Source organism: Adiantum capillus-veneris, chromosome 10 (genome assembly GCF_014529385.1).
Source record: "Adiantum capillus-veneris isolate H3 chromosome 10, ASM1452938v2, whole genome shotgun sequence".
Taxonomy (NCBI): domain Eukaryota; kingdom Viridiplantae; phylum Streptophyta; class Polypodiopsida; order Polypodiales; family Pteridaceae; genus Adiantum; species Adiantum capillus-veneris.
The window spans coordinates 62,553,705-62,625,793 of record NC_140940.1 but is presented as its reverse complement, the minus strand read 5'-3'; the positions used below and the strand labels follow the sequence as shown (position 1 = coordinate 62,625,793).

Below are 72,089 nucleotides of genomic sequence, written 5' to 3'. Positions count from 1 at the left end.
AGTCGCACTTCAAAATCCACACCGTTAATATGGAAAATTACATCTTTGGGAATAGGAAAAGTTGGTGTCCCAAAAGGATCTTCATGCCAATCGTAGTGTGAAATACATCTAGTTTTTATATCACTTAACTCCTTTGTGTCTGCAAAAAGAAGAAAATATTATGCATAAAATAATGACAAGATCAAAGAAAGATATCATTATTTTATAGTCCAATAGGTCCATTGTATGGAAGACTTAGTATGCCTCTTACATGGTGCCTCCAAGGTTTCCAAAAAATAAAATCATTGAAAAAAAAAAGGCCACTGTGTCTCCAATCTATTGCCCATTTGAAGCATAGAGAGAACCAAGGTCCACCACTTGTCCAAGCTAGACATGGAGCATTGACACAAGATCTACCACTTATCCAAGAACCCTATAGTATATGTGGTAACATGGGATGCATTGATGCAAAAAAAGTAGTCTAGCCTCCTCATCCATCTCTTTTTTCTTGTAGCCTAGAGGGATTAGTTTCAAGGTCTATCACTAGTCAAAAACTACACATAGAACATTGATACAAGGTTCCACCATATGTGAAACCTATCATCTCTAGTAGCATGGATGGTTTGATATCAAGGTTCACCACGTGTCCTACCTATACTCTATTGTAGCATAGAGATTCTGGTTTGGTGGTACTACACTTGTCAAAACTTGGCTTGTTGTTGATATCTGGAGGTAATCAAGGGTCCTCCACTTGTCCAAGTTAGGTATATAAAACAATTGCAAGGTCCACCATGTGTACAACATATGATTGATTATAGCACGCATGGTCTTATTTCATGGGCAACCATCTTCTCTCCAACATGTGTCCAACCTCGGCTCCATTGAAGCATGGAGAGAAGCAAGGTCCACCACTTATCAAAGCTATTATTTTCTCCCAGTACTTTCAAAACCCATAATACGTTGTACATGGGGGGGGGGGGGGGGGTTCCTGTTTCAAGGTCCACCACTTGGCTAAGATTGGATCCATTGAAACATAACGAGAAGCAAGATCTACCATTTGTCCAAGCTAGGTGCCATTGAAGCATGAAAACCCCATAATATGTTGTATACGAGGGGTGTTTTTCAAGGTCTACCACTTGTCTAAGCTATGGTCCATTGGAACATGGAGAGAACCAAAGCTCCACCACTTTTCTAAGCTAGGATCCATTGAAACATTGAAAGAAGCAAGCTCCATTGTTTGTCTAAGCTAGGCTCCATTGGAACATGGAGAAAACAAGCTCCACCACTTGCCTATTATTGCATAGAGATTCTGGTTTGAAGGTCCACCACTTGTCCAACCTTGCCTTCATGTATGGAGATAATCAAGAGTGCAATGCTTCTCTAAGCTAGGGACATAAAAGAGTTTCAAGGTCCACTACATATACAATCTCATGGGTTGTAGCATGGGAGGTTTCATTTTAAGGTTGACCACTTCTCCAGCTCCGCTTGTCCAACCATAGATCCATTGAATCATGGAGAAGAAAGGTCTACCAACTCTCCAAAATAGGCAAGAAAATATCTATAAAACCCATGAATTGTTAATATATGCTATGCTATGGAGTTTTGTTTGAAGGTCCACTCCTTATCCAAGCTACAATCCATTGAAGCATGGAAATGAGTAAGATATATCTCTAGTCCAAGATAGGATCCATTGAAACATAGAGAGAATCAAGGTCCATCACTTGTCCAAGCTATGCATGGGTAATCGATATAAGGACCACTACGTTTTCACCTGTACTATGCTCTATCATGGATGGTTTCATATCCCACCAATTTTCCAACCTATTTAGTAGGTTGTATTATGGGGTTTGGTTTCAAGGTACTTCACTTGTCTAAGGTGGGTTCCAATGAACCATGGAGAGAAACAATGTCTATCACTTGTCCAAAATATGCTCCTTTAAAACATAAAAGCAAGGTCCACCACTTGTCCAAGCTAATGTTTCTCTCCATTGAAGCATGGAGAGAAACAAGGTCTACCACTTGTCCAAAATATGTTCCATTGAAACATAAAAGCAAGTTCCACCACTTGTCCAAGCTAATATAACAAATGAGTGTTGGTTACAAGGTGTACCACACTTATCTAAACTAGTCTCCATGCAAGGTCCACCACATGTCCAAGCTACAAACCTTGAATGGTTGAGATAAAAAATACAAACTCAATCAATACTATATAAAGCAAAATCAAACATTAAGAGTATCAAATCAGTAAACAAGAAACACTAACATGCACAAGAAACTCAAAACATACGTGTCTCCATTTCCAAAAGGTCCTCCATTGACAGAGGATGTTGTTGTTGTTCTTCTTCTTCTCTTTGTGGAGAGCACTCCTCTGTAATAGGCACAGTGTCGTCTGATTGAGAAGTGGATTGTTGAAGTCCAGCCCATTTTTCTATATCTTCATGAGACTTAACAAAGTCTAGCAGCATGGTCTCCACGTTTTTTGCCTCCTCCACACTATCAACTAAGCATATAACTTCTTTTTTCTGTTGTATTCCTTCTTGTGCAACCAAGGAGCCATCACCAAAAACATCAACAAGCTTGCGGTCTTCAAAACAATATGTACGAATGTAGTGCTTGACCAAAGCTCTTTTTTTGGCCTCCAAATATTGCAAATCTGACATATCGTTATCTGCTACTTGAAGAAGAGAACAATCAATTGGCATGGGATGTTTCTCTGATCTTCTTCTCAGGTCTTCAAATGCAAGAAAGAAAAATCCAGGATCTATTGACCCTCCAACAATAGCCAAGATCCCATCCAAAGCATTGTTAAATGTCTCATCACTCCACTTCAAATTGCCTCCAACATTTTTTGTCATATCTAAAACACATAAGCCAATAGGCACTTTATTATTGAAGTGGTGCATCACGTAGAGATTGCCTTCCATTTGTAGGCTCACCACATAGATTGACCATGGCAAATCTCTAGGCTCAATTTTCTCCTTTTGAAGGTGAATTGCCCATTACATGTATTTTATTGCTCCATCAGGAAAACCCATTTTCTTTGTCCCACGCGTCAAACTAGATCTGATCCATTCCTCGCATAGCATTAAAAGTGTTTTATAAACAACATCATTGATGTTATACATTTTGACCACCTCCTCCAGTCTTTACATGGTGAAGACTCATTCAAATTGTTGAAGCCTTCAAGAAGTGCATCTTGAATCAATTTGTCTTGCTTCAACTACTTGATTCGATCATACATGTCAGTTGCATCACCATCCTTTGCACTCTTTGATAGTAAAATCTTCTCATCTCTAATCTCTTCTTGAATAGTCTTTACCTCTGATTCCTCAAGGCCACAAAGGTATCTAAATACAGTTGTCGGGGGTTTCTTATTCTCCTCTTCTATCCTTTCAATGATTTCTATCCAGCAATAATAAATTAAATCAGAGTATGTGACCATGTGTGCCTGTTTAGCAATCCAACTTGCTGCTGCACTCATTCTTGCCAATCGAAGAAAAGCCTAAAAAGAAATAGATAAATAATTAAACTATTGAGGAAGATTTGATAATTAAACATTATCAAAAAGATAAAGAAAATAACTTACATTCCATCCGGCACAAGATGCATGTCCCTCTACAATTCCACTTGCTGCCTTTGGTGGTCGTCCTGACAAGAACCATTGACTCCGTAAATGTCTCAATATTTGGTTGTAAGGTTGCTTGACATACAATGCCTGAGCCTCATCATTTGCAATGGCAGATATAGCAGTTGCAACAAATGGAGGAGCATTCACAACAATGCGAGCCTTTCAAAATTTATGCACGCTAATCAGTCTTTCAAATATCTCTTTGTTGTTTTGTTCATTGTGAAGCAAAACTTTTGCAGCATAGATTGAATGTTGCCCATCAAGAATCCAATAATGATAATCTTTAATTTTTTGCTCTTCTACCTCTTCTACTGCCAAAGGAGTCCCCTTCTTTGACTTTGCATTTCGAACATGAATCAAATATGCACTTGCTGCAGGCTTGGTCATACTCCGTGAAAATCCAAATAACACACTTTCAGCGTGTTTTTTATTCATAATACGTGCATTATAGTGATCAGGATCAAGCATACAATTTTGAATAGGGATATCAAATTCCCTATATTGGAAAGGAAAATAGTTTATGTACTTATTCATTCCACCTGTATCTTTTTCTTGTCCTTTCATGGCCTCAGCTTCTAAAACATTTGGATCCACAATTCTCATCTTTGACATTGAACCCTCTGTTGATGAGGATGCCAAAGATGCCTTGTCTACATCCAAAATGGAACAAGTTTGCTTAGCTACAACTTTCTGCACTTTTGCTTGATTCTTTGTGGATGGTGTTCGTGAAGCTTTCACCTTTTTTCGTTGTAGTGTGGCAATCATGGAGCTTTGAAGTTGATCTGCTTTTATATTTGGATTTGATTCTGCAAACTTCCATCCTCAAGAAAACATTTTCTCTTCTTTGTTTCTAGACATGCGCTCCAATGCATATGCTCCTGGAGAGAGTTGAAATTCTAGATTCATTGGAACTAGAATGTCAATGCATTCCACCTCCGGATGACTATCAACTACAAAGATAGATGCTTCCACAACTAGTCCAACATCTTCAAACAAGCTGTCATTCTCCTTTTTGGCAATAAATAGATGCACCTTATGAAATTGTGCACCCTCTATACCATGTATGTCCAAATACCATTTCCTAAGATCATTGCAAGTATAGTCAACTGAGACAGCAACCCTTGCAACCTCTTTTTTTGGAGCCATCTTTCTTGAAACAAGAAAAAAACCAAATTTTATTTTAACATATACTTTTTTGTAATGGATTAAGTTTGTGTGAATACAAGGTCCACCACTTGTTCAAGCTAAATCTAAGCAAGTATACAAAGTGATCTTTTAATCTAGTAAACTAAGGGAAGGGAGAAGTAAAGTCCACCACTTGTCCAAGCTCATCTCTAGACAACTTGGAGAGATTCAAGGTCTACTAATTGTATACTATAGGCTAACTCTATTGAAACATAGAGAGAAACAAACGTCCACCACTTGTCCAATCTAGGGTCCATTCAAACATGGAGAGAAGGATGCTCCACCATTTGTCCAAAATAGGCTCCATTGAAACATGAAGAGAAGCAAGCTGCACCATGTCTCCGAGATGCTAGGCTCCATTGAAATACCTTAAACCCACGATATTTTGTACATGTGGGGTTTAAATTCAAGGTCCACCACTTGTCCAACCTATTATCCCTAGTAGCATGAGTGGTTTGGTCTCAAGATTCACCACTTTTCCACTCTATGTCATTATATTAAGAAGATCTGGATGTTAAGGTTCACCACTTGTCCAACCTATAAGGCTATATCTTAAATGGTATTATTTACCACCACTTGGAATGCACATGATCTTTTTTACATTGGGGTTTGGTTCCAAGGTCCACCACTTGTCCAAGCTAACTCTATTGAAACATAGAGAGAAGGAAAGGTCCCCCACTTGTCCAAGCTAGGCTACATTGAAACATGGAGAGAATGATGCTCCACCATTTGTCCAAGCCAGGTTTGATTGAAACATGAAGAGAAGCAAGCTACACCATGTCTCCAAAATGCTAGGCTCCATTGAAAAATCTTAAACCCATGACATTTTGTACATGGGGGGTTTACATTCAAGTTCCACCACTTGTCCAACCTATTATCGCTAGTAGCATGAGTGGTTTGGTCTCAAGATTCACCACTTTTCCACAATATGTCATTATATTAAGAAGATATGGGTGTTAAGGTCTGCCACTTGTCCAACCTATAAGGCTATATCTTAAACGTTATTCTTTCTCACCACTTGGAGTGACCATGATAGGTTCTACATGGGGGTTTGGTTCCAAGCTCCACCACTTGTCCGAGCTAACTCTATTGAAACATAGAGAGAAGCAACGGTCCACCACTTGTCCAAGCTAGGCTCCATTGAAACATGGAGAGAAGTATGATCCACCATTTGTCGAAGATAGGCTTCATTGAAACATGAAGAAAAGCAAGCTGCACCATGTCTCCAAGATGGTAGGATCCATTGAAATACCTTAAACCCACGATATTTTGTACATGTGGGATTTGAATTCAAGGTCAACCACTTCTCCAAGTTATTATCCCTAGTAGTATGAGTGGTTTGGTCTCAAGATTCACCACTTTTCCACTCTATGTCATTATATTAAGAAGATATGGGTGTTAAGGTCCACCACTTGTCCAACCTATAAGGCTATATCTTAAAGGGTATTATTTCTCGCCACTTGGAGTGACCATGATAGGTTTTACATGGGGGTTTGGTTCCAAGGTCCACCACTTGTCCAAGCTAACTCTATTGAAACATAGAGAGAAGCAAAGGTCCACCCCTTGTCCTAGCTAGGGTCCATTCAAACATGGAGAGAAGGATGCTCCACCATTTGTCCAAGATAGGCTCCATTGAGACATGAAGAGAAGCAAGCTGCACCATGTGTCCAAGATGCTAGGCTCCATTGAAATACCTTAAACCCATGATATTTCGTACATGGGGGGTTTACATTCAAGGTCCACCACTTTTCCAACCTATTATCCTTAGTAGCATGAGTGGTTTGGTCTCAAGATTCACCACTTTTCCACTCTATGTCGTTATATTAAGAGGAACTCGGTTTTAAGGTCGACCACTTGTCCAACCTATAAGGCTCGATCTTAAAGGGTATTATTTCTCACCACTTGGAATGACCATGATATGTTTTACATGGGGTTTTGGTTCCAAGGTCCACCATTTGTCCAAGCTAACTCTATAAAAACATAGAGAGAAGAAAAGATCCACCACTTGTCCAAGCTAGTCTCCATTGAAACATGGAGAGAAGGATGGTCCCCCATTGGTCGAAGATAGGATTCATTGAAACGTGAAAAGAACCAAGCTGCACCATGTCTCCAAGATGCTAGGATCCATTGAAATACCTTAAACCCACGATATCTTTTACATGTGGGGTTTATAGTCAAGGTCAACCACTTAGCCAAGCTATTATCCCTAGTATTATGAGTCGTTTGGTCTCAAGATTCACCAGTTTCCCACTCTATGTCATTATATTAAGAAGATCTGGGTGTTAAGGTCGACCACTTGTCCAACCTATAAGGATATATCTTAAAGGGTATTCTTTCTCACCACTTGAAATGTCCATGATATGTTTTACATGGGAGTTTGGTTCCAAGGTCCACCACTTATCCAAGCTAACTCTAATTTTCTCATAGAGAGAAGCAAAGGTCTACCACTTGTCCAAGCTAGGCTCCATTGAAACATGGAGAGAAGGATGCTCCACCATTTGTCGAAGCTAACTATATTGAAACATGGGGGGTTTACATTCAAGGTCCACCACTTGTCCACGCTATTAACGGTAGTAGCATAAGTGGTTTGGTCTCAAGATTCACCACTTTTTCACTCTATGTGATTATATTAAGAATATTTGGGTGTCAAGGTCCACCACTTGTCCCACCTGTAAGGCTATATCTTAAAGGTTATTCTTTCTCACCACTTGGAGTGACCATGATAGGTTTTACATGGGGGTTTGGTTCCAAGGTCCAACACTTGTCCAAGCTAGGGTCGATTGAAACATGGAGAGAAGGATGCTCCACCATTTGTCCAAGCCAGGTTCAATTGAAACATGAACAGAAGCAAGCTGCACCATGTCTCGAAGATGCTAGGCTCCATTGAAATATCTTAAACCCATGACATTTTGTACATGGGGGGGGGGGGGGGGTTTACATTCAAGGTCCACCACTTGTCCAACCTATTATCGCTAGTAGCATGAGTGGTTTGGTCTCAAGATTCACCACTTTTCCACTCTATGTCATTATATTAAGAAGATATGGGTGTTAAGGTCCGCCACTTGTCCAGCCTATAAGGCTACATCTTAAAGGTTATTCTTTCTTACCACTTGGAGTGACCATGATAGGTTTTACATGGGGGTTTGGTTCCAAGGTCCACCACTTGTCCAAGCTAACTCTATTGAAACATAGAGAGAAGCAAAGGTCCACCACTTATCCAAGCTAGGCTCCATTGAAACATGGAGAGAAGGATGCTCCACCATTTGTCGAAGCTAACTCTATTGAAACATGGGGGGTTTACGTTCAAGTTCCACCACTTGTCCAAGCTATTGTCGCTAGTAGCATGAGTGGTTTTGTCTCAAGATTCACCACGTTTTCACTCTATGTCATTATATTAAGAATATTTGGGTGTTAAGGTCCACCACTTGTCCAACCTATAAGGCTATATCTTAAAGATTTCTCTTTCTCACCACTTGGAATGACCATGATATGTTTTACATGGGGGTTTGTTTCCAAGGTCCACCACTTGTCCAAGCTAACTCTATGGAAACATAGAGAAAAGCAAAGGTCCACCACTTGTCCAAGCTATGCTCCATTGAAAGATGGAGAGAAGGATGGTCCCCCATTGGTCGAAGATAGGCTTCATTGAAACATGAAAAGAAGCAAGTTGCACCATGTCTCCAAGATGCTAGGATCCATTGAAATACCTTCAACCCACGATATCTTTTACATGTGGGGTTTAAAGTCAAGGTCAACCACTTGTCCTAGCTATTATCCCTAGAAGCATGAGTGGTTTGGTCTCAAGATTCACCACTTTTCCACTCTATGTCATTATATTAAGAAGATCTAGGTGTTAAGGTCGACCACTTGTCCAACCTATAAGGGTATATCTTAAAGGGTAATCTTTCTCACCACTTGAAATTTCCATGATATGTTTTTCATGGGGGTTTTGTTCCAAGGTCCACCACTTATCCAAGCTAACTCTATTCTTCTCATAGAGAGAAGCAAAGGTCCACCACTTGTCCAAGCTAAGCTTCATTGAAACATGGAGAGAAGGATGCTCGACCATTTGTCGAAGCTAACTCTATTGAAACATGGGGGGTTTACATTCAAGGTCCACCACTTGTCCAACCTATTAACGCTAGTAGCATGAGTGGTTTGGTCTCAAGATTCATCACTTTTTCACTCTATGTCATTATATTAAGAATATCTGGGTGTTAAGGTCCACCACTTGTCCAACCTATAAAGCTATATCTTAAGGGTTATTCCTTCTCACCACTTGGAGTGACCATGATAGGTTTTACATGGGGATTTGGTTCCAAGGTCCACCACTTGTCCAAGCTAACTCTATTGAAACATAGAGAGAAGAAAAGGTCCACCACTTATCCAAGCTAGGCTCCATTGAAACATGGAGAGAAGGATGCTCCACCATTTGTCGAAGCTAACTCTATTGAAACATTGGGGGTTTACGTTCAAGGTCCACCACTTGTCCAAGCTATTATCGATAGTAGCATGAGTGGTTTTGTCTCAAAATTCACCACGTTTTCACTCTATGTCATTATATTAAGAATATTTGGGTGTTAACACTAGGTTGGTAACCTAACAGGACATAAAAGTGTCCTTTCAGGGTTTTGAAAAAAACCTCCAAAACCATAGTAGATGCACTCATTTTGTAAAATCCTTTCATGAGGTTATAGTTCAAGGCGTACTACACACGGAAAAAATAAGAAACTTGTAAAATTTCTCATCTTTTGGTCACACCAAGCCTCCAAAGTTGATGGACCAGTACATTTTCATCAAAACAGTCATTTCTTACAGTTTGTTGCATTATGAGTTGTAGAATCCCATAGAAACTATTCAATATCTAGCCAAATTTGATCCTTATGACTAGATATGGTTACTACCTACAAAATGCATGTAGTTGTCACAAGAAACTAACAATATTGAAAAATCTATACTTGATATACTAGAATGTTTCGTTTTCTTCTATAATTGAAAAAATGAACCATCGTTGTCTACTATGCAAAATAGGGTATTAGGTGCCCCAAAACTCAAGGAATATTAGCTTTATGTTACAATATGCAACATAGAAAATCAAAACTGCATTTGGATATCATGAAAGCCACCAAAAAGATCATAGAAAAGCTAAAATTGGCTAAAAAACAAGATTTGACAATTTTTATAATTTGGTCATAACTTACAACTTTCACATTTATTTCTCCCTAGAAGCATCAGGACATGTTGAGGACTACTAAAGATAGTTCTCTAGCATTATAGACCTCACAAACATGAATTCTAGAGTGGTATAGTTGCAAAAAGTTGAAAAAAGCCAAAAACATGACCCATTTTTTCACACAGTTTAGGTTGTGAAATGTTGTACAAGAACAAGGTTAAAGATAGAGTTGATATTCCAAAAAAATGTTGAGTTTTTTTCAGCTCATGAGACAACTTTCTAGACATATAGCACCTGAAAATCCATTTTGAAACTCTCGACATAATTCAAGGAAAATGGTCACTTAACAGGACATAAAAGTGTCCCATTACCAACCTAGTGTTAAGGTCCACCACTTGTCCAACCTATAACGCTATATCTTAAAGGTTGCTCTTTCTCACAATTTGGAGTAACAATGATAGGTTTTACATTGGGGTTTGGTTACAAGGTCCACCACTTGTCCAAGCTAACTCTATTGAAACATAGAGAGAAGCAAAGGTCCACCACTTGTCCAAGCTAGGGTCCATTGAAACATGGAGAGAAGGATGCTCCACCATTTTTCCAAGATAGGCTCCATTGAAACATGAAGAGAAGCAAGCTGCACCATGTCTCCAAGATTCTAGGCTCCATCGAAATACCTTAAACCCATGATATTTAGTACATGGGGGGTTTACATTCAAGGTCCACCACTTTTCCAACCTATTATCGCTAGTAGCATGAGTGGTTTGGTCTCAAGATTCACCAGTTTTCCACTCTATGTTATTATATTAAGAATATCTGCGTGTTAAGGTCCACCACTTGTCCAACCTATGAGGCTATATCTTAAAGGTTATTCTTTCTCCCCACTTGGAGTGACCATGATAGGTTTCACATGGGGATTTGGTTCCAAGGTCCACCACTTGTCCAAGCTAACTCAATTGACACATAGAGAGAAGCAAAGGTCCACCAATTGTCCAAGCTAGGGTCCATTGAAACATGAAGAGAAGGATGTTCCACCATTTGTCCAAGATAGGCTCCGTTGAAACATGAAGAGAAGCAAGTTGCACCATGTCTCCAAGATTCTAGGCTCCATGGAAATACCTTAAATCCATGATATTTCGTACATGGGGGGTTTACATTCAAGGTCCACCACTTGTCCAACCTATTGTTGCTAGTAGCATGAGTGGTTTGGTCTCAAGATTCACCACTTTTCCACTCTATGTCATTATATTAAGAATATCTTGGTGTTAATGTCCACCACTTGTCAACCCTATAAGGCTACATCTTAAATGTTATTATTTCTTACCACTAGGAGTGACCATGATAGGTTTTACATGGGGGTTTGGTTCCAGGGTCCACCTCTTGTCCAAGCTAACTCTATTGAAACATAGAGAGAAGCAAAGTTCCACCACTTGTCCAAGCTAGGGTCCATTGAACATGGAGAGAAGGATGCTCCACTAATTTTCCAAGATAGGCTCCATTGAAACATGAAGAGAAGCAAGCTGCACCATGTCTCCAAGATGCTAAGCTCCATTGAAATACCTTAAACCCATGATATTTCGTATATGCGGGGTTTACATTCAAGGTCCACCACTTGTCCAACCTATTGTCCTTAGTAGCATGACTGGTTTGGTCTCAAGATTAACCACTTTTCCACTCTATGTTGTTATACTAAGAAGATCTATGTTTTAAGTTCGTCCACTTGTCCAACCTATAAGGCTATATCTTAAAGGGTATTATTTCTGACCACTTGGAATGACCATGATATGTTTTACATGGGGGTTTGGTTCCAAGGTCCACCACTTGTCCAAGCTAACTCTATGGAAACATAGAGAGAAGCAAAGGTCCACCACTTGTCCAATCTAGTCTCCATTGAAACATGGAGAGAAGGATGGTCCCCCATTGGTCGAAGATAGGCCTCATTGAAACATGAAAAGAAGTAAGCTGCACCATGTCTCCAAGATGCTAGCATCCATTTAAATACCTTAAACCCACGATATCTTTTACATGTGGGGTTTAAAGTCAAGGTCAACCACTTGTGCAAGCTATTATCCCTAGTAGCATGAGTGGTTTGGTCTCAAGATTCACCCCTTTTCCACTCTATGTCATTATATTAAGAAGATCTGGGTGTTAAGGACGACCACTTGTCCAACCTATAAGGGTATATCTTAAAGGGTATTCCTTCTCACCACTTGAAATGTCCATGATATGTTTTACATGGGAGTTTGGTTCCAAGGTCCACCACTTATCCAAGCTAACTCTAATTTTCTCATAGAGAGAAGCAAAGGTCTACCACTTGTCCAAGCTAGGCTCCATTGAAACATGGAGAGAAGGATGCTCCACCATTTGTCGAAGCTAACTATATTGCAACATGGGGGGTTTACATTGAAGGTCCACCACTTGTCCAAGCTATTAACGGTAGTAGCATAAGTGGTTTGGTCTCAAGATTCACCACTTTTTCACTCTATGTGATTATATTAAGAATATTTGGGTGTCAAGGTCCACCACTTGTCCCACCTGTAAGGCTATATCTTAAAGGTTATTCTTTCTCACCACTTGGAGTGACCATGATAGGTTTTACATGGGGGTTTGGTTCCAAGGTCCACCACTTGTCCAAGCTATCACTATTGAAACATAGAGAGAAGCAAAGGTCCACCACTTGTCCAAGCTAGGGTCGATTGAAACATGGAGAGAAGGATGCTCCACCATTTGTCCAGGATAGACTCCATTGAAACATGAAGAGAAGCAAGCTGCACCATGTCTCCAAGATGGTAGCCTCCTTCGAAATACCTTAAACCCACGTTACTTTGTACATGGGGAGTTTACATTCAAGGTCCACCACTTGTCGAACCTATTACCGATAGTAGCATGAGTGGTTTTCTCTGAAGATTCACCAATTTTCCACTGTATGTCATTACATTAAGAATATCTGGGTGTTAAGGTCCACCACTTGTCTACCCTATAAGGCTACATCTTAAAGGTTATTCTTTCTTACCACTTGGAGTGACCATCACATGTGTTACATGGGGGTTTGGTTCCAAGGTCCACCACTTGTCCAAGCTAACTCTATTGTAACATAGAGAGAAGCAAAGGTCCAGCACTTATCCAAGCTAGGCTCCATTGAGACATGCAGAGAAGGATGATCCACCATTTGTCGAAGCTAACTCTATTGAAACATGGGGGGTTTATATTCAAGGTCCACCACTTGTCCAAGCTATTGTCGCTAGTAGCATGAGTGGTTTTGTCTCAAGATTCACCACTTTTTCATTGTATGTCATTATATTAAGAATATTTGGGTGTTAAGGTCCACCACTTGTCCAACGTATAAGGCTATATCTTAAAGGTTTATCTTTCTCAACACTTGGAGTGACCATGATAGGTTTTACATTGGGGTTTGGTTCCAAGGTCCACCACTTGTCTAAGCTAACTCTATTGAAACATAGAGAGAAGCAAAGGTCCACCACTTGTCCAAGCTAGGGTCCATTGAAACATGGAGAGAAGGATGCTCCACCATTTGTACAAGATAGGCTCCATTGAAACATGAAGAGAAGCAAGATGCACCATGTCTCCAAGATTCTAGGCTCCATCGAAATACCTTAAACCCATGATAATTCGTACATGGGGGGTTTACATTCAAGGTCCACCACTTTTCCAACCTATTATCGCTAGTAGCATGAGTGGTTTGGTCTCAAGATTCACCAGTTTTCCACTCTATGTTATTATATTAAGAATATCTGCGTGTTAAGATCCACCACTTGTCCAACCTATGAGGCTATATCTTAAAGGTTATTCTTTCTCCCCACTTGGAGTGACCATGATAGGTTTCACATGGGGATTTGGTTCCAAGGTCCCCCACTTGTCCAACCTAACTCAATTGAAACATAGAGAGAAGCAAAGGTCCACCACTTGTCCAAGCTAGGGTCCATTGAAACATGAAGAGAAGGATGTTCCACCATTTATCCAAGATAGGCTCCGTTGAAACATGAAGAGAAGCAAGCTGCACCATGTGTCCAAGATTCTAGGCTCCATGGAAATACCTTAAATCCATGATATTTCGTACATGGGGGGTTTACATTCAAGGCCCACCATTGGTCCAACCTATTATCCTTAGTAGCATGAGTGGTTTGGTCTCAAGATTCACCACTTTTCCACTGTATGTCATTATATTAAGAAGTTCTAGGATTTAAGGTCGATCACTTGTCCAACCTATAAGGCTAGATCTTAAAGGGTATTATTTCTCACCACTTGGAATGACCATGATATGTTTTACATGGGGGTTTGTTTCCAAGGTCTACCACTTGTCCAAGCTAACTCTATGGAAACATAGAGAGAAGCAAAGGTCCACCACTTGACCAAAATAGGCTCCAGTGAAACATGGAGAGAAGGATGGTCCCCCATTGGTCGAAGATGGCTTCATTGAAACATGAAAAGAAGCAAGTTGCACCATGTCTCCAAGATGCTAGGATCCGTTGAAATACCTTAAATCCACGACATCTTTTACATGTGGGGTTTAAAGTGAAGGTCAATCACTTGTCCAAGCTATTATCCCTAGAACCATGAGTGGTTTGGTCTCAAGATTCACCACTTTTCTACTCTATGTCATTATATTAAGAAGATCTGGGTGTTAAGGTCGACCACTTGTCCAACCTATAAGGGTATATCTTAAAGGGTATTCTTTCTCACCACTTGAAATGTCCATGATTTTTTTTTCATGGGGGTTTTGTTCCAAGGTCCACCACTTATCCAAGCTAACTCTATTCTTCTCATAGAGAGAAGCAAAGGTCCCCCACTTGTCCAACCTAGGGTCCATTGAAACATGGAGAGAAGGATGCTCCACCATTTGTCCAAGATAGACTCCATTGAAACATGAAGAGAAGCAAGCTGCACCATGTCTCCAAGATGCTAGCCTCCATCGAAATACCTTAAACCCACGTTATCTTGTACATGGGGAGTTTACATTCAAGGTCCACCACTACAAGAGGTTGTGTGCTCTTGTGACGCTGTTAGCGACGGAAATACACTGGGTTTTTATAACCCCCGACGTCGCTAAAACCGTCGCTAATAGCGTCACTACGAGAGCATCGCTATATGCGTCGCTATAGGCGTCGCTATATAGAGACGCTCATAGCGATGGTCATAGAGACAGATATAGCGGCCTTTACACAGAAGTTTATAGCCACGCTTATAGCCACGCTCCAGAGCCATAAATAGGGACGGTTAAAGCGACGCCCGAGAGAAATTTTTTTTGGTGACAGGGCATTGAATGCCCTGCCACCCATCAACCATATTGTACTTGATTCACTTTTTAAAAAAAGTGCAAGGGTAGATAATAGACCCAAAATAGTCACCCACAAGACGCATTGTTTGCAAAATTGACAAGCGTAAAATTGACAATTGTACACATCATAGGCAAAATGAATTGATTGGCAAATGTAATAATGACAATTGTACAACATCATAGGCATAAAGAATTGATTGGCAAAATGAATTACGGTGACAAATGTAATAATATACATGGTTCAAAAAGACGTATAAAATCCGTCTCATGATACATAAGCTATGAGAAACCCTAAACTAATGCCATCTAGCTACGGCTAAACTGACGTCGTCTAGTCAGACGTCTCATCGCGTCCAAGCGGCGTATCTGTCGGATTCTGCAAAAAAAGATAATAAGACAGCTTTCAGTAAGTATAAACATATAACGACATTTATAAAACAATACAAAAAATAAAAAAGAGTAAACCCTAATACTAACCATGCCGCCGCGAGAACTGAGAATGTCCATCAGGGCGTTTAAGCCCTTCCTGCCTGCGTACTCGCGCTCGTACGGTGTGGGATCACGTCCTGTCATTGACCACTGTCAAAACATACAAAGATTTCATTATGTTAGAATTAAAAAACTCATAAACCCTAAACTATCGAACATAAAGAGCAATGCGAAAACACTTACAAAATCGGCCTCAAATGATGTCCATCCACCGCTCCCCAAGTGGTGCGATCTCCCTGCCTCTACTCGCGCTCTGGCTGCATCCTTTTGTTGCTTCCACTTGTCGGGATTCTCGCGCGCTGCTTTCTTTGCATTCTTCCAATCTTCTTTGGCCAGCCAATCTGGCATGTTCGACCCATGCTTGATTGCTTTTTGCACTTCGGAACGCTTGTGTTTGCAGTATTCGCACATTCGAATCTTCATCAGGTCTTCATTGAAGCGTTGATCCCGTGTTGGAACGGGAAACTCATCATGAAGTATGCTGATGACTCTGTCTTTTAAATCACTTGGTACTTCACTCCATTTGTTTAGTATGTAGTGTCTAAACAGCTGAGAGCAAAGACCACGCATGTGCGAGATCACCTTCTTGCTGTCATCATCCATGATGATGCCAACGCTGAAGTCGATGGAGTAAGGCAAGCCCTCTGGCCGGTGACGCGTGAACCTGGGTGTCCCAGCAGGAGTCTCTAGCGACGTGTCGATGGGGGTACGGACGTCAGGTGTCTCCACCAGCGTCTGGGCCCCGAACCGAGGAGTGTCGAGTGGGGTGGCTCCTGGCGGAGTAGGTAGAGGTGTGTAGCTGCTAGGAACATTGAGCCGCACAAAACCTGGCGTAGATGGCGATGTTGTGGCTGGTGTGGGGGCGGGCAAAGAAGGGGAGGGTAAAGAGCCTCTTCGAACACGAGGCGGTGTGGAGGCATCGGCGGCGGAATCCCCACAACAACCGACACCGCCACCACTAGAGCGTCGGTGTCTATACTAGTGTGAAGATCGTCTTATTGACACCGAAGCTTCGGAGCACGCCGAATGCTCTGAAAGAGAGGGAGAAGCGGATGGAGTAGGAATGCGCGATGATGCGCCAGAGCGATGACGCTCCGTTTAAACACATATCGTTTGTTTCATTTTGTAGATCCTCTGCATGCACCCCATATAGAGTAGTAGCATCTTGATGCTCGTCTGGCACCACCACAGCGGCTTCTGATTGAGCATCTTCTCTGATCTCCTCCATTGATGTCGTTGTGATTGGCACATGGTAGCCTTCATACATCCTTGCACTACGAGGGGCTACCTCTATGACGTACCACCAATTTGATGTAGACTTTGTAGGATAAAATATTACCTGCCAGAGCCACATAACTTACATGAGAGCTTTCAAGCACATAACTTGTAAAAGGGGGATGTTAACTATTTACATACTTACTTGTTCACAATGCTCGGGTAGTACGAAAGTGTCTCTTAGGTCAGTCCATTTCTTAGTAGAATCCACCTCAAGAAAACCAGACTCTCCTCTACGCACAGTAGCGTTGCGACCCTCCATGATTATCTTGAACCATTGCACGTCGAACAAGTCGACAAAAAATCCTCTGTAATCGATCCTCAAAATCTCTTGCAGCGTGCCGAAGTAAGTGGGTTCCGCCACCACAGAATCTGCATCAGAGGAACGTCGTCGACTAGACTGTTCAAATTTTGCCATGATTCCACAATCTTGAGTAAAACGCTTTTTGTCAATCCATTCCATCCTAAAATGTTGACCTTTACACCATGCTGCTGTGTAAGACTTATACTACAACGAACAAAGATTATGAGTGGCCGTTCAAACGTTTAGAAATAAAGTCACTAGCTAGTCGTACATTGCAAACTTACCTTGGTCGCGCAACCCCGAGAGTACTCCCACTCTTCCTCAGTCACTTCCTCACCGCATTGTTGTGCGCTTTTCAATTGGTTGTGCAACCATCTTAAGCTCATGAATGTTGGTAGGCTCTCCAGACCCGTCGGATAGTGCATCGGTGGTCGTCTTGCCCGTCTCCACTCGATTCGTGCCTTTTGTCGCTCTTGCTTTGCATCCTCATATTGTGAAATCCACTTTTGCATCACTGGATTGTGAAGCATGCAAAATCGGTTGATTTTAGCCTCTAGATCTTCCGTCATCTTCTTCTCAACACCGAGATTGCACATGACAATCCCAGATATGCGCTCATCATCTATGGTTCACCATAGCGTGTCCCGAGCTTTATCAAATCCATCTAGCCACTCTCCAATGTACACTAGGGACTTTGATACCAACCAACCTTCTGCCATGCTACCCTCCGGACATGCCTTTTGACGCACATATCCCTTAAGCGTTTTCATGAAACGTTCTAAGAAGAACATCCATCTGGAATGAACTGTGCCAGCTATTTCCACCTCATCAACTATGTGAACAAGAAGATGCACCTAAATGGTTAGCATGGTAATAGGAAAATGTTTCTCAAACATGCACACAAGCTCCGCAGCATTTAGTTTGGCGAATGGTATGGAGTCTACGTTGATCTCCTTTTGTGAGATCCATTGCACCAGCTTTGCAAGTTTGTAGATTGTGTTACGGACGTTGAGAGACAAACATCCCTCAATGGCAACCGGTAAAATAAACTGTAAAGTATGTGGAGCAATGATATTAAAGTCCACATTTTATGCAATGATATTAAAGTCCACTATGAACGTACCTCACACATTTTATGCCAATCGTGTGACTTCAAACCGGTAAGCTTTCCTTCTTTAGTAAAACACGTTCGGAGTGAGGGCATTACGCAAGTGGGGGTCCGCAAAGATCGAATGGTCTGTTTTACTTTGCGTTCTTGGGCTCCTGTGAAAATCTATGGTACTTTAGGGAGTTTTATCGATCCATCAGACGCTGTTTGCGGCCAATATTGCTCCATACGATCCACATTTCTAAGGTCAACTCTGGCTCCCAAAGTATCTTTCTTGCCGGTCAGATGGTCCCATAGTAGATTACCCACATTCTTGAATATGTGCATTGGATCGAGCAAGTGATTGATCATGAGTTGGGGCCAGTATGGTAACTCGTACCATAGAGATAGTCTCTTCATCCCTAGAGGCAATCCGTCATCGCACATCTCCTTCTGCTCTAACCATGCTTGTGCAGACATCCTTGGTGGCTCTCTTCCCAAAAAGCCGTCGCATAACACATGATTCTCTGGAAGATACGCTTGATGACCTTCGTAGATTTGCTTCTTCAGTGAGGGCGCCCTACGTGCATTCAGTCTAGGTCCACATGTGACACATGCTCTGTATCCGCTTGTTTGAAGCCCTGCATGTATACACATGATTATAGATCAACTATGGGAAAAAACAAGATTTACAGTGTCTGAATGAGGAGTTTCAATAGATCACCTGAGCATTCTGTTAGCCCGGGATAGTCATGCATGGTCCACATTAGAATGCCTCTGATCATAGCATTCCGTCGTCCTGTGTGTCGGCTCATATCCACCACCTCTATGCCAATCCACAATTGTTGTAGCGCTTCCAATAGTGGACGAAGATACACATCCATATTCTTCACTTTATATCGCCCTGGCACAATCAAGCTTAGCCATAGGTGCCCCTTCTTCGTAGTCAACCACGGGGGAATGTTGTAGTTGACGATGACAACGGGCCATACACTGTAAGATGTTGATCTTTGACCAAATGGATTTACGCCATCCATACCCAGGCCTAAGCGCAAATTTCGAGCTTCCCTGGCAAAATCCGACCATGTTCCATCTATATGTTTCCAGGCTGCGCAATCTGCAGGAATTCGTAGCACACCATCCGAAGATTTATTCTCCTCATGCCATGATGCTAGGGCGGCCATGGACTTACATTCGAAGAAATGCTTGATGCGAGGAAGTAGAGGAAAATGTCGCAAAACCTTTTGTGGAATTTTTTTCCCGTGGAGATCTACTCGATATCTTTCAGAATCACATTTTGGACACTTCTCCATGTCTATGTATTCCCCTCTGAAAAGAATGCAGTCATTAGGACAAGCGTGGATAGAATTGTAATCCATCCCCAAGTTTCGCAAAATCTTTCTTGCTTCATCTCGGGAATCTGGCATCACATTGTCAGCTGGTAGTATGTGCTCTTTAAGCAATCTACACAACATAAAAATACGATACAGTCGTGTAAAAATCTATCAGATCATTATACATTTAGAGTTTTATTAAAGTAAACTAATTGTAATAGATCACCTGAAAAGCCCTGTGACGCTAGTGTCACTCCATCCAAACTTTGCCTGCTTGTTGAGAAGAACCAGGAGTGCTTTCAATCTAGACATACGTGCTCCATTATACAATGGCGTATCGGCTTCACTTTTCATATCATCATAGATAAGCCTTTCTGAATCCATGATCGTCTCGATCATTTCATCAATCTCGGGCTCAAACATTGCCTCGTTGGGAATGTGCTCTGCATGATCATCCCCCGAGCTGTCAGAGGCTACATCTTGTGGCCTCACATATGCTGCTTGACCAAAGCGCCTGCGAACACGTCTATTGGGTTGCAAGATTGCTGCTTGTTGGCCAGCATCAGAGTCTGACGAGTTATAATTGGCAACAACTCGATCTATAATAGATGGATCGAACTCGCCAAATTCGCGAACGTGCTGCAAAGAAACACATCTTGTCCGTCGCACAGCATGCTTGCATTGATTACAAGGACATAAGACCCTCGTTGAGAGATAGGTGTTTCGGTTGGACGGTCCCACATCCTCGTCACTACTCATAATGAGGATAAAAATCTTATAACCTGGACAACAAATTAATATTCTATTGGCATACTTCGTCTTATCTCTCTCTCTCTCTCTCTCTCTCTCTCTCTCTCTCTCTCTCTCTCTCTCTCTCTCTCTCTCTCTCTCTCTCTCTCTCTCTCTCTCTCTCTCTCTCTCTCTACCTTACATTCTCTAGTCATGTCCAATCCCCGCACACCTCGGTCTAGAGGTGCACAGAGATCAAAACTATCGGGTTATAATCTCGTCTTTATTGGTCAATACCTATATTTGTGGGTACAAGAAATCTACAGATCCACGTCTACATGATACTGCATGTAGTGGACAAAACCCCTTTGCCTCTTCTCTAGTTGTAGCACTTCACAGCATCTTAACATCTTTTCACAGTAGATCTTTTCACTGTTCGTCTAACTCTAAACCCTAAACCGTAAGTAATTCTTGCGTGGACTCGATCTAACGTAAATAAGCGTAAATCTAACTAAAAATAAACCTAAATCTAATTTAAAGTAAGTCTACATCTAACCTAATCTTTAACGTCTTTTGGGATAGTTTCCTACGACGTTAAAACTCTCTTCTTCTTGTGTGTGTGTGTGTGTGTGGGTAAACCTAAATAAACCTAAGTCTAATCTAATATAACATAAATCTAAATCTAACGTAAATTATGTTATGTTAAAAACAAAGAACTAAACTAGCAGGGATTATAAGAACCTTAAAACTGATTTAGCACATAATTTTTCACATAACTCGGCAAGAGTTGGCATTCTCATCACTAAAGATGTGAGAGTTAACTTCCGGCGGTGACGCTGCCTCATCTCCATCCACATCTGACGACAGCAATTGGCCCTTTGGACCGTTCTTTCTCTTGTTACTAACTTTGAAATTGTTGTTGAATGACTAGAGGTTGTCTAGATGGTCATTGTCGGGGATGTAGTGACTCTTGCCGCCCTGAAGATCCACCTTCTTCCCTATCTTCTGAAGACATTTCACCAGTACTTTTGGATCGACGGAGCCCACCATGAGTGAAGGCAGCAATACCCTATATTCCATTGAGGGCTTTCTTCACCCGCTTCATGCAGGCATCGCAGTCTATGGAGACCTAAATCTAATCTAATATAACGTAAATCTAAATCTAGCGTAAATAAACATAAATCTAACTAAAAATAAACCTAAATCTAATCTAATTTAACTTAAATAAACATAAATCTAATTTAACGTAAATCTACATCTAACCTAATCTTTAATGTCTTTTATGATAGTTTCCTACGACGTTATAACTCTCTTCTTCTTGTGTGTGTACGCGTGTGTGGATGTGTGTGCCAGTAAAAAAAGATAAATGGTATAACCTTTCTATCACCCATGCCAAGTATGATAGATTGGTTATGCCATTTCCCTCTTGAATAATAGGTCTTGAGTTCAACTCCTCGTCGGCTAGATATTTAGGTCTTTTAATTTTAATTAGTTTCCTACGACGTTAAATTAGTTTCTCTCTCTTTCTCTCTCAATGTGTGTGCGTTTTTTTGTTTATGCATGTTTTCTCTCTCTTTTCCTCTCTCAACGTGTGCGTTTTTTGTTTATGCATGTTCTCTCTCTCTTTTCCTCTCTCAATGTGTGCGTTTTTTGTTTATGCATGCTCTCTCTCTCTTTTCCTCTCTCAATGTGTGTGTGCATTCTTTGTTTATGTATGTGTGTGTGCGTTTTTGTTTATGTTTGTACTCTCTCTCTCTCTCTCTCTCTCTCTCTCTCTCTCTCTCTCTCTCTCTCTCTCTCTCTCTCTCTCTCTCTCTCTCTAAAACACTATGTGTGTGTGTGTGTGTGTGTGTGTGTGTGGAGAAGAAAGAGAGAGAGAGAGAGAGAGAGAGAGAGAGGGAGAGCGTTACGTGCTCCTTGCTTGAGGGCGCTGAAAAACTCAGATCTGAGATCTAAGTTTTTTGGCGCTCTCTATTATTTTTTTTAGCCCAGCCGGCGTCGCTATGAGCGTCGCAAATTTACTTGTAAATTTACGAAGCTCATAGCGACACCAGGAAATGTTTTTTTGAGCGTCGTTGTGTGAGCGTCGCTAATATGAATAGCCTCTTGTAGTGCACCACTTCTCCAATCTACTATCGCTAGTAGCATGAGTGGTTTGCTCTCAAGATTCACCACTTTTCCACTCTATGTCATTATATTAAGAATATCTGGGTGTTAAGGTCCACCACTTGTCCAACCTATAAGGCTACATCTTAAAGGTTATTCTTTCTTACCACTTGGAGTGACCATGATAGGTTTTACATGGGGGTTTGGTTCCAAGGTCCACCACTTGTCCAAGCTAACTCTATTGAAACATAGACAGAAGCAAAGGTCCACCACTTGTCCAAGCTAGGATCCATTGAAACATGGAGAAAAGGATGCTCCACCATTTGTCGAAGCTAACTCTATTGAAACATGGGGGGTTTACGTTCTAGGTCCACCACTTGTCCAAGCTATTATCGCTAGTAGCATGAGTGGTTTTCTCTCTAGATTCACCAATTTTTCACTCTATGTCATTATAGTAAGAATATTTGGGTGTTAATGTCCACCACTTGTTCAACCTATAAGGCTATATCTTAAAGGTTTCTCTTTCTCACCACTTGGAGTGACCATGATAGGTTTTACATTGGGGTTTGGTTCCAAGGTCCACCACTTGTCCAAGCTAACTCTATTGAAACATAGAGAGAAGAAAAGCTCCGCCACTTGTCCAAGCTAGGGTCCATTCAAACATGGAGAGAAGGATGCTCCACCATTTGTCCAAGATAGGCTCCATTGAAACATGAAGAGCAGCGAGCTACACCATGTCTTCAAGATGCTAGGCTCCATTGAAATACCTTATACCCACGATATTTCGTACATGGAGGGTTTACATTCTAGGTCCACCACTTGTCCAAGCTATTATCGCTAGTAGCATGAGTGGTTTTCTCTCTAGATTCACCAATTTTCCACTCTATGTCATTATAGTAAGAATATTTGGGTGTTAATGTCCACCACTTGTTCAACCTATAAGGCTATATCTTAAAGGTTTCTCTTTCTCACCACTTGGAGTGACCATGATAGGTTTTACATTGGGGTTTGGTTCCAAGGTCCACCACTTGTCCAAGCTAGGCGCCATTGAAACATGGAGATAAGGATGCTCCACCATTTGTCCAAGATAGGCTCCATTGAAACATGACGAGAAGCAAGCTGCACCATGTCTCCAAGATACTAGGCTCCATCGAAACACCTTAAACCCACGATATTTCGTAGATGGGGGGTTTACTTTCAAGGTCCACCACTTCTCCAACCTATTATCGCTAGTAGCATGAGTGGTTTGGTCTCAAGATTCACCAGGTTTCCACTCTATGTCATTATATTAAGAATATCTGGGTGTTAAGGTCCACCACTTGTCCAACCTATAAGGGTATATATTAAAGGTTATTCTTTCTCACCACTTGGAGTGACCATGATAGGTTTTACATGGGGGTTTGGTTCCAAGGTCCACCACTTGTCCAAGCTAACTCTATTGAAACATAGAGAGAAGCAAAGGTCTACCACTTGTCCAAGCTGGGCTCCATTGAAACATGGAGAGAAGGATGCTCCACCATTTGTCCAAGATAGGCTCCATTGAAACATGAAGAGAAGCGAGTTGCACCATGTCTCCAAGATGCTAGGCTCCATTGAAATACCTTAAACCCACGATATTTCGTACATGGGGGGTTTACATTCAAGGTCCACCACTTGTCCAACCTATTATCCTTAGTAGCATGAGTGATTTGGTCTCAAGATTGACCACCATTCCACTCTATGTCGTTATATTAAGAAGGTTTGGGTGTTAAACCACTTGTCCAACCTATCAGGCTATAACTTAAATGATATTTTTTCTCACCACTTGGAATGTGCATGATATCTTTTACATGGGGTTTTGTTCCAAGGTCCACCACTTGTCCAAGCTAGATCTATTACATATATATTATACTTACAATATTCAACTAGATTCCCTACCTATCATGTCCAGTAGCATGGATGCTCTGGCTTTAAGGTCCACCACTTGTCCAACCTATACTCTCTTATGTCAGGGAGATCTCTCTATAAATTCAAAACCTTCCCGCCTAAATTTTAAATTCAAAATCTTATCGCCTAAATTTAAAATATCCCTCCCAAATTTTAAATATCCCACCTAAATTTTAAAATATCCCGCCCAAATTTTAAAATTCAAACTTTTTTGTAAAATTTAAATTTTACCACTTAAATTTAAAATATTCCACGTGAAATTGATTTTAAATTCAAGTTTACCACAGAAGGATATCATTATCCCACCTAAATTCAAATATGCAAACCTCAAATCATTATATTGTACATAAATTCAAACAAAATCAAATTAACAAGCCTAAACTGATATTAGTTTGTATACATATGAATTTATCACACCTAAATTATGTCACCATGTTAGAGAGAGTGGTTAGAGAATTTGAACAAGGTCCACCACTTGTCCAACCTAGATACCAAGAAGGATTGAGTGACAAGGTATTGTTTGGAGGTCCTTACAGTCCACTAGTCTCAAGGTCCACCACTTGTGGTAAGCGTCACCAAAATGTGTATATATTCATCCAAAGAAATACACGTATTTTTGGTCTACATGTCCTAGTTTCAACCATTTATGTCCATTAGGTGTATCACTAAACAACACTACTTTTGTTGAGAAACAGAAGTTACAATCATATCTACAAATGGATTAGAGGAAAATCAGCTCAGCATACATCCAGAACTCGCTACAAGAATCGACTTTAACATATCACACAAGTAAGTCTTCCATTCAAGTTTACTAGTATTACAATGTGTTAGTTATTTGTGATATTTATGTATGTATATATACTATGTGTGCATATCGTAATTAAGTGTAATTGTGTATCTACATTATGTATGAGTATTACAATGAAATAACACAAATATACATACTTACACATAGATAACACAGGCGCACACATACATGAGCATGTATTTTCAAGAGAGAGATAGCAAGATACAGAGATAGATAGAGAGAGAGAGAGAGAGAAATACCTGTTTTCTAGAGAGAGGAGAGAGAGAAAGATAACAGATTTCATTGTGTTTATGTATGTGGAAGAGAGGAAGACGATGTATGGGAATATGTGCACGTATTTTCAAGAGAGAGACAACAAGATAACATATTTCACTGTGGTTATGTATGAGGAAGAGAGGAAGACGATGTGTGGGAATATGTGCATGTATTTTCAAGAGAGAGACAGCAAGATAACAGATTTCAATGTGGTTATGTATGTGGAAGAGAGGAAGACGATGTGTGGGAATATGTGTATGTGTGCGGGAATACTTTTAAACTATGTATCTTTGTCTTTTGATGAGAGAGTGTGTGTCCAAGAAAGAGTTACAGGTCCACGTGTGCATTTGTATGGGAACCCTCGTCTGCCTAAGTTGCATTACATGTTATACGGGATACATATAATACACCATACACGAGCATATTATAGGTTATCCCATAATATACATGCGTGTTATTAATGGACGCAAACCATGTGGTGAAATTTATTAGAGAGCATCAATTTCTATATGCTCTTTTTTAAATAAAAATCGCCCAATAAAACTTTACAGATATTTTGTGCGACAAGGTTTGCAACCGCATATTATGTTCTTGCCACCTTGCAAGAAGTGAAGCCTGCTTTGATTGAAACTGTAGCTGATAGACGATGGGATGCATGGCTCAGCAAGTATCCTCGCTACTAAGAGATAGCGATGTGCATAACTTGTGAACTTGAAAATTTTTTGCCACAATGTAGAGAGGATTGTAAGTCCGGTTTGTAGATCTTTTGTGAATAGCCGACAAAGACTCTTTCTTCTTTGGTCGAGTTTATTGGTATATGTCAAAGGCATTGCGCAAAGTAATAGATCATGTTGGCTTTGGTGCAAAGAACAAAGCTGTAATTATCAGAGCTGCCAACATGCGATGGGTGTTGTTGCATGGTGTTTCATTTGTATTGGATCCCAAATCCCAAATGCATCAACAATCGTCCAACAAAGAATTCATGACCGACTTCAAAATAGTGTGCTCTTAACTGTTGGGACACGAAGATGGAAAAACGGCTTTTGATCAACGAGTTGATTATGCTAACATAACTCGTATGTTCTAGGATCCATGGAATATATATGCCATTTCACACACAAGTGTGCCTATATAATGGAATGACTATGGCGGAAAAAAGTGGATCTGTAACACATTGCAGTAAAGGTTTTATCTATTGCAGCATCAAGTGGAAACTATGAGAGATCTACAACATGAGATTTATCCATAATCCAGTGAACATTGCAACAAGATCAACACAAAAGCACTATGGGGTCTTTTAAACCCATGGCTATAATCATGATGATATGGAATGGGAGATAGCTTCAAAATGCTCTAATATGTATGAAGTAGATGATATGGTTGGTGTGTTTCATGCAGACGAAGATGTGTGACTTAGGTCCTTTAAATATTTCCCGGTGTGATTACTTGAATATTATGAAAGATAGTGATGCACTACTTGATGTTCACCTACCTCTCTCTCTCTCTCTCTCTCTCTCTCTCTCTCTCTCTCTCTCTCTCTCTCTCTCTCTATATATATATATATATATATATATATATATATATATATATATATATATATATATATATATATATATATATATATATATATATATATATATATCTATCTATCTATCTATCTCGTTACCTTTGCAATAAGATTCATAATTACAATTAGATACAATAAAATTTCAAATCAAGAATACAAAAAGGGACAACTGAGGGGGTAAATGAAATTCAGTGATTGTAGCACTTTGCACTGGCTTCTTGAAAATAGATAGGGGTAAGCTGAGGGAGGTGCTTAAGAGAACGATTGTGTCAGATCATTGAGTAGTTCGCACTCACTACTTGCAAGCTCAGGAGATGGGCTTGCAATTCCTTGTTGTAAAGGACCAGCCGGCCTGTTCTGGTAGTGGTCCGTACAACAATGCATATTGTTGTAGCTTGGCTTGGGCCTCTGATAGATCTATCTCAAGCTCAAGGATTATGCCGCAAAATGTCATGGTCTCTCTCCTTGGATTGCAAGATCGTGCCCTCGGCTCAATAATGCAATGGGCGTCTCTCATACTTCGAGAAGTAAAGCTATAGGACATTTGCGTGCAGGCATTGGATTATTGGCATTACTTGCCGCCACTTTCTTTACAATCTTACCATGTCCAACGCTAGAATGCTTTGGACGGTCTGACCAATCAACCCATCTCCCAAGGATATTATAAGCATAGCAATACTGTATAAAGTAGAGTTCCATCTCTCTCTCTCTCTCTCTCTCTCTCTCTCTCTCTCTCTCTCTCTCTCTCTCTCTCTCTCTCTCTCTCTCTCTCTCTCTCTCTCTCTCTCTCTCTCCTCAGTTTTTTCCACATGGTCAAAACATTAGTGAGTTTGGCTCTCCTAATGCTCCTCACTTTCTTGAAGTGAGTGAGTTTTGTCCTCTCTCTCTCTCTCTCTCTCTCTCTCTCTCTCTCTCTCTCTCTCTCTCTCTCTCTCTCTCTCTCTCTCTCTCTCTCTCTCTCTCTCTCAATTTTATCCACATGGCCAAAGCTTTGGTGTGTATGTATTTCCTAGTTTTCCCTGAATGAATAGGTTTTCAAAGCCTTAATGACTATGTTTGGTGCTCCCCCCCATCTGTCTCTCTCCCTCCCTCCCTCCCCCTCTCCATCTCAATGCCCTTATTCTCCTCCCACATCTCTCTCTCTCTCTCTCTCTCTCTCTCTCTCTCTCTCTCTCTCTCTCTCTCTCTCTCTCTCTCTCTCTCTCTCTTCCACATGGTCAAAACTTCAGCGAGGATGCTTCTCATCACTCTCCCTAAGATCTTAGATCTCTCTCTCTCTCTCTCTCTCTCTCTCTCTCTCTCTCTCTCTCTCTCTCTCTCTCTCTCTCTCTCTCTCTCTCTCTCTCTCTCTCTCTCTCTCTCTCTCTCTCTCTCTCTCTCTCTCCATTTCAAGCATGTCCCTTAAGTCTATGTACTATTTGGTACAAATTGGTTTGCAATACATCTTAATGGGTGTGTTTTTAGCAAAGCACTTTAAGGTGATGGCTTTTATTTGTTGTTAGTTATAATCACATGGCAGCAAAAGCTAAAATGACAGCCATTGTCAATGAATTCTCTTTTGTTAGTTTCACACTACTCAAAATAAAGAGCTTGTTAGGGTTTGATGGCTTATGTTATATTTGTACAAGTGTTTTATCTAGCTACTTAAAACCCACAAGTTGAAGTAGTGAGACCAAATGATCCGATTGGGAGCTCTCAGATGGATTTCTAAATATATTTCTCAAATAATATTTTTGAAATATCAACATCTGTAAGGTAGTGAACAAAACTTAACGACATGCTCAAAGGTTAATCACTCATAGGTTTTGAACGTGGAAAAACACTCTCAGTTAGGTCTTGATCATGTGAAGAGAGCAGTTGCACTTCAAAAACAAAACATACTTCTAGGTTTTGACCATGTGGAGAGAGTAGTCACCCTTCAAAAAGAGTGGTCAAAACATTGGTGAGGAAGTTTTCACCACATGTTGAAAAGCTAAGCGAGTGCATTTTTTAATGCTCAAAACCCAAAAGAGAAACCTCTCCACACATTTAAACCTATGTGAGTGAGTTTTGTCCATATGGTCAAAAATTAAGTGAGCAAGTTTACTCCACATGTTCAAAAACTAAGCGAGTTTGTTCATAAATGTTCAAAACCCACATAAGCAAGTTTGTTCCACATTCTCAAAACCTAAGTATTTGATTTTTGACCATGGACCTTTTGACACAAATTTCATCTTTAAAGACTAAGAAGCTTTATTTTACAAATAGCATGTTATACCTTCTTTGACCGTGGTATGAGTTGTCAATTATCAAGCGTGTTATAGACATCAGCAAGGTGCATCCGTATACTTCTACCCTATTGAAGAATTCTTGGATAGACATTCTTGAAATAATACAAAATGACCTATGGGCCATGAAAATAGATCTAACTATAGGTACAAATTAGGCTTAGGATGTGCAAAAGAAATCTAATTTAGCAAACGTATCATCTAAACACATATCTCTCTTATTGCATGAAATTGTTAATGAGCCCAAAGTTTGAAATATGGCTGTTAAGTATAGAAGAGAGCTATCACACCCCCTAAACAATTATTTTTTAAATGCACATTGTTGGGTGAAACTGTTTGGTTGCAAGAAGAAATTGTAGATGGTACCTTTTGACCAACATAGGCCTCCAAGAAAAATAAGATTGTAGAATTTTTACTAAACAGTGTTTTTTTGGGGTTTTGGCAGATGTATCACATGTTATCACGATAGCTTCATCATTATCTGAAATTTCATCAAAGTTATGTGTTGTCTTGGATCTGAATGGCCTACTCTTACGACATTGTTTTGCAAAATCCCAACAGTTCCAAAGACTTCAAGTAGGAAAAAATTGGGTGGTTCTTTGCCTAGGGGAGTTTCCTGATGCCTTGTTTGATGGATTTCATGTTGCAATTTGTTCAATAGCTTTGCTCCACAATGTGTTGGCAATAGTAAGGTGCTTAGAGTCTCATACAATGAAGAACTTTTCTTTCTTCATGATATGGAGTCAAGCAAATTTCCACAAGCATTCAAAAGACCGTCTTATATTCACCTGATAAGATGGGGTGGAAGAAATGTTCAAACTTCTTGAGTATGTTTGGAATCAGTTTGAAGATGTTTGCAAGCGTGCAAGGACAATTCTACTTGATGATATCCCTTAAAAGGGATGTCCAATTCCAGTCGAGAACTGCATCTTTCCCAACTCCTTTGATGTCAATGTTGCTGATTCAATTTTGATTCAAAAAGTTTTGTCATACTTGGTGCAATTAAGCCAATCAAGTGATGCATGTGGGGTTTTCAAATTTGATCGCTACGATTTTGACATGCATTGTATGAGAAATTTAAAGGTGTTATTGATGGGTGGAGTAAACCTAGTGATAGTGGTGTCTCATCTCCTAAATCAGTTGAATCCAAAAGTCGTGGCAACAAGCATGGAAGATTTAATCAATCATCCATCACCTCTTGCTTAAAGGGGCCTTCTCTATCACAAGGATTGGCCTCGTCAGGCACGACCACAACAAAGCATGCTCCATTTTCATTAAATTGTTCTTCAGAGATTGAATCTCTATAAACTTCCTTGGACCTCCATCGCCTCTTGACTTTAAAGGACATGGAAGCTATACACATAGCTCAAGATCTAGGCTATAACCAGGGTTACATAAACGAAGGACCTGCTAAAGAGTTCACAGATAGATTACAAAATATGTACTCTCACCAAGGATGATATCAAAGTCCCATGATGTAAATGCCACTCTAAAGAGTGGACAAGTTATTTTGCGTATGATTGTTTGGTGTTTCTTAACACCACCTGCTAAACGAGAAAATAGTTTACTCTTATGTCCAAGAAAAAGATTTATGTAAGAACTTGTCACAATTGATTGTACCCTTTTGGATTTACTTTGTTGTGATAAGTGACCTAGACAATGTGTCATCATGCTTCATGCCAAATGTAGTTGTCATACAGGTTGTGGTCACCCTATTTATTGGAGGGTAACCCTCTATGTGTATGAGTAATTTTACTCCTCAAGCAATGTCCCCAAGCAATGAAAAGCTCTATGTACTCAATACAATTCATTTTATTATCTCCAAAGATAATACGCAAGACTTGAATTTGGAACTAGATGTGATAATTGTGTACATGACCGATGCCATTTAGATGAGATCTCTCTCTCTCTCTCTCTCTCTCTCTCTCTCTCTCTCTCTCTCTCTCTCTCTCTCTCTCTCTCTCTCTCTCTCACACACACACACACACACACACACACACACACGCGCGCGCGCGCGCGCACACACACACACACACTGTCACACATCGGTGGTTTTTTTTTTTTTCATAATTTGTTATTGTATCTTGCCTCATTAGTGAACTAAGTAAACAAGCATGTACCTTCTTTTTTGCTTTAAACATTTCACAAACTTGCTCATATAGTTTGTTGATGATTTTGGGACAATCTGAAATGTCTATAGTAAACAATACGCATGTATTAAGGATTCTAAAAAGATATGGCATTACATAATCTTGATAAAGTGTCTTGGTACAAAAAAAATTCTCGCAATGTGAAGCCCACTCAACAACGGAACTCATGGATTTGAGGGGATTAATTAAAAAAAAAGAAATTTTTGACTTGCCATGGTATCTTACCATAGTTTAATCTAAACATATATGCCTTTTATAAAAGTTTTCTCTACACATTTATCCACATTTATGGCAATAAGTTCATGACATGATTCCAACATACAACATCTCATTGAAAACTTTTATGGTTAGAAAGAAAATAATAATGATTGAGGCACATATCAAAGTACTATATCGTGGATAAAACTTCACCACATTTACAAAGTGGGAATTACGAGATTCCCATATTTACTAATAAGGTTTTTAAGACATTGTAATATTATTGATTACCAACAAGTCTAAAGAGGTTGAGGGCTTCCAAGCTTGTAATCGTATGCAGTTTTTGAGCTTTGTATTGAGTCCAAATAGCTAGGAATCCATTCTTTGAACCTTGGCTAATAGCTAGGAATCCATTGTTTGAACATTGGCTAAGGTATAAAAGCCAACTTTTGTAATTATAAACCTAAGTTTTGGATAATGAAAGTAAGCGTTTGCTACAAAAGCTCAACGTGAGTCTACTGTTTCTTCAATTCCTTATGTCTCTCTCGTACGGTGTTGCATTGCTATTCCAAGCATACCAACGCGTTCACAGGTGAAAGCTCTTCCAATTAACATAAGTTGCTCGCGATGAAAGTGTGTGTTTAATCATGCCTTCTACGAGTTTTTTTTGTTTCCTACTCATAATATACGCACCAAAATTGGTTTTTGACCTTAGGAATAAGTAGAGCACGTCTAGAAGAAGCCATAGAGTGCTTTGGGTGTTAAAATTGACTGGCTTAAAATAGTTTTTTTATCTTATGCGTGATTTTGTCCGAGTGTCAAAAATGACAATTGAGTACATGAGTGTTAAGGGTACTCTGTTCATACTAAGCATTACGTTTTGTTGCATTCGGAGACTCATAGCTATACAAATTCATCGGATCAAGCTTGCAGTAAAAAAAGTAGCTTTTTGATGTCTGACACACATTTGAGACTGAGTTAGGTAGGAGCGGCTTAAACTTGGGTTTTTCGAGAGATTAGCCATCTCTTGTATCCTCCATGCACTAGTCGAGTCAGCTACGTCCCAAGGATTGACAAATTTTGTATATGTGGTTTTCGCTTTGCTAGCATCGATATGGTGAGGCTTGACAGCAGGTCGACACAAAGTTATGATGTCTTCAACACATTGATTGCCGGTTATGCTCTCTACATATGCTTGAAGCTTGACTACATGTGCGAGTATGCAAGACGTTGACATTGGTAACACTTTGGATGACAAGTATGCCAAGAGTAGTATACTTTGGAAAGCATAAGTTCTTGATGATCTTCTTATTGGGACATGCTTTCTTGCAATGCATTGATTTCCATTGTTGGCACACAATGCCAATCTAATAGGGGTTTAGACCATATGAATTTTCCTTTACCTAATTGGTGTTTTTTGTGTTGTCCAATGTTTTCAACAATTTAGGTTGAGTTATGTTTTGTTAGCAATCACCACCCTCCCTTGTTTTGGTACAGCACCTCAAGATCATTCAAAAGAATCACCTATGCTTGCATGTTGAAGGCACATGGAATCATGCAACATGTTGTGGGCAAACAAATTGACCGAGACATTGTTTATCACAAGTGGTTGGAAAAAGACATAATATTTAGACATGCTTGGGTCATGTATGTAGTGTGGGGTTCTTTTGAGAGCACAAAAACGTTCTTGGCAAGCCTCATCTGAGCTCTTCAAGTGCATTGATTGCAAGATAGGACAATCAATGAGACAAGGCTAGAAATCTCTCAAGCATGCTTCTCTATAGCGACTCTCTAACGGTGGTCACCAATGCTAGCATGTTGAACGTTCATGGCATATGCAAGACATTGACCTAGGCTAACAAACTCTCGATGAGATTGGTATGTTTGGTTTGTTGACGGAAAAGAACCATGTGCTTGGAAATGCTTGTTCTTCAATTTGAGTAACAAAATATTTTTCACAAGTATTCTAGCAGTACAAAGACAAAACAAAAAAGGCCAAAACATCCCTTAACTAAACAAAAAGGGCCAAAACATCCCTTTACTAAACAACTTCACAAAGCACCCCAAAGCATCTTATCCAAATCTTGTAACTACATGCCTCTCAAACGATTTTGCAATGGGGAGGCACATGTACCAAGTGTGATGGTCCTCCTAGACCCCGTCTCTTCTAATACATTGATTGCCATAATTTTGAGTCTCATAGGTCTCTTCTATTGATTGCCATAATTGAGTCTCATAGGGGTAAGCTATGGCTACTTTTATGGCATCATTCTTGCTCGTGCTATAGTTGACACATATGCCAACAAGTGTACTTTGGGGAGCATTAGTTCAAGTTAAGCATTTTATTGACACATGATTTCTCAAAATGCATTGATTGCCTTTGTTGGCACAAGATGTCCATCTCTTGGAACTATAACCCATATTATTGTCCTTGTACCTAATTGATGTTATTTGTGTTGTCCAACGTGTCAAACAACTTTGAAGAGGATATGCAAGCAACAAATGATCTCAAGGTGGTATCACAAAACATAACCAAGGTGAGCCAAAAACCTCATGCTTGCATACTAGGGGCACATGGCATTATGCGGGATGCTAACATCCGCAAACAAAATCATGATGAGACTATTAATCAAAAGTTGTTGGTAAAAGGCATACTACTTGGACATGCTTCTGGTAATGTGTATGTTAAGTGTCGTGCTCTTTTGAAAGCACGAATTTTTGACAAAGCTCTTGTGCATACATGGCCTCTTAGAGTGCATTGAAAGCAGTTGGTTGTTTCGACATTTGAGCTTGTCTAGATATAGCAATGGTTAGCTATGTTGACATCTTGAATGCATGTGGCATTATGCAAGAAATCGTCTATGGAGGGTTCAAGACCAAAAATTGCTAGTATCAACCACCCGAAAACTTGAACATGGTGAACATTTCAATTTGAGTCTAGTTTATCAAAGTGTGCGTACATTACTGGAAACATTAGAATAGAAAGCAACTCTTGACAAAATTAGAATGAATTAAAACTTTCTTGACTAACCTCTTAAGTAAATCTATAACTGTGTATTTCTTCCCATTTTTTTACTTTTCCCGAGCAGATACACGAGAGCGTCTTCGGGCGCCACCCAACCGCAATCGAACCCATGACCAGGGTCACAGACTTCGAATGCTCAACCAACTGGGCTAGCTCCCGTCAACTATTTCTTTCCACATTTTAATGTTGGTAGCACACTTTTGGAAAAATACAATGCGACGCACAATCAATCCCAATTTATTTTACAGCGGATGCCCAACTCTTGAAATCGAGTGGGACGACCCGGCCAGATGTTGGACAGGCTTGAAAACCTGGCCAACCCCACCAAAGGAAGAGACCCTTCTTTACGAAATTTTTGACAAATAGGTGTACGCCATGTATATTTTGCACCACCCAAGTATCCAAAGCTTACGTTACGGAAAATGTTTTGGACGTACCATTGAAATATTGCAGATCACTTAATCCAAAGAGCTTGGCTGCTCCGAAATGACGCAGCCGATACGAGCCAGGAGCCGCAGTGTCAGGAATTTCCCACCTTATCGTTGCAAAGCTGTACGCACTTAATGTAGACGGACGGCTCCAAAGGAACTGAAGTGAAAGGTCATCATCATCGTACGCAGGGTTCCAATTTCCTTCATTGTCCAGCATTTCAACAAGGGCGAACGTTCCTTCAGTAAACAAGTCGTTTCTAGGGCACGCAGATTGAAATCTTGCACTCACAATGTCTCCCCCTTTGAATGCACCTTTAACCGGGATATCTTTTATCACACTTCCAAACTCAGCATTGTCTGGTGCTGCATCCATGACTACGCCTGGAAGAAACCCAACTTGCTTATCGAGAAGATTGGGCGGAGATGGACCGGGATCCACCGCTTTCCCTTCTGCCAAAGCAGTTGCAAGCTTAGTAAACTCTTGGATATATGCGCTCAATGTGTGAGGTCCATATAGAGTTGAGGCCCCCTGTAAAATAGCATAAAGCAAGCATATGTTAAAACCCAGATTACTAAAGTTCAAGAATTGATGGTCCTTTGCATCATCAGACATTGTGTACATTGAATCAATTTAAGTCTCCTCAATTTCAGAGAAATAAAAATCCTTTCCAAACATCTCAAATGCATAATGCAGAAAGTCAAAAGACTTTGCATGTCTATAAATGTGCTATTTTACATTTATCTTCTTCGCCTTTCCTTTTGCGTTTTTTTCTCTTTTAGAAATTTTTTGCACTATGTATGTACTCTTTTTTTTTCTTTTTTGCATCAATTATGTGACTGCAGATCTCAAGTTTTAGCTTCAAAAATAATACCTCGTAGCGTTGCACTTGGTACTCCTCAAAAGTAGTCACATACTGAGAGTAAGAATTTGTAAGGCCTGCAATAATGATGGCAGTGTCATCGTTAAATTCACCATTACTCTTTGCTATGAGGGTGGCTTTCACAGATTCCCTTAGGCGACGGCCAGCCATAGTTGTAAATTCTGCAGCACAACCGAGAACTGTCAAATTTCTCATGCGAGATTAATAGCCAAAACAAAATTTCACTTGTTTCTTGCCTTCTTCTCTGATTGTCTCACTGTTCAACTAATGATCACCCACTTTTATGACACATTGTGTAAGTTTCCCACAAGCACCAAATGAGATGACAAATTCATGCATTAGAACGGAAAAGAATGGGATTCTAGACACCTGGCAGCCTACAAAAACTCCTCGGCAAAACATTCTAGAATAGGGCCATAGAACGAACATAGAAAACCCTCACCTAACAAAAGAACATTGCAAAAGCCACATCCAAGTGGTAAGCAAGCATCCAACTGCATCAATCGTATAGCTTGCATGCACAATGATCAGACCTATATTGAAATCTTCAAGCAAAGTAAAACATTTAATGGCCCTTTTTGTCTAGGTTGTGAAGCTCACATTTATGACCAGGTTAATGGATAGTTCGCTAAAAGGCAAACTCTTCTGCAGACATAAAGGTATGTCCTTCCTTCATGTTGGCGATGTGTATCACGGCCTTACCCAAACCCTTGTAAAATGATAACCCTAGAGTCTGTTCCTTGGACTCGGCCATTTTGTCTCCCTCTAATTAATTCAATGCCCGCTTATGGCAAAAAAGCAGACTCCTGAAGAGATAACTAAGGTTGAGTCAGACTTTCAATCTCTATATGTGCAGCTCATGGCTGTCATTAAATCTCTGGCTTGGAGGATAAATCTTTTAAAGTTATGGTCATATTTTGACATTTGTGTATATCTTCATCACAGAAGCAAGTGTAACAGACTTGGACACTCCAAGTCGGGAATCTACCACAACACACGTGAGCAAACTGAAAGAGCTGAACAAAACTGAGAGAGAGATGACACGGCATGGCGTAGTTCAGCTCCCAAAGAGATTGGCCCCAAAGACAAGCGCCCCTTTCGGTATGTCTTAAAGTCATGGTCATATTTTGACATTTGTGTATATGTTCATCACAGAAGCAAGTGTAACAGACTTGGACACTCCAAGTCGAGAATCTACCACAACACGTGAGCAAACTGAAAGAGCTGAACAAAACTGAGAGCAATGACACGACATGGCGTAGTTCCGCTCCCAAAGAGATTGGCCCCAAAGACAGGCGCCCCTTTCGGTATGTCTTTATTATTAATGCTTCTCAACGTACAATGTCGAGTGGCCTTGTCTCAACAGCGCTCCCAAACGTATCTACCTGAAACTGAGGCCCTAGCACTTTATTTATGGGCCCTAGGCCTTCCAAAAGCAATGTACATGAAAAGCTTCAAGTCTAAAAGCATTTGGGTCCTAAAAGCTAGTGCTATGGTTGCCAACGCGTTTTGCGGAAATCCGTAGAGGTGCCACATCACTAGCACATATCGCAAAGGTCCGTACAGTCTGCCATGTCAACAACGCAAATCGCAGGTTTCATACAACTACTACATCATCAGACCTTCCACGCTTCATTTAGCCTTTTTGTCCCTTGGGCCCCATCGGACAGAGGACCCCATCAATTGATACAACTTATAAAAATTGGTGTCCTTTCATTTTTGGCCTCTTGGGTTGACCCTACAAGTTGATACAACTTCTGCATCTTTCAGAAGGGCTCCGACTATTCTCTGTCCAGAGTCTATTCTTTAGGTCATGCTACGTCATCACTTTGTCACAGCAAGGGTAAGGCAATGGTCACGCCATGCATAGTCATCGGTTACATTTTCATAGTCATCACTTATTGTGCCTCGTGCATAACCACATGTGCATCCGTTATTTGTCTTATATGCAACTATGCATGGCTGTTTGTAAATTGCCAATGTTAGCATAGTTGCATCAGTAACATCTTACTGATAACTGATGTACGTATGACCACATCCTAATACACTCGCAGTTTCAACATTGGTACTTAGGAAAATTGGAGAGCCCCAGAATCAGGGTTGATTTTTGATGGGCACCCTTGCCCTTCAGATTTCCTGGATTTTATGATTTTTTTTGGCATTTTAGTGAATTTTTTGAAGGGTAGCTCACATTTGCATCCGTAAAGAATGGGCAAAATAGTTGAACAACCAAACACTCCGAAGCTAGAATTTATACATTTTTTTGACACAAAAAATGTGCAACAATAGACAACTATGTAAATGACTCAAGTATCCTAGATGTTAAATTTGTGAAATGGGATTATCACATGTGATTGGACATAAAATGAGTAAATACATAAGGAAGTTATTAATTTGACTCATTATAGAAAAATTCCTACAATCACTACTACACTAACAATGTCACAAATTGATGACATGTCAAGCCAGCACTTAGAGAGAGAGAGAGAGAGAGAGAGAGAGAGAGAGAGAGGGTAATGCACGAACAGACCCGGAAAAAGCGGCATGATTTCCATTATAAAGCCATAAAATGCGGCGCAAAAAGTGAGCCATTCACTTTTTCGGGGTCTGTCCGTACGTTGCCAAAACTCTCTCTCTCTCTCTCTCTCTCTCTCTCTCTCTCTCTCTCTCATTTAGGAGAGTGTCAAGAGAGGCTAGGACTTGTCAGTTGTGTCATATAGAGTCAGAGACACATACTGTGAGGATTAGTGGTGCTAATCCTATAATTAAGACTTGAGACTTCATACTTAAGATCAAACCGAGACTCAAGAGATTGAATGTGTGTTTGATTGATTGATTGAATGCTTTAACACTGAGTACAATAGGCTCCTTATATAGGAGACGAAGAGACACAAATGGAAAGACACGTCTCATGGTGAAGAGACATGACTGAGAGTTCCAAGAAGGCTCAAAACTTGCTTTGAAAGAGGCTCCAAAACTGAAGAACCATACTGAGCATACTTCATAAGAATAGTCGTTTCCTCTGAGACAAGAATTGTGTTGACCACATATTTTCCTTTATCTTGAGCACTAGCTGGTTGTTCAGAATTCGATGATGCTTCCGCGTTGGAATTTCTTTTCAAATTAGACGTATTTGGTTTCTTTGGACATTGATACCATCTATGGTCACCACTGCAAATTGTACATAATTCATCCTTCTTTGAAATCGAAGAAGCATTTGACGAAGAGCCTTGCTATGTATTGGAATGCCGATCTAGAGAAAAATCACATTCTTTACCACGATCAAGAGGAGCATTTGAAGAAGATCTGTTGTGAGATTGTCGATCTTGAGAGTAGAACCTTGAAGTTGAATAAGGTTCTGTTGCTTGCTATCTGAACTAAGATGCTCTTGACTTTGGCTATAGCTTTCTCTGCGATCGCGCTGTGAAAAGCGAACGCTATTTGAAGATCTGGCACTAGGGAGAAAATTCTGTGTAGGGTGCCGATTATCGCCAAGACGCTCCGCATAGGCAATTGCGGCATCCAAGGTGGTAGGGTTGTATTTGTGCACATCGTCCTTCAAGGTTGGTTCAAGCCCGTCAATGAAACTGTGTAGTTTATTAGAGAGGCTAAGATTCTCTATCTCCAGAGTTAAGTCTTTGAGACTTTGTGATGTACGCGGCCAAGGAACCTATCTGGCTCAGACAGCGAAGAGAGGACCGGGCATGAAAATCCGTTTTGGCAGGTTCGAACGCCTTGCAAATAGCGCAACAGAATTTATCCCAAGAAGGTGTGTGTTTACCATCAGCAACCCGTCGTTGCCACCAAAGAAATGATGTGTCTTTGAGTAGAGAACTAGCAAGTGCAACTTTTTTACTCTCTACTAAGTCCATGTTGGACAAGTACACCTCCATTTTGAATAGCCATTGGTCTAGCACGCGTTTGTCGTGGCAACCATTATATGGTTCCGGCAGTTTAACATCAAGCTTCTTCTTCTGTGCAACATTATAAATTTTATAAAGTAATTGAAGTTCATGATTGTCTACCTCATCTGTTGGATCTGGCTCGTTTTGTTCGTCCACTGAAGCTTCGGAAGAAGGTGTGGAAGAAGCAGCATTAGTCGTCCGAAAAGTCGTAGGACAACTGCGAAAAGTGTTTTGTGTCTGTATCTGATCCAAGCGAGTGTGAAGTGATGCAAGACTTGTGGAAAGTGTGGCCATCTACTCCTTGATGAGAGTAAGGGCATCCTCAGATTGGCCTTCTCCGTCGTGTGATGTCGGCATCGTCACTCTTCAAAGAAAATAACAAAGGAAATAGGTGCAGGAGCAGGTGCTGCGTCGAGAACCGGTTCTGTTGCGAGAGCCGGTTCTTGATCTGGTTCGGGTTTTGGAGTTCGAGAATCGGAAATATGACCATGTCACGTGACACATCTAACCCTATGTGTCCGTGGACAAGCTACACCATAACAGGGTTTCCGTCAGTCCAATCAATCTCGATTAGAAGTGATCTGGCACTTTGTGAGTCTATTCGTCGATCGTGCATGCCCAGTCACTTAGTATAGATGCATATCCTCTGGTTGCACACAGCATGATCATAAGCATTCCCATCAGAATCCATTAGAATCAGTTAGGGGATTTTTCCAGTGGATTTAGCCTATTTTACCTATTTTTGATATTTTTCACTTATTAATTTAAGTGACTTTCCAACAAAAGTAGGTAGGGCAATTTGGGTAAGAAAATATATAAGCAAACCAAAGTTAGCACTAAATGGCATATGAGCCAGGAGAACAGCAGGCCATTGGCGAGAGGTCCTCCCCTCTCTCAGTAAGAACCACCAAGCACCCACTACCCTTGGCTTTTTTCCCATCCCTCAACCTAGCGTTTTTGTTGCATCCTCGCCAACCCATTGCCTTGGCGTTTTCAGCATTTACCGCCCAGTTCCCCCCTTGCAATTCCAGCGTTTTCCATCATCCATAGAGGCTGCAGAATCCAGCGTTTTTCAGCATCAGATCAGGCTGCGTTTTCAGCTTTGAGTCGCATCAAATCAGGCAGCGTTTTCAGCCCTAAACACAGCAGCAAATCAGCGTTTTTCATCACAGCATCTCAGCGTTTTTCAGCAGCCCAAAACAGCCCCGAAATTCAGCGCTTCATCCGCAGCAGAATTCAGCAGTTAGCATTTTTGGACAGCAGTTAGTATCACTCAGTTTTCAGCCCTATTGTCATCATCGCCATCCCGGTTGTCGTCGTCGACATAGCCTAGATCTGCATCAGTTTTATGCATCATCATTGTACCCGTTTGTGCAATCAATCGTAGACCACTCTCGCCAACGAGAGTGGGGCCTTCGGAGGAGGGTTTTACAACGTCTCTAGTGTCGTATCTCTCTTCTCTCTATCTCTCAGTCTCATACACTTGCACGCATAGTGTCCACTCACTTTGTTTGTGATCATAGCACTCTCCATTAAGAACGGAAGGCTCTCCCTTCCATAAGAACTAAAAGGAACCTTGGGCAAAATATGGATCACTCATCTTGAGAAAGTACAACATTCATTGCGCTGCACCCTACATTGGTATCAGAGCTTTGGCAGTGTTCTGTATCACTCAAGGAAAGAACCACAAGAATCACAAGTTTTTTTTTGCTTGTTGCAGTCGCACGAACCCAAGTTCGCTTGGGCGTGTCGATTCCTAATCATGTTTTTGAAGAGTGACAGGAATCCCAAGAAAGAAGGGCTTGTCCAGCCTCCCCTTGTGTCTCTTTTCACTCATTGAGAGCATATCGTGCACTTAGCGGCCAGCCAATCGACGTGAGGTGGGAAAAAGCAACCTTGGTGTGAGCGCAAGGCCGCCAAGGGGTGCGCCCGCGGAAAGGAGTAGAACTCGGGTGAAGAGAAGATCCTTCTCAAACACGGTTTGCAAGCGAAAGAAAACCTCAAGAATCTCAAGACCCTCAAGTGTTAAGTATGGAGCCTGATTTACCCCTTGTAATTTTCTGTGATAAAAGCGCACATTTGTAAGGCCCCCATTATGAGGAGAAGCCATCGTGCGTGAAGGAAAATCACTCGCCGGAAACCAAAATTTTCACGGCTAAAAATCAGGGACAACTTTAGGGGCCTCGGGGACGGAAGCCCCCAAGACTTTTTTTTTCCCTCGCTGGAATATTATGGCCGGACGGCGGTCGGAAAGTGGTCGGAAAACAACCGATCAGTTGGCCGATGGCCGTAGTCAATGGCCGGTGGTCGGAAGTCAATGGCCGGTGGCCGGTGGCCGAATTCAAAAGCGGACTTGTCTTCTCAAGGGCGGCCACACATGGGCGGATTGAAGGGTCCGATTTGGACTTATTCACACAAGGGCGGCTACACATGGCTACCTCTCATAAGAGAGGGCAGCCCTTTTTGGCCTATAAAAGGAAGCCATTTCTACACACATTTCATAGTGTGAAGTTGATACAACAAGGTGAGTGTGAGGTGGTGAGAGTGAAGTAAGGCGGGAGCTCCATTAAGGGTATAATCCCTTTGTAAACTACTTCTTGTTTTGAAGTACTAAAGCCATTGAGTGGCTGCTTTCCCGTGGACGTAGCCCACATTGGGTAAACCACGTATATTGTGTGTACTCTCTCTCTCTCTCTCTCTCTCTCTCTCTCTCTCTCTCTCTCTCTCTCTCTCTCCTCTATAATCTCGTGTATGTAAATTTGTCTCTCTCCATTAAGTAATCTACTCAATTATCTATTTACCTACGTCTTAGTTCCTAACATCAAGAACCCAAGTTCCTCGTGGACTTAAGAACCAAAGATCATAGTGCATGGTCGTCACCCGAAGCGGAATGGATACTTCGCATACAGGTGATGAGCATGAGAGAGGCGACAAAGAATTTTCCCCACCAAGAGATTTTTCCGGCCCTCCCCCTTCGCCATCTATGCCACAAAGTGTACCAAACCCTATGGAGGCAATGATCAAGCAGATGATGGACATGATGGGCAGCAAGACGCGCGGTCTGGGAGGCCGAGCGTGAGGCTCAAAGAGAACCACGCACTCAAGAGTTGGTTCGACAAGTACTTGCCTCGAAGTCCGAACCAGCCAAAGATCGTGGGAGTTCCTCAAGTGGCGCAAGCCACGATGCAGATTCCAACAACCCAGTCACAAAGAAGTTGACTTTCAATAAGTATGATGGTAAGATGGATGCTACAGTTATTCATTCTTGGTTGCAACAATTTAATACTTATTTTGCGACAACTAAGAAGACAGGGAATAGCAAGGTATTGACGACAGCTATGTACCTTGCCGGTGATGCCATCAATTGGTACCACGCATGACAAGAGGCACAGCTAGCTGCACACCTAAAGGAAGCCAACGAACTCACGCCCGTCCTTCAGTTGGGCTGATTTCCAAGACAAGCTCAAGGCGCAGTTTATGCCACCTCAGTACCTCGCACGATTGAAGGACATTGGCGCGCTCTCAAGCAAAATGGTATGCCGGTTATGTCTTTCTCTAATCGTTTTTTGTAGCTCGGCACTCAATTACGCAAATCGGATTCGGAGCGCAAGGAGGCATTTCTTTACGGATTGGACGAGTATATCAAGTATGATGTCGAGGTACTTGATCCAATCGATCTCAACAAGGCGGTAGCGATTGCTCTCGCACATGAGATGAAGCACAACAAGGGAAAGCCTAAGGAAAACAAGACTTCTCATGGAACCCCGCAAAATTCTCAAAACACACAGAATGGTAAGAACGGTAAGAATGGTAAGAATGGTAATTCTTCTAGCCCTTCTTCCTCTAATTCCTCGGAAAAGAACTCTAACAATGAATCTAAGGGTAAAGCTAAAGCATCTACCAAACCTAAGCTAACCCCATATGAAAAAGCTTCACAAGGAATTGTAGGAGGATACATCACGGCTGAAGAACAAGTGATTTATGCTAAAGAAGGTAGATGTTTTCAATGTCACGTCAAGGGTCATATTAAGCAGGCTTGTCCAAAGACAGTCCCACCTAAAGAACAAAAGGCACCCACAACAGCCACAAGCACTATCACACACCAACCTGCATCTTCTCATGACTCTGACACACACATTGATGAGTCCCTCATGAAGTGTTATGGTCATGTAAAGGGTCAACGTTTTATCATATTGTTTGATCCATGCAATATGCATGATGTGATTAGTCTCTCTTGTTGAGAGAGCCCGCCTAGAGGTTAGTCAGAAATCTCAAGAGAAATCTCCTCTTGAGGTTTCTGGCTTCGCTCCTGGTATGGACTCTCTCATCACGAAGGAGTGCCTTGATGTGATGTTTACCGTTCAACAAGCTTCTTTCAGTAGGAAATTTCTTGTGTCTCCTCTTTCAGGATGTGATATGATTTTGGGCATAAGATGGTTTCGTGAACTCAACCCTCTCATTGATTGGGAGGCTAACACTCTCACTTTGCATGCCAAAACTGATTCCTCCCTCATCATTCGTGCTAAGGAGGGCTTGCATTCTTTGCCTATCATCTCTCATGTGCAGGTAAAGCGTGAATTATGACGAGGAGCACAAGCGGCATTCATCTATGCTGCTCTAGTTTCCCAGAGCATTCAGGCTCCAGCTAAGTATTCAGAGTTGTTTACGAAGTTTAAACATCTCTTTTTGCAGGATGATCTTCCACCTCGTCTCCCACCCGAGTGGCCAGAGGACCATCGCATCGAGCTTATGGAGGGGACACAACCTGTCAATAAGGCTCCCTTTCGATTGAACAGGACACAGGAGGAAGAGTTAGAGCGACAACTCATGGAGTTGATGGCTAGAGGATTCATACGCCCTAGTGTAAGTCCTTTTGCTGCTCCTATTTTGTTTGTTCGCAAGAAGGATGGTTCATCTCGTTTGTCTATTGATTACAAGGCATTAAACAAGATGACCGTCAAGAACAAGTTTCCGATGCCTCGCATTGAGTATATCCTCGATAGGCTCAATGGGGCAAAGGTTTTCAACAAGGTCGATCTCAAAAGTGGATACCATCAGGTACGGGTATTCAAAGGCGACATTTTCAAGACCGCTTTTTGCACCGAGCGAGGGCAATGGGAGTATATTGTTATGCCTTTTGGATTGACGAGTGCCGTGGGTACATTCAATCATCTCATGGTAGGTCGTTTCGGCGATATGGTCGGTGTATGTGCGTTCATCTTTTTAGATGATATTCTCATTTTTTCTGCATCGTGGGAACAACATGAAAGAGATGTCGAAAGGGTACTAGCTCGTTTGGATGAGTGTCAGTTGTACATTGCAGCTAAGAAGTCTGAATTTTTTCTTACTGAAGTCACTTATCTGGGTTATATCATTTCTGCAGAAGGCGTCAAGCTAGATCCCGCGAAGCTGGAACAGGTTCATAATTGGGATTTGCCCAAAACTGCATATGATGTGCGTTCTTTTCTTGGTTTATGTCAAGCATATAGTTCGCACATAGAGAATTTTGCACACATTGTTGCACCTATGTCTGATGTTTTGAAAGGGGTAAAGACTCGCCGTCAGCGCGTAGACTTGCCCGAGGCAGTCATTGAGGCTTTCGCAGCTCTCAAGGTTGCGATGACAGAAGCACCGTGTCTTATCCTTGCCTCTTGGGATGATCCCTTTGAAGTATGGACGGGTGCGAGCAATAGGCGTTGTGCTTCAACAGCATGGTCGTCCCGTAGCTTTCCTTAGCTTGAAGCTCAATAGTGCGGAAAAGAATTATTCAGTTTAGGATAAAGAACTTTTGTCTGTCATTCACTCTCTTAAGCATTGGAAGCATTTTCTTTATGGTAGAGAGTTTACAGTGCGCACAGATCATCAAGCCCTCAAGTGGCTCCAGTCTATGCCTAGTGCACATTGAAGTGATCGCCAAGCACAGTGGTCACAATTTTTTGAGCAATTTGGAGGTTTGATTGAGTATGTGCCTGGAAAAGCGCAGATGTGTTGAATCGCAAAGGACAGATTTTGGCTCTTGAGCCAAGAACCACATTTTCTATTCAGGGTGAGTCTTTTGACAGCATGAAGAATCAGTATGCGGATTCCGAGTTTGGTAAGCATTGGTTGCAGGCTCTTGCTTCCCAAGGGCCAAGCAACTATCTCATTCGTGATGGATTGTCGTCAACGTTTATGTGTGTTGCCCTCTCTCAAGGCAACCATATTGCATGATGCACATGATTCTCTAACGGGTGGGCACGGGGAAATGAACACCACACATTGGAAAAAATTGAAAGATTCTTTTATTGGCCTAAAATGCGAAAAGATGTGTTTCGTTATGTCACACAGTGCACTATATATCAAAAAGTAAAAGCTCTTCGGGGTAAGCAGCAAGGCCTCTTGCTTCCGCTACCTATTCCCGATGGACCTTTTCAGGATATTTCCATGGATTTTGTGACTAACCTACCACCAAGTTTGCATTCAAGGAACACTCAATGTTTGACAATCGTTGATCGTTTCAACAAGTTTTGCATGTTGATTCCTTGTAAAGCCACAGTTACTGCACAAGATGTAGCACGGTTGTTCATTAAGCATTGGTACCCCCTCTGTGGTTTGCCAAAATCAATTGTTTCAGATAGGGATGTTAAGTTCACGTCCAATTTTTGGCACGCACTCTTTGAAAATTTTGACACTAAGTTGAATTTTTCATCGGCTTTTCATCCACAGTCAGATAGTCAAACAGAAATTTACAATCAATTGGCTTTTGATGTTTTAAAGTCATATGTGCATGATCAGCAGTTTCAGTGGGAGCTCTATCTTCCATTGATTCAGGCTATTTTGAATGACTCTTTTTCTTCTGCTATTGGTCGAACTCCGTATGAGGCAGCTTTTGGCCATCCGTTCCAATCACTTTTGACTCGCTCGGTCAGTCAAATGCCTGATGCAAATGTTGAAAGTCAGTCATTGGATGAGATTTCTGAGAGTGTGAAGCTTCGGCTAAGCAAGGCTCGGGAATCTTATTCACGGCAGGCTAGTAATCGTCAAGATGTTTCGATCAAGGAAGGAGATTGGGTGTATTTAAGAATCATGAAGCAACGTCTTAAGCAAGTTGGAAAGAAGTGTCCAAAGTTGTCTTTTCCTATGTATGGTCCATTTCCAATCATTAAAAAGATATATGAGGTTTCAATGAAATTGCAGTTGCCTAACTCATGGTCAATACACAACGTTTTCCATGTTTCTTGGTTGAAAGTGTTTCCGGAAACACCTCCAAAGGACATTTCGGAAGAAGAAGAACCGGAGATCATCGATGAAACTGAAGTCATGGAGCCGGAGCAAGTGTTGTTGCATCGGTTTCACCATGGATCGAAGAAGCAAGTGACACAATAAGCATGATCATAAGCATTCTCATTAGAATCAGTTAGGGGATTTTTCCAGTGCATTTAGCCTATTTTACCTATTTTTGACATTTTTCACTTATTAATTTAAGTGACTTTCCAACAAAAGTAGGTAGGGCAATTTGGGTAAGAAAATATATAAGCAAACCAAAGTTAGCACTAAATGGCAGATGAGCCAGGAGAACAGCAGGCCATTGGTGAGAGGTCCTCCCCTCTCTCAGTAAGAACCACCAAGCACCCACTGCCCTTGGCTTTTTTCCCATCCCTCAACCTAGCGTTTTTGTTGCATCCTCGCCAACCCATTGCCTTGGCGTTTTCAGCATTTACCGCCCAGTTTCCCCCTTGCAATTCCAGCGTTTTCCATCATCCATAGAGGCTGCAGAATCCAGCGTTTTTCAGCATCAGATCAGGCTGCGTTTTCAGCTTTGAGTCGCATCAAATCAGGCAGCGTTTTCAGCCCTAAACACAGCAGCAAATCAGCGTTTTTCATCACAGCATCTCAGCGTTTTTCAGCAGCCCAAAACAGCCCTGAAATTCAGCGCTTCATCCACAGCAGAATTCAGCAGTTAGCGCTTTTGGACAGCAGTTAGTATCACTCAGTTTTCAGCCCTATTGTCGTCATCGCCATCCCGGTTCTTGTCGTCGACATAGCCTAGACCTGCATCAGTTTTATGCATCATCATTGTACCTGTTTGTGCAATCAATCGTAGACCACTCTCGCCAACAAGAGTGGAGCCTTCAGAGGAGGGTTTTACAACGTCTCTGGTGTCGTATCTCTCTTCTCTCTCTCTCAGTCTCATACACTTGCACACACAGTGTCCACTCACTTTGTTCGTGATCATAGCACTCTCCATTAAGAACGGAAGGCTCTCCCTTCCATAAGAACTAAAAGGAACCTTGAGCTAAATATCGATCACTCATCTTGAGAAAGTACAACATTCATTCCGCTGCACCCTACAGACCACCTTGTGTGTTTGGGTAGAATTTCCTCCGGAACTTGTCTAGGAAAAGTGTGGGTGCATTCAATTCTCCGTCACAGCAGAGGTCTATCAGCGCTCAAAGCAAAGGGGGGAGAGAGAGAGAGAGAGAGAGGCACAGCAAAACGCTGGTTGTTCGTCATGGTTTTTTTTTTTTAAGTGAATTAGGCTCTAATGTATAAAGGGTATTCACACAAGGCTTAAAAAGTTTGGGTTAATTTTTTGGGGGATGTCACAAACTGCTGACGTGTCAAGTCAGTGAAGAACAGAGCAAACCTTCAGATTACGGCCGAGGGGCCTAAACCCTAAAGAAGAGCAAGCAACAGCAGAAGAAGAAGAAGTCCTACCAACTTATGGGACCCCGTCCGATCGGGCCCAAGTGACATAAAACATCAAACAAAGCAGGACCCACACACAGAGAGAAAGACTTGCGTAGCAGCTAATGACGTGGCAGCTGTACAAAAAATCCGAAAATTGCATTGACATGATGACGTGGCAGACTGTACGGATTTTCGCGTTTTGTGCTGACTTCTGACATGGCAGTTGTACAGAGTTCCGTGATTTAAGTTGGCAGCATTTTGGCATTGCCTTTGAACCAGAAGCTTATGAGTTTGAAGGCTTTTCATGTAAGCTGCTTTTGGGGCCTAGGGCCTTCAAATATGAGGCCATGGGCTCATTCTCTGGCATGCTTCCCAGAGAAGGTGCAGAGTCTGGAGTACCAACTTGTATTGTGTTGATGCAAGACAAAGAAATACCGAAATGGGCACCAAGGTTTGGGGCCAGTACTCTCTGGGGTGGAATTCTGCCACTCCGTGTCGCGTATCGTCTCTCTCTCTCAGTTCAGTTGTTACTGGAGTGTTAAAAGTATGTTCAGTCTGTTCTTTTCTATTGGCACGTGGTGCTCGTCGTGTGAAAGTGGTATCAGATCATCAGGCGTGTGCTTTTTTGAAAGCATACCGGTCCTACCAAAGAGGAGATAGAGCAAGATCAAACTTCCAAAGTTCATTGGAAATTTTAGCTTCGTGCTCCGACCCCAGACTCATTAGCCACTTCCACCCTTACTTCATCACGCATCAGGCGTGCTCTCATCTTCACCGCTCATGTCTTACAAGGCATAAGCCATAAAGATCACTTGCAAGAGAAGGACCCAAGATTTGTTTCGAGCTGCTGTTTTTCTCAGATGCAATGCCATGCAGTGATGGATGTCTATAGCTACCAAGTTGCACACTCCAAGGACTTGGCAAGCTTTCAAGAAAAAAAAATTGCCCGAAGTTATATTGTTTCTGACATCTTCCTTTAGAGTGCAACTTCTAGCAGAGTTGGGTATCTTGAAATGCTTGCCATGGAAACCCTAGCAGATTATAATTTGAAATTTCTAGACATCTCTCAACAGGTGTCTCTTGCTAATAATCTCAGAGATCGATGTGACTGCTATGTCTTGGGACTACCATCACCGCCACAGGAACACCGTCTGTCCAAGAGATTATGGACCATGGTGCAGTCAGCTATGACCTTATGGAAGGAACCTAACCCTAATTATTTTTTTTGGTGTAGGTTTCAGGATGAAAAGTCAATCGACTTTTTTAGCTCGGTTGATGTCGAGATTGCTTTTTAAGTTTGAGTTCTGTTTGAGAACTTGTTTGGTGATCTTGTTTGAAATTTGTTTGAAATGGATGATATCTGTTTTAAACCTGTTTTGGTGCCGATTTGAAATGTTTGACTTTGGTTTTAATATTGGTTTCATTGATTGGTGATTTTTACTCCCGGGAGGAGAAGTGAGAAATATTGTTTTGGTATTGTGTGAATCTTGGAACGACGCAGGCCGATGCCTTGGAGCGTTTTGTTGTATATTTGAAAACCTCGGAATGACGCAGGCCGATGCCTGGGGAGCGGGGAGCATTTCGTTGTATGTTTGAAAACCTCGGAACGACACAGACCAATGCCTGGAGAGCGTTCCGTTGTATGCTTGAAAACCTCGGAACGACGCACGCCGATGCCTGGGGAGCATTTGGTTGTATGCTTGAACCTCCAAAGCGACACAGACTGCGGTCTGGGGAGCGTTTGGTTGTATAGACCTCTAAGCTCATGGCCCGGACCTTTTTAGGTTATTTGCAGGGAGAGTGACGAGGTAGGCGTTGAGTAGCTTCATACCACAGACCGTTTGTCTCCGGAGAGTGCTCCGCAGCGCTGTTTGTTGTGTCTTGTAACATGCATATGTGACATTTGTGTTGCATTGTGATGTGCCAACTACTAAATATTCCTAATTGGATGAGATTGCCTGGGTATGTAATTTTAGTGCATCAAAACACCCGTGGAAGATCTGTGCGGTCTGGGTGCGATGGCCAACATATCAAGAGTTCTGAACTGGACAAAAGGAGAAGCCAACTCCTTAACAAAAAAATAGCAAACTGATTGTTCCTCGAAAATTTTTGAGCTAACTTGAGTTGTTTAGCAGATATGTTGTAATCGCGGACGATTACTCTCTTTCAAGAAGGGGAGCTATCACAAACTGCTACGTGTCAAGTCAGTGAAGAACAGAGTAAACCTTCGGATTACGGCCGAGGGGCCTAAACCCTAAAGAAGAGCAAGCAATAGCAAAAGAAGAAGAAGTCCTACCAACTTATGGGACCCGGTCCGATGGGCCCGTGACATAAAGGATTAAAATAAAGCAGGACCCACACACACAGAGAAAGACTTGCATATCAGCTGATGACGTGGCAGTTGTACAAAAAATCCAAAAATTGCGTTGACATGATGACGTGGCAGACTGTACGGATTTTCGCGTTTTGCGTCGACTGCTGACGTGGCAGTTGTACGGAATTCCGTGATTTACGCTGGCAACTTTTTGGCATTGCTTTTGAACCAGAAGCTTTTGAGTTTGAAGGCTTTTCATGCTTTGAGGCCTAGGGCCTTTAAATATGAGGCCATGGGCTCATTCTCTGGCATGCTTCCTAGAGAAGCTGCAGAGTCTGGAGTACCGGCTTGTACTGTGTTGATGCAATATAAAGAAATAATGAAAGGGACGCCAAGGTTTGGGGCCAATACTCTGTGGGATGAAATTCCGCCACTCCGTGTCACGTGTCGTCTCTCTCTCTCAGTTCAGTTGTTATTGAAGTGCTAAAAGTATGTTCAATCTGTTCTTTTCTATTGCCACGTGGTGCTCGCCTTGTGACAAGGGAAGGCGGGTCAAGTTTTTATGGGCACTTTAATAATTCCAAATCGTAAGTGGGCTGCCACCGTTAAAACTCCAGCGTAAAAATTTCAGCTAGCATGGGAGTTCTTCGGCGAAGGGGTTTCATTCCAGCCAGCACTTCATGTCACGTGACACATCCAACCCTATGTGTCCGTGGGCAAGCTACAGCATGACCAGAGTTCAGTTCAGTCAATTCAGTCTAGAATAGGAAGTGATCTGGCACTTTTGTGAGTCTGTTTGCAGACCGTGCATGACCAGACATATAGATTAGACGCATATCCTCTGGTTGCACACAGCATGATCATCAGCATTACCATCAGGAGCATTTTCCAGTGCATCAAACCTATTTTCCCTATTTTTGACATTTTTCACTTATTTATTGAGTGACTTTTTGTTGGAAACTAGGTAGGGCAATTTTGCTAAGTTTGTATATATAGAAACCTAGCACTAGCACTTTCTGGCAAAAGAGGCAGCAGGAGCATTGCTCAACAGGCACCTTCTCAAGCAAGACCAACCGCAAGAAGCCCTCGGGTTTCTTCCTACAACAAAGCCAGTGTTTTCAACAAAGAACCACTAGCGTTTTCATTCCCCGAAGGCCTGGCGATTTCAGCCCACAGATCAGCAATTCCCTCATGCATGCTAGCGTTTTGGACAACCTCCGGCCAGTGTTTTCAGCAGGGGATTTCAGCAAGCAAAGGACCAGCTTGACCAACGTTTTTACTTCAGCATGACTAGCGTTTTGGTACAGCAACAGTCAACGATTTCAGCCCTCAAATCCAGCGTTTTTGCAAGCCCTGATTCAGCGTTTTCAGCCCCACCAGGCCAGCGTTTTTCAGCAAGCAAATTTAGCGAATAGAAGCAGCAGCAAGACAGCAAGACGATTGCAGATTCGCAAGCATTCCCAAGCATTCAGTTTTCAGCCCTAGTCTCGTCATCGTTGGCACCACCGTCGGCCTCGACATAGCACCATTTAGATTTTGCATTAGCATCTTGTACCAGATTGTGCAATCAATAGTAGACCACTCTTGCCATCGAGAGTGGGCCCTTGGAGGAGGGTTTGACAACTTCCTGGTGTCGTATTCTCTTCTCTCTCTATTTCTCAGTCTTAGCACCTTCATGCACAGTGCCTATTCACTTTGTTTGTGATCACTTGCACTCTCTCACTAAAGCACGGAAGGCTCTCCCTTCCCTAAGAAAAAAGGAACCTTGAGCACAGTTCGGAGCACTCATCTTGAGCAAAGTTCAACATTCATTCCGTTGCACCTAACATTGGTATCAGAGCTTTGGCAGTGTTCTATATCACTCAAGGAAAGAACCACAAGAACACAAGAATTTTTTTTGCTTGTTGCGTCGCACGTAACCCAAGCCTTCTTGGGCGTGCCGATTCCTAATCGTGTTTTAAAGAGTGATAGGAATCCCAAGAAAGAAGAGCTTGTCCAGCCTCCCCTTGTGCCTCTTTTCACTCATTGAGAGCGGACCGTGCACTTGGCGGCCGGCCAATCGACATGAGGTGCGAAAAAGCAACCTTGGTGTGAGCGCAAGGCCGCCAAGGGGTGCACCCGCAGAAAAGAGCAAAGCTTGGGTAAAGAGAAGATCCTTCTCTAACACAAATTGCAAGCGAAAGAAGAACCTCAAGACCCTCAAGAACCCAAGAACCAAGACCCGCAGGAACCCAAGTTCCTCGTGAACTTAAGAACCCAAGACTTCAATGGATGGTCATCACCCGAAGCGGAATGGATACTTCGCATGAAGGTGGTGAGCATGGGAGTGGCGAAGAAGAATTTCCCCCACCAGGAGGTTTTTCAGACCCTCCCCCTTCCCGGTCTACGCCAAGGATTGCACTAACTCCTATGGAGGCTTTCGACAAGATGATGATGGACAAGAAGTTAGAATGCAACGAAATGATGGCAGCCATAGAGCGTAAGTAGCAAGACAGAATGGCAGCCATAGCGCGTGAGCGCGACGAAAGAAAAGCAAAATTTGATCGCAAGAACAAAGCAAGAAAAGCAATGAACGACCGACACATGAAAGAGATGTTGCGACTCTTTTCTCAAGTGCAGGCACAGATGCAAGAGATTCGGGAAAAGGAGACTCTCTCAATCTCTTCTCCTCCAAAGCACGACACACATGATTTGGTTGATAATGACAAGCATGATGAATTGCATGATAATGATAACCATGATGATTTGCATGATCAAGATGTGATTTCTCACAAGCATAATGATTTGCAAGATAAAGATGATGTGATTGTTCACAAGGATGATGTGTTAGTTGATACTTTCTCTAGTGAAGCTACCCTCATTGCAGATTCGATCAATCAGAAAGAACCGATCTTGGCTCTCGAGTCAAGGTCCACAGAACCCCCCAGGAAGATTCGATCAAACACGAAGAACCGATCTTGGCTCTCGAGCCTAGGTCCAAAGAACCCCCACAGGAAGTACTATGTGTTCGCATGATTAGTCAGCACGCATTGTACGAGTGTTTCATTTGTGATCGTTTCCTGTATTTTAGTCAGCGTCTTTATGTGATCCCTTTTCCTAGGCATGACATAGTGTACGTTGAGCACGTTTCACTCATGGATGAGCACGGATGTATGCAGATTTCTCATGAAAAGCTGAAAAGTATGCATTCAGAGAAGTCACATTCCATGTCTCTTCCTTGGCACGACTGAAAGGCCAGCGGGTAGACAGACATGCGAATAACCTCCCAACCATCCTATATATAGGCTCCTGGCCCTCTTCCATATATAGACCCCTTTACTGCATGTGTGTCCGGCACATAGCCCGGGCCGTGCCCGTCTAGTCCTACCCTTGGCATGACATTACTCCCCCCTTGGAGAAGCATTTTCGTCCTCGAAAACACAAGTGGTGGTATCTTCATAAGAACACTAATGTTTTCCACCGTGGCATCCCTCATGGATCCAATGGTTCGTTGAATCGGAACCCAGTTCATTGGGGGGTTCAATGAAATTAAGAGTAACATCTTGATTTTCTACCTTGTTGTCCCTGTGCAACCGTCTTGGTTAACCGACTCATAATCAAAAGAGCGTGAAGGCTCCATTTAGAACTCACTTGAGAATGCTAAACGAGTTATCACAACTAAGAGGTGTCTAAATGCATACCCAAGTTTCAGACTTTCTGAAGGTACTGGAATGTGCAGTATAACCTTGGCTCATCTTTCCATGAAAGTACTATACTGACATACTCATCAGCAACAACCAAGTCCTTGACTTGCGGTGGTTTCTTGCCAATAGTCAACCTCATCCAAACTGATGATTAAGGTTGATAACTTGAGAATAATAGACAGAGACTAGAACTAGCCGTAACATGCCTTTCATCATATGAAGCAAACTCCAAACCAGAAAGGTAACCGATCTAGTTGCTTCACTTCTTGCTAACGTATGCACTTACCATATCCTTTAGCGTGCTTTACTAACGTATGCACTTTGCATATCCTTTAGTACTAAATAGAATGCTTGTAAGCTGCCCATCCTATGCGGGATGAATAGCAACAGTAAGAGTGAGGTGCTTTCCCCCAACCACTTACAGACAGCCGCCCACGACTGACGACAACTATGACTCAATCATTGATTATCCAGCCATATACTCGATATGGAATGGAGACAACCAACTAGGTTGAAAGCAGATTGGAGTTTCAAGCAGCCAATCACAAACACCCAAACTCAGCCATCACCTTGTATGGCAGGGTGTAAACTCATACTAAATCTGCAAGAGAGATTGCACTGGTAGTGCAAAAAATTGCAGAAACAATAATGTCCATGAATTTGCATGCCGCTCTGAATAAATTTGTGTTAAACACTAGGGCCCATAACACCTAGTGTGCATGCATTTAACACAAACATATCCTAACCGCAATTCCATGACGAGACTTTCCACGGTACGTACGTGAAAGTCTTGCAACAAATTTGGACCATAATAGAATGTGACAACCCAGTCACACCTAGGTACCAACCATGAGACATTCTCATGTACATAGCATACTTAGCTATATATAGAAACGACCGTCCGTTAAGGTGGTTTCACAGCACTTGTAATCGTAACAAGTTTGTACTTAGTACCCGACAATTTCTGGCCACTGAAATTGCTCCTGATACTGTGTGCTTAAAATGGTCGAACCAATGGATGCGACCAGCACCTAGGGACGTCGTCGCGACACATTGGTAAAAAATTGGCGCCAGTGTCAGTCCAAGAGACTCATATTCTCCACATGTGGAATATGTCTCAAACAAGGATATCAAGAAAAGCGACATCCATCAAGTACGAGCTGGTACTTGTGTGTGGAGGTAACTGCAAACACTCCGCGACAAGAGTGAGAGGGACCCTCATTATCATGCTCCACACTGGCTAAACTGAACTCCTTGAGTTCTTAGACCATGTTGTATCCCATGTGACAACATGTGCCAAATCGAACCCTACAACTAGGTTCGTAACAGCATAAGGTATAGTGGACGCTACGGTCCAAAATACGCTGTTCCAACATGCCCTTGGCATGGCTTTGAAACATTCAAGCGTATTTATACGACTTGCACTGGAAACCGTGGGTGTTGCCTGCGCAATCCAACCCCTTTGGTTAACATCTACGTAGTCAAACCCCTTGGTAAGACCCTCTGTAGAAACTGCTCAACTAGCAGGCAACGGTAACCAACATAGTTAACCGTGTACCTAATGACTGGAATCAACTCGAAAAGTTGAATTCATCCGCTACCGTGTGGTAGATTGCGGAATTCTCTCCATGGCTAAATCACCTCCCGGTCGTACCCCAAACAATATGTCCATAGACACTCCGTAGTGCTATAGAGAGAGGAAGAAATCCACACAAGTGAACTGCCTAGCTCTTGTGGACAGCCATGCTGTCTCAACTGATTGCTGCATCTATACTTCCTTGTAGAAATCAGCTGCTATGAGTTGAAGATTTATCAAAACTCAACTTAAGTGTCGCACTGAAAACATGTAGTGCAAAAATGACACTGTAAACATCCTGAATGACAAGACCCTTGCTTGTCCATTAACGTCGATGTATACTTCCCTGGGTAGATCTGTTCACTCTTGAAAACAATCACCCAAAGAATGCCAATAGTTGGGTCTTACCCTTGGCCTGACAATGGCTCTTAGCCTGTGTGGCTCATAGCCCTTGTGCAAATTAGTGTTCAATGGACAAACCGAAAAAGGCTAATTTGAGTAGCATCTTAGCCACGTGCTAGCTGAGAGTTAGAGCAACTTGGCTCAGGCTGAATCACGAGCAAAACACGTATCAAAAGCTTCTTAGAAGATTTTCCTTATTCCCTTAAAGAGAGAGAACGAGAGAGAAGAAGAGCACGCTGGGCTGCGGAACGTTCCTTGAACGACTATGACGTGTATAGTTGATTGCCATGCTCGTGCGCATCTTATGCCTAACGTGCAGCGTATCCTATAAGCATGCAACAAGTTTCGGCTATGACTCTCTCATTGAGAGAGGTTACAGAAAAACACAACCACATCTTGATCTACCTGCCTTGCAGGGTCGTGATTGTATGAAAATGACTTAGCATTGGCACTTTGCCTGTGAAATAAGTCCTAGATTTAGGTTCCTTTTAGTGTTGTTGGGTGTTGATAGCAACCGACCATCAGGTTCAACAATCCATCACTTAGTCTGTCCTTGACAGAGTTGCGAGTGTGATAGCAGAAGCATAATGCATAAAGTGGTGGAATCCATGCCACCTGCTTAGCATGCCTTGCATGCAAAAACGTAAGCCCTTGGCTACTATAACGTGAGAACCGAAACCATAAGTGCCTTGCACAGAATAAACTGGTAGGGATTCTGTGAGCTGACATTCCCTATTTGCAGTTCCCCAAACTTGTGTGCCAAAGCCCTTGATTCCAAATCAATGGCAGTATCTCGGCACAAGGGAGAAGCCGTGCTTCATGTAAAATTGCCAAAGCACTTTGCTTTGCACAATAACAATAATTGCCAAGTAAAGTGTAAACATGGAAAAAAAACAAGAAAAACGTAAACTTGGCTAACCTGGTAGTTGTTGCTGCAACCGGTTGTTATGAGATTCCAAAGGGAAAGCTCGCGTAAAGGTGGCTCATAGCCAAATCGGACTTGCGAGAAAGAGTTGTCACATATGGATATACGCCCTCTTGTATCATATACATCCGTCGTATACGGAATGAAATAATCTGCAAACCGTTTGCCAAAGCCTTCCCAAGTTTGTATGCTCATAGCATATGCCAAACGTGGTGAGTCGCTATGGAAGATGCATAAATAGAAGCCTTGCTTCACCTAAATCGGGTAGTGCTAATAGCCAACTGATGTGGCTACCAATAGCATGACAAACATAATCGACCTTGTCGAGCAATTTCAAGTGAAATTAACCAGTATTGTATGGCAAGCATCCTATGTCGGCTTGTAGAAACAGTGACAAGGAGTCGGCCATGCCGAGCAACTTGCTGCCCTCAACAAATCCAGTAATAGGCCATGCGTGTCACCTTGAGATACTGAAAAACTGGCCCTTGGCCCTGCCTTTGAAGCAAAACGTAACTTGTGACGAGCGTGCTCCATTAAGATACTCAGGAGAAGCCATGCTTCATATAAGTATGTCTGGCCTCATTGCCAATAAATGCTATTAGCAATCGATGACATAGCAAAAAGAGTCGACCTGCTTGGCATTATGAATGATAGCCGTGATCATTCATTCCATTGCATACGAGAGTTACGAAGCACATGCACAATAAGTACTCCACTTCATGCTGTCAAGGGCCTTGCCCATTTCACAACCAATGTGGTATCATGTGAGAACTGTAATGCTCTTACCTGCCAGGTTTGATTGCCATTGTTCATGACAATCACCACCCCTAGCATTAGTGTCTGCATCACCACATAGTGTGGTTAAATATTGTATAGGTTGAGAAGCCTTGCTTCTTTGCAAGTCCAAACTCAGGGCTCTTGCCAGTCGCCTTGAAATCGGCCATGCCAATCAACGATCCAACCATGCAAAACAACTTTGCACGCATGAGCCGAATTAGCCACCGGCCTTGCCGTTGCATCAAAGATGAAGCTTGGAAATTCGATATGTATAAGTCTGCAAAATATCATCACATAGGGATTAAGAAAATCCTTGAAGTACGAAAAGACCAACCTGATGAGCATGGTGTTTGTCCGTGTACGCAGCAAACATATCCGCCACTCGAGCAACAATATCGTCTTTTCCTAGGAGCTTTGCCCCTTCGCCAAGCCGAACAACAGGCCTTGCCTGACGAGCATGTTCTGTCAAGTTACTCTGTCGGATGGCCCTCATAGGGAGAAGCCATGCTTCGAATGTAGATTGTTGTGTCCAAGCCGTTAACGTTATAGCCCTGCCAAAACCGTGCATGAGCATGCATACCGTGGAAAAGCCGTCTTTGCCTCCCTTTGAGGCTTGCATGCAGCCTGACAGCACTGTGACTGGTGCAATCAACTTCACCTCCCAAAATCAATGCGCTTCGTGCTGCTCGTCGAAGCCGGAACGAAAAAAGGGGTGTGCCCGGTGGGGACCCTCCCTTAACTGGTTAAAACCCTAAGGCCCTTGGCCTTGGGGTGCTTTTAGGTTTTTGGGTCTTGGGCGCCCGAGATGGGAAACGAAGCAAGAAGGTCTGCAGCCTGCATGGAGGATAGCGCCGAGGGAAAGAACTCGGATGAAGCACCTGTATCCTTATTCGGGCATCCGCCTGTGACGAAAAACACGTAGCTTCACAGGGCGACCTCAACGAGCCGGCTCCCTCATGGTCTTGTGCAAATTGACAACATGGTGCTCCCCTTCGTAAGCGGGCCTGCACACGGTCGTCTCCTCTCGGGTTGCTCCTCCCTCCAAGGGAACTTGCCCACGACCCATATCTATGGAACTTCGGGAGAGAGAGAGAGAGAGAGAGAGAGAGAGAGAGAGAGAGAGAGAGAGAGAGAGAGATGCAATCACCTCCAAACAGCAAGTCGACCCTTCTCCTCCCCTCCTCCGTGGCTTTCCTCTCCCCTAGCTCTGATACCAGTGAAAGGCCAGCGGGTAGACAGACATGCGAATAACCTCCCAACCATCCTATATATAGGCCCCTGGCCCTCTTCCATATATAGACCCCTTTACTGCATGTGTGTCCGGCACATTGCCCGGGCCATGCCCGTCTAGTCCTACCCTTGGCATGACAACGACACAGTTGTAGAAAGAGCACAAGAAAGATTGAGCATCAAGCATAGGCATGTCCATTGTGATTTGCCACAGTTGATTGACTTAGATCAAAAAGACGAGTTTGGATTCCATATTTTACATGTGTTTGATGAACGGTTTGGCACTCCGTCTCTTGTTTCATCTACATTGCATGCACAGTCTTTTCGGAAGATTAGATTTTCTCTATTCACTTCACACGGAATGGTTATGTTCATGTTTTTGTGTTGGAAATGGTTTCAGGAATTTTCAGCCTTGGAGATTCTTGAAGAAGGTAGATGCATGACTATAGACGAAGTTGAAGCATTGAAGGAGCCAGAGGAGACTTTGTGTCGCTTTCGGCGCAACCCAGAGAAGCAAGCGTTGCAAACCTTTATGAAGTTCAAGTATCGCAAGACCCACACATCAGAGTGGGCTGGCGAAGAGTCCTTCAGAGGATTCCAGACCCTCTTGGCGATCTCCCTTGACGCCATATAGTTCGGTACCAGTACTTCACTTTGAAAAGGAGGGGATGTCACGTGACACATTCAACCCTATGTGTCCGTGGACAAGCTACAGCATGACAAGAGTTCAGTTCAATCAAGTCAAGGAAGTGATATGGCACTTTTGTGAGTCTGTTTGCAGACCATGTATGACCAGACATGTAGATTAGATGCATATCCTCTGGTTGCACATAGCATGATCATCAAAATTACCATCAGAATCCATCATGAACATTTTCCGGTGCATCAAACCTATTTTTGACATTTTTCACTTATTTATTAAGTGACTTTTGTTAGAAACTAGGTAGGGCAATTTTGCTAAGTTTGTATATATAGAAACCTAGCGCTAGCACTTTCTGGCAAAAGAGGCAGCAGGAGCATTGCTCAACGAGCACCTTCTCAAGCAAGACCAACCACAAAAAGCCCTGGCGTTTTCTTCCTACAGCAAAGCCAGTGTTTTCAGCAAAGAACCGCCAGCGTTTTCATTCCCCGAAGGCCTGGCGATTTCAGCCCACAGATCAGCAATTCCCTCATGCATGCTAGCGTTTTGGACAACCTCAGGCCCGCGTTTTCAGCAAGGGATTTTAGCAAGCAAAGGACCAGCATAACCAGCGTTTTTACTTCAGCATGACTAGCGTTTTGGTACAGCAGCAGTCAACGATTTCAGCCCTCAGATCCAGTGTTTTTGCAGGCCCTAATTCAGCGTTTTCAGCCTTGCAATTCAGCATTTTCAGCCCCATCAGGCCAGCGTTTTTTAGCAAGCAGATTTAGCGAATAGAAACAGCAGCAAGACGATTGCAGATTCGCAAGCATTCCCAAGCATTTAGTTTTCAGCCCTAGTCTCGTCATCGTCGGCACCACCGTCGGCCTCGACATAGCACCATTTAGATTTGCATCAGCATCTTGTACCAGATTGTGCAATCAATAGTAGACCACTCTCGCCATCGAGAGTGGGGCGGGTTTGACAACTTCCCGGTGTGGTATTCTCTTCTCTCTCTATCTCTCAGTCTCAGCACCTTCACACACAGTGTCTATTCACTTTGTTTGTGATCACTTGCACTCTCTCACTAAAGCACAGAAGGCTCTCCCTTCCCTAAGAAAAAAGGAACCTTGAGCACAGTTCGGAGCACTCATCTTGAGCAAAGTTCAACATTCATTCCACTGCATCTAACACTTCAGCGTTTCAGCCCAGCATTCAGCCAACACAATGTTTCAGCTAGAGCCCAACAATTCCAGCAATCCAGCCCAGCGCTTCCAGAATTCAGCGCTTGGTGAAAGGGTGTGAACCTGCAGAAGGGGTGCGAACGAGGGAGGGATACTCAGCAGTGGAAGGGTATGCAACATGTGAAGGGGCAGCCATCGTTGAATTCAGCCAGCGAAAGGTTTTTTTGTCTCTGCGCTACAACCTGGCAGCACATGGGGAAAAGGGTGTGACCCTTGGAGCCAATGCTTGGTGAGGAGGCATGATGCTTCGCGAAGGGGTGCATCCACGTTTACTAAAGAGGCATATGTCATTGCACAGTGTACTATGAGATACGGGGCCGTTTCCACTGCTTATTCAGAGAAGGTTTCGGTCCTTTCTCTAGGGTCATGAGTTATGAAGATCAAAGTTGTCTTGGGCTATATCTACTTGAGTTACACAGATATAGAGACACTTTACTGGGGAGAGATAGAGAGAGACAGTCCCAGAGACAGATTACAAATTTCTTTTCACTAGATATGAGACAACCAGAGGAGCAGCCATTACTGCAGAGCTCGGCCCACACTCATTCGACCACCACCGCCACTCTCATCGACCGAGCACTCGAGCTACAGAGATCCAGACGGCCACGATTGAGGAGAGGGGCTACACAGCATCGACGGAGACTACAACAGAGGATTCGAGCCATACTCTCTCGACATCCAAAGTGCAGATGAGGATGGATTCAAGTAGTAGTATCTTTGTTCTAGTTCTTTTGTACCCAGACATGGTATTAGATTCACCATTTTGTAACAGATTGGTCTCATAGGTCACTTTGGCCTTTTGAAGACGTTAATATAACATTTCATTTCATTTCTCACACACACACACACACACAACTCCCAATGCCGGGCATCCTTGGGCATGGATGATGATGATAATGATGATTTAAGTCTGACGATTTTAGTCTTTTAGTTTAGGCTCACGTTACTTCATTTTACTTTTGTACCCAGACATTTGATTAGATCCACAAGGATTGTATTAGTTTGGTCTCATAGGTCATTTTGGCCTTTTGCAGACGTTTAACACAACATTTTATTTCATTTTCATTTCTCTCTCTTCGGGTGTTGGACCAAGAGTCACTACTACACAATCAGTGTCACAAAGCGATGACGTGTCAGACCAACACTTGAGAAAGGGAGAGTGCGAGGTGCAATGTACGGACAGACCCAGAAAAAGCGATGCAATTTCTACCCTAAAACCAGAAAATGCGGCGCAAAAGGCGAGCCGTATGCTTTTTCCTGGTCTCTCCATACATTGCCAACTCTCTCTCTCTCTCTCTCTCTCTCTCTCTCTCTCTCTCTCTCTCTCTCTCTCTCTCTCTCTCTCTCTCTCTCTCCATCCAGAGTGCAGATGAGGATGGATTCTAGTAGTAGTAGTATTTTTGTATTTTTGTTCTAGTCTTTTTGTACCCAGACATGGTATCAGATTCACAATTTTGTAACAGTTTGGTCTCATAGGTCATTTTGACCTTTTGAAGATGTTAATATAACATTTCATTTCATTTCTCTCTCTCTCTCTCTCTCTCTCTCTCTCTCTCTCTCTCTCTCTCTCTCTCTCTCTCTCTCTCTCTCTCTCTCTCTCTCTCTCTCTCTCTTTGGGTGTTCGCCTGACACGACATCACTTTGTGACAATCAGACATTTATGACATCTCCAAGATGATTAAAATACTCATGCAGCTCTTTTACACCAAAAAGAAGAGAAGTGACTGTTTGAAGTATCCAACTGACGCACCTGAAGGAACACAGAGAATCACAAAGTTTCCTAGCCGCAATATTTGCAAAGGAAGCACATCCGGCTGCCATCAGAAATCAAAGAAAGTACAATGAAACCAACTTTCCACATGTGGATCGACTGCATTTGTGGGTGACTAATTATGACTTACAGCCCAGGCGTAAGGGTCTTTGATTTCGCCAATATCTATGAGAATTGGTTTTGGCGCTTGACAATCAATTTGTTCTTGACTAGGGTTCTTCAGCATGGACCCAACCAGCTTCCAAAACAAGTTTCCCTGTGAAATAAGAGAAGCATAAAATCAGAAACTCATTGGTTATGTGCAGCTACCAAGCACAAGCACACGTGAACTATTCCCTATTCAATCATCCTCCTTTCCAATAAAACAATTAAATTAAACAACTAACCTTATTACAATGCTAATCATCTTTTTGAAATCACAAGTATTTAATTTGGCACACCTCTGTATCGCCCTGCACAAAACTAAATGCTCCTGGACCATCTGTTGTTCCTGCAGCAAAACTAAACCCTACAGCTGCAGGGCAAGTCTTAACAACACTCCCTTTGGCACCTTCACTCGATGTCGAGGGCAAGGTCACCGTCACTTTCGAGAAATCAACATATGTTTGACGAAAGTCTATCTTCCCTGCTAGTTTTGTCGATGCATTATCAAGAAGAGAGAGAGCCTGTTTGAATTGGCGTTCACCAATAATTCTTGTACTTGCAAACTCATCAGGAAAGCTGCAAACAAATGCTTCAGAGTTTGGAGATAAGAAAAAAATCATTCCAGACAAGTGTCCATAAAGAGAGGGTTTTAGAACCTTACGCGGGACCCTGACCGATGCAAAGCTGACTCTTCCCATTACATGTGCTATGGTTAAAATCACATGGCAAGCCAGTATCGTTGCAGAAAGCTCCCAGAACATTTGGGGTTGTATCACCTACATTGGACTGGCAAAAGGCAGCTATAAATGGCCTTTTACCAGAACCAGAAATTGCAGCTCTGACCCGTGCCGGCATGATTTTTGCATCATTGGCATTGCTAAAGCTTTCATCAATCTGTGAAGACTTTTGCCCCACCTTCCTCAATCCTATTTTTCAAAACAGGCGATGAAATCAAACAACTGCCCACCTTAATTTCCATACTACACTTAGGACCATTTTCCCGGGGAGGTCAGGTAAAGTATAAATGTCTCTATCATGCGTGTTCAACAAAAGTGTATTTTTTATTGCAAAATGTTCAGATTTTAATTATTTACAAAGGAATATCATTTCAGAAATTCAACAAAAAACTTAAAGATTAAATAAGAAAAGGGTGTGTAAAATTCACAAATAAGGACTTTTAATAAAAATACCCCGTGACAGCCCATGATGTAGTAGTTTCACATAGAGTAAACGCCCCAAAATCCTCTTACTTAGTTAAAAGAAATCCTCTTACTTAGTTAAAAGAAATCCTGCAGATACCTCCAAATATCCTTTTGAACGTGGATGATTTAATCCCATTAGCATCCTGCAGAGACCTATTCCCATGCAATCCTGACTTGACATTGATTGAGTCCTCCATCAAGCGGGCAGCTGCACCCTTGTTGTCCCCACTTATTAGTTGATTTGTTCGACTCATTGATGTCCCGTGTGTGGCATACCAACTGAAAGCACCAATTGCTCCCCATTCATCATCTATAAACTTGAGCAAGGTCATGTCCTTATCAGTGTCATGACCGTAACGAGCTCGTTCTTCAGGCGGGTTGTTGAGATATGCACTTGGGCTTCGATTTATGTTAGCATCTAGCAATTCCCCTGCAAATGCATTACCAGATCATCAATATTTTGTAGCATGGTCTCCCAATTCCCTATCAAAAGTATGAACATTATGCTGCAATATGCAGTGCATTGTTTGGCTAAATAAAGCAATAAACAGAGCTACCAGCCAATGCTCTACTATAGCAATAGCTTCTTAAAAAATTAGGAAAAACTTGAGCACAAATCCACATATGCACTAACTTGACCATTAATTAGAAATATAATAAGAAGGTCCTTGTGCAGAGCAAAAAAAAATGTTCAAATAAATCACCTATGTTCACAAATACTGCTCCTGGGCGTATGTTTTCATGGGCTTCCACTATACTCTGCACAATGCCCTTTACAAGAGCATCAAATGACTCAGAAACAAATCCCCATGATGTGACGATATAGAGAACATATTGCAAATAACCCCCAGGTCCTGAATGAGTATGGGTTCCACTGATGGCCAGATTCTTTTCTGTATAAAGTTCTCCGTATCTGTTAGTACAAAAATATCAAACTTTAACATGTGGAATTTGGGTTCTTGAGACCGAACATTAAACTCGTTCACCTACCATAAGCGGATTTATTGGTCTAATATGACCAATCATGAGCTGTGTTTCCATCGGAAACTAAGACACATACAAATAACACAAACCCCCAACAAAAATACAAGCATGGACAATTTTTTTGCGTAATTTAGAGGAAGAACCATTCACACACCTTTCCTTTAAGCTCTCCAAGACTTTGAGGGTGACGATGTCGGACGCCATGCATGCATCCAAATTCACAAACGCGAAACGCAACTTACTATCATCTGGAGAGGCCACAATGAACGTTCGAGCACGCAGTCGGAAGTGTATACCAGCTGCATTCTGGGAAGGATTAGCATAACCCATAAAGTTCACATCAGCGGCAGGGCCTGTGATGTCATAACTGCTCAATCCAATTAGGAAATCCCCTGAAGCAGAGGTTTCGATTACTGACATGCATGCCATCAGCACCACAAAGCAGAGCCTCAAGGGATGCAACTGCTTGTGTAGGCTACCCATTTTGCCAGTTGTTGGCATACTGATGATCATTCCTTATGTTTCAAAATGTGATGTCTTTCGCCATCATCAAACTCGGAACCTGCCTGTTAGAAATGGTAAACCCTTGTGCCCTCCTGAAGCTCTCTCTCTCTCTCTCTCTCTCTCTCTCTCACACACACACACACACAATGCACGCACGCACGCAGATGAATGTGCATGCAAGCAGCTCTATTTTGTACGTACAGATAATCTTCGGGCACTTCGTCTATTTTGGAAATGGTGGCGAGAAAGACGAACTTCGAGTGGAGACGCTCATGAAGATGGCTGGCTCGTACGCAAATGGACACTCACGAGTCACGTGCCCGGAATTTTTAAAACTAGGGGTATTGATGACGTGGCATCACTTCGATGAGCAGTTGGGATCGAACCCTGTTGTAGAACATCTCTCCTCATTTTATTTTGGGAAAATTACCAAAATACCCCTCTAATTTGTGGAAATTCCCAAAATACTCCTCAAATTTCAAAAATTCCCAAAATACCCTTGTATCTATTTTAGTTGGATTGTTCACGATTTCCTAATCTTTATTCTTTTTTGACAATGGAGGTCCGTTTTTTAGTGGTTAGCATTAATTTGTCACAAATTACCTCCCAGAAAAAAACAATTATGTCTAAAAATAATGAAGCAATTCATCTCCAAAGCCTGCATAACCGGCTTAAATTCTAGTTTTAATTAGTATTATTGATAGACAATCAGTCTTCTTATGAAAAGCTACAATTTTTTTAATCTTTGGATAAATTTACTCTCACAACCAGGGGTATTTTGGAAATTTTGAAAAATTTGAAGGGCATTTTGAAAATTTATGACAAAATATGAGGGGTATATTGGGATTTTTTGAAATTTGAAGGGTATTTTGGGAATTTCCACAAATTAGAGGGGTATTTTGGTAATTTTCCCTTTTTTTTTTTTTTGAAGGAGGGGGGCGGGGGTAGAGAGAGATGGGTCACTTGAATAATTTGTCGTCAATACGATATTTTCTTCTTTTATGAGTAGAGCTTTTGATATATGCAAGTAAAGTAGTTCCATAACATAGGGCCTTCCCAACCCCAAGCCTATGTAGAAAGCTCTCCATGCACTTACCAAACCCGCCTATGATTACAAAACGAAATACCAATACACAAAGAGCCCTTTTCACAATGGTTTCACGTATAGAAAGGTGACAAGATTCTTCTAAATCATAACAAAATGTGTTACTTTATATACATTTTCCAATGGCTTCAAACAAAATCACTCTCTATGTAGGTCTATTCAATCGTTTTTTTCGGTTTATTAGATGGTATATTTGTTAAGAGATAGAGAAGGAGAGAGCTTGAGCACACACACACACACACACAGGGAGGAAAAACTTCTTCTTCTTCTTCTTCTTCACTAACTAAGGTAAGTAGTCTGCAAAGCATAAATGGGAAAATATAACATAACACGAAACTAGTACAACAGGTTAGTGTGAACCGCTAGTGAGTGAGCTAGATGGATAAGTGTGAAATCGCTTCTATAGGTAGACCAAGTTGGTGTAGTCCAGCTATGGTATCACTAGCAAAGATATGTGTATCCACCAAGCTGCACAAGTGATGATGGCTATCGGTGACAGTCATCTAAGAGTAGTATATGTTGAGCTTGACATCTCAAGGCTCCCATATGCCAAGCATCACTTGAAAGCAATGTAGCTTCTATGCTCCAAGGACCTTCATGAAGATATTTGCAACTTGCTCATCCATCGCCACGTACTTAAGGTCGATGTCGCCTGCCAAGATCCTCTCTGTGAGGAAGTGGTAATACACCTCAATGTGTTGCATCCTTGCATGATACATTGGGTTTCTCCGATCCGATTGTATGTTGTTGAGGTTGTCACAGTAGTGAAAATTGACCTCTATATGTGTACTCCAAAGTCCTAGAGTAGGAATCCCAGCCATGCTACTTCGCATGATGTCACTGCAGCACCCATATACCTTTTCTTTGTACTCAATAGAGCAACTGTAAGTTGCTTCTTTCTGCTCCATGTGATAGTAGCAGTCCCAAGTAAAAACATGAATCCACTGGTAGACCTGCGATCAGATCTGCTACAAGCCAAATCCACATTTGTATAACCATAGAGCTGCAACTTAACACCATCCCTATTAAAGAGTGCATAATCCAAAGTAGTACTCACATAGTGCAATGTGAGCCTCACTGCATCCAAGTGTGGCTACTTAGGAGAGTGCATAAACTCACTTACAAATCTAACTCTGTAGCTTAAGTCTGGACATGAGATAGTCAAGTAGATTAAGCTACCAATTATCTTCTTATACATGGTAGCATTCTCAAGCACTTGACCTGCATTATTCTCCAACTTCAAGTTCTAATCTAACGGCATTGCAATCGGCTCACAATCAGCCATTTCATACTTTTTCAGCATGTCCAACGTATATTGTCTCTGTGACAACCATACACCCTCTTCTATGCAAAACAATTTCAATGCCCAAGAAGTACCGCAAGTGTCCCAAGTCTTTTATCTCAAAATCCTACATAAGTAGAGCCATGTACAACCTCTACTTCATCCACATTACCACCTCCAACAATCAAGTCATCCACATAGATTCATATCACAAAAATTCTTGCTTTATTCTTTTTGTGCATACAATACATGATATGCATCAGACATCTCAAAATCCCAAAATATGAGGAATAACACAATCCTCTCATACCAAGCTCTGGGTGCTTGCTTCAGCTCATATAGTGCTTTTTTTGACCTGCATACAATGTAGAGTTTAGGGAGGATTAGAGAGAGAAGCATTCATGGTGTTGACATGCCAATGAAAAAGTTAATTACACAATAGAGATAGAGTAGAATGTAGGTGCAAACCTAGATTGATTGATTCAACAGATGTACAAAGGATTCATTATATAGAGTTGGCTAAGGCATCACATCTGGCATCACTGAGATGACATCATACAAAGGCTTCAAATCAACCTATACAAGTTGCAAACTCGTGGGTGACCATTATGGGCACTTTAAGATTCCATTAACTAACTCTAAGTGAGTCCACACCCTCTAGTAACAACCCCCATGGGTACCCACATCCTTGAGTACCTTTTCCACATGCCACCACCTGGTTTAGTGCCACATATGCACCCTAGTAGCATAGAGGAGATACACACCAACATAGGACAAATCCCACAATTAATGACAATCCTCCCCTTGGGGTTTGGACTATGATAATAGAAAACATCTACGCCAATCCAAGCTGACCATCATCCCCAATCCAAAGGACAATCTCCAATCCAAGAGACAATTGATGATAAACACTCCAGCCCGAGTAGGGGAAATGAGAGAGCTTTCTTTTATAAATGGACCGGTAGGTAAAATTAATGAAAAATCTCTCTCCATTTTCTTTGGCTTGGATTCACTAATCTCATGCAAAAAGCTCCCTCCTCCACTTAGCACACACTCCATATAACTTCTATTTCCCTCTCTCTCTCTCTCTCTCTCTCTCTCTCTCTCTCTCTCTCTCTCTCTCTCTCTCTCTCTCTCTCTCTCTCTCTCTCTCTCTCTCTCTTTCTATTTTTGGCACACATCAATCCATATTTCTCTCTTACAATCCACGGAAAGGGATACATGAATAGAAAAAATCCACTTAACTACAAGATCACACAATCCCAAATATCTCTCTCCCAGTCCACGAAAAGGGTTAAGAAACATTAAAAATCTCTAACTCCATAATGCGCACAGCTGCCATATATCTCTCTCATAGTTCACGGAAAGGGTTGCAGGAATACAAGAAATCCACCTAATTACAAGATTCAAAAACTTCATATATCTCTCACACAGTTCATGTAAAGGGTTACAGGAGTACAAACAATCAGCTTCATTACAAAATCAATCCACTTGAGGACAAGCACATCTCTCTATTCAAAAGCACTAGTATGACCGGCCGCCTTCAGCTGCCTCTCTCTCTCTACCTGTGTGTGCGTGTGTGTGTGTGTGTGTGTGTGTGTGTGTGTGTGTGTGTGTGTGTGTGTGTGTGCGTGTGTGCGTGTGTGTGTCTGTGTAGTTTTGCATGTGTTGTCGGGCTGCAAGGAACATCGTCGGACTCAACAGCTACTGATATGTGGCAGCGGGGTGCGTACGGGGGGGATTTTTCCCCTCTTTATAAATATTATAGATGAGTATCTACACCTGTGCATGAATCCAAAGTGTATTCAATTATTGGCTATGCCAATCATTAGTTTCTTTAAGTTGAAACTGTCCAGCTCCTTTTGTCTTGGATGATTGTAAGACATGCACAGACAAAACATAAAGACAAACTGTAAACAAAACAATTACAACCACTATTCATGTAGCATAAACAACTTTGTGTGCTTTGCATGTTATGTGACCATTTATAATACACTCATAGGCTTATGTGTTCCTAGGAGAAAGGTTCTTGCTCACGTCTATACTCATGTTAACCATGACTTACCAAATAGTTTCATGAGTCATTCGATTAATTGTTAATTACAAATGGAGAGATAGAGAGAGAGAGAGAGAGAGAGAGAGAGAGAGAGAGAGAGAGTGTTGTGTGTATACATGTGTCATGCGCTTAATAATTGGAGAGATTGACAGCGTGGAAGAGCAGAGACAAATCAGGAGGAGGAGGGATGGAGGAAAGGTGATCAAAAGAGTCTAGTTGGAGGAGAATCATGGAGCATGGGAGCAACAATGGTGTGGGCCACGGCTTGCCAAAAGCCTTTTTTCTAACAGAATAAAATAAGGGCAAACTTAAAAATCTTTTGATTTTCAGGTCAAATTTTAAAGCATCTGTCAGTATTTTACTTATAAACTTGTAAAATTTGCCGCTACCTACTCTAAAGCATTTACCGGTATTTACTCTAAAACTTGTAGAATTTGCTCGTTTCCTTCAAGGAAAGCTCAAAAATCTAGCCATGAGTTTTCAATTTTAGCTAGTTAAAATACACTAAACCTTGGTGTTTTTCGAACATTGGTGTGGGCTTTAAGGTCCCTCGAGGGGTGCAGTACTCTCGCAACTTGCAACTTCAGGGGGTGACATCATGTAGTCCGTGACGGTGTGCTAGTGCAATGGTAAGGAAGATCGCTACATGCGATTCAAGGAGAATCACACATATGAGAGAGAGAGAGAGAGAGAGAGAGATTGTTGCTAGCAAGGTGTGATGCTCCCATGGATGTTGGTGATGTGGCCCGATTGGTGCTTGGTTGCCACCTCGTCCGCTCTTGCCCTGGGGCGGTCACTTATCAAAAGCTTCCTATATCACGTGCATTCAAGAGGTTACTAATAATACCTCAATATACATACTATATTTACACTACGTGCCTATTTAAAAAACCCCCACCCCCCTCTGTATGTATACATTTTGATCTTTTAATAATCCTCTCCGGTTAACTCACGTGATAGCATACACATTCTAAAAAGTGACCGCCCGGGGGCTCCTGCTGCCCTTCAATGGAACACATGCAGGTGGCTTGTCAAGTAGTTTTAGCCTGCTCGCCTTCATGTAGGTCATGATCAACAACTTGTACCTCGTCAGCTCATGTTGCCCTTGGATGCACCGCAACTAGCTCGTCTATGCAATCGGCCTGACCACCTGCTATACAGCTTCTCCTGGCCTACGTCTACAACGCTACCATTTATAGAGTACTGAGCCTAACCTTCGACATGGTGAGAGTGGCCTCCCAAGATGCAGGAAATGCAAGGTGACCAAATGGCCAACTTGATCTCTCGCAGGTATCACATAGGTAGGAGCTCACATGTCGTATTGCATAGGGGCATTAAATTGTGAGAGTTGAAGCCCATGAGATGAACGCCTCGCCTACCACTCCTTGTCTCTGTAAGACTAAGGCTAGAGAGAGTATTCATGCATGCGCGCGTGCACGTCCATACACAAGGGGAGAGGGGAGCACTGCTCTCCACTCTTCCTCGTTGCGTTCTCTTGCACTGATGCGGATACACATCCCAATTTCTCTCCTTGCCTTTCTAGGCGGTGTTGGTTACGCATCTGCCCTTGCTAGTGATTGCGATGGAACCAATCCGGGTGCGT

The 72,089-nt window shown here is 42.0% G+C and overlaps 1 protein-coding gene across 2 annotated transcripts; it reads right to left on the bottom strand.

Annotated features, from left to right (window-relative positions):
* Nucleotides 1–34,790: 34,790 nt before the first annotated feature.
* Nucleotides 34,791–66,352, bottom strand: LOC147448942 (neutral ceramidase 2-like). 2 transcript variants are annotated; one of them, XM_086521346.1, is made up of 10 exons: nucleotides 66,245–66,352; nucleotides 65,694–66,105; nucleotides 65,260–65,468; nucleotides 64,653–64,985; nucleotides 64,015–64,279; nucleotides 63,650–63,929; nucleotides 63,340–63,465; nucleotides 63,189–63,252; nucleotides 36,085–36,254; nucleotides 34,791–35,741 (listed from the first exon to the last, which is right to left on the bottom strand). In XM_086521346.1, exons 2-10 carry the CDS (start codon nucleotides 66,050–66,052, stop codon nucleotides 35,190–35,192), a joined length of 2,358 nt encoding a protein of 785 aa, XP_086377472.1. In that variant the 5' UTR covers nucleotides 66,053–66,105; nucleotides 66,245–66,352; the 3' UTR covers nucleotides 34,791–35,189. The 2 variants fall into 2 exon arrangements, with proteins under 2 accessions (XP_086377472.1, XP_086377473.1); XM_086521347.1 differs by having other exon boundaries at nucleotides 65,694–66,101; nucleotides 66,245–66,341.
* Between the last annotated feature and the right edge of the window lie 5,737 nt (nucleotides 66,353–72,089).

Excerpts from the sequence above, each read along its gene's own strand:
- LOC147448942 (XM_086521346.1), bottom strand. The coding sequence starts at position 66,052 with ATGATCATCAGTATGCCAACAACTGGCAAAATGGGTAGCCTACACAAG. Across the intron at positions 63,253-63,339 it reads AAGACCCTTACGCCTGGGCT|CCGGATGTGCTTCCTTTGCA; the intron begins GTAAGTCATAAT and ends TTCTGATGGCAG. Across the intron at positions 36,255-63,188 it reads GATTCTCTGTGTTCCTTCAG|AATTTACAACTATGGCTGGC; the intron begins GTGCGTCAGTTG and ends GTTGTGCTGCAG.